Genomic DNA, 72,089 nt, shown 5'->3' with positions numbered 1-72,089 from the left:
CTCAAGGAGCGGCGAATGATACTCGCTTTGAGGAGCTCATCCAACGCTGCGTCAGTCACCTGCCGTTTGGCGGCACTTAAGGGGTTGGGGTTGAATTGTCAAGGCTTAGCTTCGCCTGTGTCGATGCCATGCTATACCAGATTGCTACAGCTGGGATGCACGGCGAATATCTCCTTGAATTCGTTCAGAAGTGACAGGACGTGGTTTTGCTCGGGAGAGACACCTCATAAGTTCTTGCGAAGAGCACGTGTAACTCCTCATTCCATTCCCACCTTGCTGACGGGACCTCCGTCCCGCTACCGGTGGCCTGAACGGTGCCCTGCGCGCCATCCCTCGACTGCTTCTCCTCGGAGTGTCCGTGTCGGGGTGGCGTCGGCGTGCTGCTCCGAGTAACATCAGCGGGGTTCACGATAGACTGCCTTGCCGATGTCCACAACGATGCCAGTTTTAGACATCAAGTTCCTGCTCAAGTTTTGGAGTTACCTAACGGGCACAGGGCTCTATTTTTTCGCCGATGTAATTTGTGACCCCCAAATATAAGTAGTGATTGTGTTTGTTCACCACGTTTTGAAAGCATTTAGGATTAGAAGAAAAGGTAAAAAAATGTAGCAGGGACCCTTTAAGGTAGATAATGTTGCGTGAGCAATGTAAGCAATAAACATACGGGTAAAGTATACTTGTCGATCCATGGAGACAGGAACTGAACAACAGAAAATTAGAGCACCTTTGGTTAGAGGTGTGTTCTCCTGAGGTACACTCATAGCTGAGGTGGTTTGCACTTCACGCTACTTGCTATTCAGCTGAAAAGAAAGAAAGGGCAAGCAGAGCTCACCACATGCCTCCGCCGAATAACCTGTTGCTTGCGGACTGGGCTTTTCCCATCAATACTTGTAGGGACTACAAATTGTGGTGTGATACACGCGCACACCGGCGAAACTGGTTGCAATGACTATGAAGGGTTACCAAATGCTGGTACCTGCGCAGGGCAAAAACGGTGACAAGCAGGCAACAACGCAGCTGAAGTGATATAAAGCGAAAGCTGAGGTGCTTAGCACGTGAAGCGCAGTGGTATGCTGAGCGAGAGGCAGTACTGACACGTGGTGTTGCAGTAGTTCAAAGCCGCAAGAAGGCGCAGATATTGTGTGGAGATTCATATTTGTGAGTGAGAAAAGCGAAGTGTACACGAATTCCTAACGGTGCACCAGGGGATGCTAACGTTTTCTGTAGAGTGGTCTGTTATCTTATGCTTGTTGAAAAGCACGTCTTGGAAGCAACCAATGTGACGATGGGCGCGAGCGCCGTGTGCCCCACCATTGCCGAAATTCCTGCCGGAGATTGTCCACACTTCATCAGCCTCCTTTTAGTGAATTTGCGCTTGCGTACAGCTGCATGTGTAGAAGGCAGATATGATCGCTTTGCAGCTCAATTTTAAAAATTGGTGTTGGAGGTCGTATGCGCGACATCGCTCACAACCTGTCCGCGAAAGGATCGGCTTTGAGCCTTGTTTGAATTTGCGGCGTTGGCAGTTTCTTCGCTATTTTAATCTAGGGATAGTCTTGAAGTTCATTGCTTTTTTTATCTGGAGAGAGTTATTTAGCACACTATTCTGACGGGAGAGTCTTTTGTCCGAAAGCGAACATATTTTAAGATCAGAAAATTGACCCTACCTGTCATTACATCATCCTGTCATTACTTTGATGTATGATTTCAGACGCGATTGCGGTAATAACCGTAGACAAAAGAGATATGTGATTTCCTGAGATCAAATTCCTTCCTTGTAGTGGCACCTACGCATTGTCGACACTGCTGGATAGCTTTCACTAGTAAAATATATGACCTAGGTTGATACTTGTTTAGTTAGCTGACAGGAGTATTCGGCTATGACGAACAGTTTGTAACAAGTCAGCTCTTTTATATAAATTTAACATGTTGTGAATTTAACACTGTAATATGGGTTCCACAGAAATGCCTACAATTTCTACTGACATGTTACCAAGTGTTTATTCTTTCTCGGCCGGGAACCAGCGAAACCATAAGGTCTACTCGAATTTCACTTCTGGCATCACAAGAAGTCTTCGGCCGGTCGGAAGCCCATCGTTCGAAAGCCCATTATGCAGTCATTGCGATGTTGTAGCATCGTCCTGCGGCTGTATTTCCAGCCAAGCGCGGGGATACGCAGCCGACGTTTTGTTCTGCTTGGCGCTAAGGTATATGTAATGATGATGATGATCACCATCATCATAGGCATCATCATCCTATCGACGTCCACTGAAGGGAAAGACCTCTTCAATGCCGATCTTGTGCCGATCTTGTGCTAACTGCAACCAATTTATCCCCACAGCCTTGTTGATCACTCTGCCCATTTAACTTCCTGCCACCCCCTGGTATGCTTGCCTTCTCTAGCGATCCGCTCTTTTACCCTTTATGACCAACGGCTATCCTGCCTACGCATTACATGCTCGGCCCATGCCCATTTCGTCTTCTTAATTTCAACTAATAAGTCCTTAGGACGCGTTTGTTCCTTCACCCACTCCTTTCTCTTCCTGTCTCTTAATGTTACACCTATCATCTTACTTTCCATTTCGCACTGCGTCCCACCCAAATTTAATTTAGCCCTCTCAGTCAGCCGCCACGTTTCTACACGTATGTGAGTACCTGTAAGACACAGCTGTAATAAACTTCCTCCTACAGGAACAATGATGGGCTGTCATTCATTATCTAAGAATGCCTGCCGAATACTCCATCCAACTCTTCTCCTCCTCATTTTGTCAGCCTCATGATTGGGATCCGCCGCCACAACTTGTCCAAATTAGACATATTCGCGTACCACTTCCACTTCCTCACCACCTATCTCAAACCCCTGTGCTCTCCCGAGGTGAGGGATCATTACTTTATTTTCTGCATAATAATTTTCAGGCTCACAGTTCTGCTGCGCTTGTCCAGTGCGGTAAGCATGCTTTGCAATTCGTCCCCCAAGTTACTTACTACGACAACTTTATCAACAAATCTTAGGTTACTCAGTTAAATCCATTAGCCTTACCACCCACATGTTCATAATTAAATTTCGGAATACGTCTTGTAAACATGCTGTGAATAACATCGTACAGATTATGCCTCTTCGTCTGACGGCCTTACTTACAGGTATTTTACTACTGTCTTTACGGAAGACGGTGCTGGTCGTGGAGCCATTGTAGATATCGTCTAGTGTAATAACCTAATGCTCGTCTAAACCCTCGTTCCGCAATGCCTGACTGACTGCTCAGGTTTCGACCCATTCATATGCTTCCTGAAAATCTATGCAGGCTATATGCTGGGTGCGCGAAGTATTTGATAACAGAACGTTGGCGTCAGCAAAACAGAATATCTACAGCAAAATCAGTCATATTTTCAACAAACTTTGAGAAGTACTTCTGGTATGCTTTATTTCCATAACCACTCAATGAATCCGCCATCGGCAGCAGTAAGTGATTCGATTCGGCTTCGCAAACGGCTGCAAGCACGGATCTGGTGCTCCTTAGAGATGTCGGCCATTGAGTTAGAAATGGCGGCCCTCAGCCAGAATTTCTAAATATGTGGTCCCTTCTTGGCCTTTCTCTCAACGACGCTCCAGACTTAGCAGTAAAGAGGATTTAAATATGGAGAGCTAGAAGGCCACAAGCTGGGAGTGACGGAATCGCAGACGTTGCAAGCCGTGCACTATTGGGTGGCGCAGACGGTGTGGGAAGGAGCCGAATCTTGCTGAAAATCATATGACCTTTCTTTCGAGACACTCTCTATCCATAGCTTTACAACGGTCGAAAGCACATCCACATAACTCGCAGCATTAACGCGGAATCCTGCAATAACGTGTGCCAGCATGCCGTCACCCTCATTGTGGACAACGGATAACACTACCGCCGGAGAAATTAACGGGTTCTGACGATGTCTGACCGCTGACAGTGCTTTTTCCTGTTCGCTACACATACCATGTCACCGCCACAACACACAACATGCGTCCGCAATTTGTAAACGAAAGACTTCGGTCATTTCGGAAAGGTAGCAATTTCCAAGTAGCTGTGGTGCGAAACCAGGACGACGAGGACTGCATGGCGTTTTATTTTCTGCTTCAACTTGTACACTTCCATCTCCGAACAAACTGCTCAGTATTAAGCATAAGGGGTGGGCGAATAAGAAGTCGTACGCCTAAATATATATGATGGGCCTGGTGGTGCCTATGACGATAAGCAATGTCCTCCTCAAATACCTCGCGCACCCGGTATAAGGTTTAAGTATACTCCGCGCACTTTCTCATAATCTATGAAGGAGATATGTAGGTTAAGTATGAAGGTTAAGTATACACCGCGCGTTTCTTTATCACCTGATTGATCGTGTGAATATGGGTCATTGTATGATAGCATTTACGAAACTATGCTTGTTCATTCGGTTGACTGTAATCTAAGGTGGCAGTAATTCAGTTATGATTACTTCACAGGTACAGGTATTCGATATAAAACGAGAACACGTGCGGGGACTGAGAGGAGCATTGGCTCACGGGTGGCTTTGTGGCATCCATCGCAACGAAACACAGTTAACGACTTTTCGTGTTGGGCAGTCTTTGGAATAATGCTGAAATAATTCATTAAGCACACTGAAGGGGGCCATAGTGAATCTGTTACCCCTACCCCAAAACGTTTTATAGGTATCTACCTAGGCTTGCGTAGACAAATTGAGAATGACACTTGAGAATGAAAGTAGCCAAAACACCACTAGAAAGTGCATTTCTTAGCGAGAACCTGTTTTTTGGCGGGGCAAACTCATGGCGGTCCTATTCAAAACAGCGCAACAAGAAAATGACTGCGAAATGACTGTAATGCTCCCACATTAACTAAATGAGGAGCCATTGTTGGGTGTCCGACAAATTAGCCCACCTTCACCGACTTAACCTCACGAACGCTGATGTATACGGCCTGGCATTCCTTAATCAGAAGGCTAAGCTTACTTTTCAAAAAAAGGAAAGAAAGAAACCTCCCCGGCGAAAGCAGAATCATTTTCGAAGCGCCCATTCATTGCTACAATGTTTCATGTCCCGCGACATCTTCTGGAAGCTTTTCTTAATTTTGAACTTGAAACACTCATAAGGGCGCATCCCGGGCCTTTTTTTTGTTTTAAAGCAAAGCTTTCTACCTCTACCAGCCAACGGTTCCTTCGGGGCGTGAGGGACAAGAAACTCCTAACGCGGCCGAAGAGGCTGACAAGGGCGGTTTTCACTCACGGAGCACAGTGTAGATGGCGGGGCGAACACGCACTATTACCCAGCTTTCCCTGCGTGCCAGTGGAAGTGACGGCGGGAACCATTCCGTGGGCTTTGTCGTTTGCTTTAGCGACGGTTGATTTTGGCCTGTTTTGGCGAAGCTTCGCGTCTATTTCGCGCTTCCTTCGTACGGCTTGATTAACTTGTTCCACAACACCTCTTGGGTAACCCAGACCCGACGCAATTAACTGGCCGTATGGCAAAGACGCGGTAAGTATTCGTTTCCAGGGCGGGAAAACAAAATGCAGAGACAACATACCCCTCTGGCCGCTAAAGAAAGGCTACCCTTTGCGTATCGCTTTCAAAGGATGAGACCCCGTTTAATAAATTGGTGAATACCAATTCGATTGTGTAAAGGCGACAGCCGCAGCTGATTCTGGTAAATAGCGATTAAAAGCGTGCGTTCTCCCAGCTTTCTCGCAATTCTCAAACTTGCTAAACTAACTAGGTTAAATCGGTATAAAGTGGAATCACTAAGCTTACATGCCGAATTGTTTCGGTGTATGTGCTTCTGTCGCGCGCTCCTGAAGCCCCGAGCTAGCGCATCAAGACGACTTGGTTCCGCTGTCTCAACCTTCGAAATACGCTCTTCTCCGTTTTCTTTCTGCCGACCCACCGCGGCGTTGCAGCGACGGCGACGGCGTCCGCCGCTCTAACCCCGGCGCGGCCGACGCTGCTGCGTTCGAGGTGCGGCAAGTGCGAATTCCAAGTAACGGCAGGCCGAATCTCTGGTTTCACTCTTTGTAGAGCCACGTGTGTGATTTTAAGTGACCTCGCATGGGCAATTGTTGTGTATGTCGTTTAAAGCTTTGCTTTTTAACCAACTTGACCCCGTGGATTGAAGCCAATGTTTTGTTTCAATCCGCACGCTTTTTGCTATCGCAGAAATAAAGCATCCACCTATAGTTTAAATTAAAATAGTGCAAATAGCACGTAAGTATTCATGTCTTGCCTCAAGTATGCTTCATGTGTTGGTTTTAGTCAACAATGTTGACGAGTATAAGTATTGCCATTAGATTTAGTAGAGTATGAGTGGGTTTTTATAGAAACGTCTTCTTAAGGATTATTTTTAACACTTTGAATATCTACCTCGCACTTGCTCTCTTCCTCGCTAGCTATGCCCTCTCCTCATCTCAGCCATTGCGTTACCACATTTAGTACGTGGATAGCCTCGACGAAGAAGTGTCGGTGTACAAAATGGTGGTATATACAGTAATGTCTCGTTACTCGAAGACGCAAAATCCGCTAAAAGTTTCGATATTACCGGAGTTCTGATTTATGCGAAATTACAACAATTTCTGACCAGGTCATTGAAATCAGAGCTAGTTCTGATAACAACCGCTCCACTCCACAGGGGAGTATTCCTATTAAAGAAAAATATACAGGAGGAAAAACAAATTATCATTATTCCCAACTGTTCCTCCTCCCCTGAATCCTCCCCTAGCCCCCTTCCTTGTGATCCACGCTCCCGTCTTTTAGCCCAGAAATCTCTTCTGTGGAGGGACACACATGCCCTAATTTCCCCATGTGTCTGTTCTCGCCCCCTAATCTTTCCCGTGCGGAGGATGCTTCTCTCAGGAGGCTTCCGGCTGGAATGGCCATCACAACTTCTGTCACTTGGAGTTGGGGTCACTCACAGGACGACCCACTAACTTGTCGCAAGCGACCGTCCCCGGTGGTTGAAGCTGAGTCGAAGCATCTTTTGTGGGCGTGCGGGGGAACACGCACAGCTCCGGATGATGCGCTGAGAAAGGTTGGTCCGTGCTGGGATAAATCGGATAACTACAACCACTGGGTGCAGGAAGATGGATAATGCAGGTGATTGGTGTACGTTCTTCACTCCAATGGAGGGTATGCATACCTATAGACTCGAAAACAAATCATTTTTGTAGATATCTTGGCGTTTGTCAGCCCCTTTCTCTCTTGCTTTCCTACTTTCTTCCCTTTCTCTGGTTTTCCTACTTTTTCTGTATTCCTATCATTAATAAACCCTCTTTCACATGCTGTGTGGCAAAAACACCAAGTAAAAGAAGTATTTGGGAAGAAGCAACTGCATTATGCTCGCGTGTTTCACGTTCCCCTTTGGTTCAAGAAAATTGTTCTTGAGCTGCTAACGGCATGGCATCACTCCAAGATTGCAATAGCTACATTCGGCGTGGCGTCCAAGCAAGGGCAGCATTTTTCCTATTTTTGCCGTTGTAGGCACTTCTTGAGGCTCGTCGCCATCCCCGTGATCAGGTGCGTCGTCCTCCGCTCGCTACGACGATTCTCCGTCGGACATCGTTTAGAGGGTGGGACGCCGTGACACACGCGTTATGACGCGTCTCACTCTTGGGAGTTTTCTTACGGGGGGCACGCTGGGGTTGGGAGCCTTGGTTCCTGGCATTCAGGAAGCTTAGGTGGGAAGTTTTTTTCCGCCTCCTCCCCGCACGGGGCACCTTGAGCAATCTTGGTGACGGTGAGTGGCGACACCGCGTACCCCGAGCCCACCATACTTACGCTGTCACCTACCGTGGCTAGAAGTTGAAAGGTGAAGGGTTAGAAGCCGTGAACGGTGCCCGTCGGAGCCTTGGTCAAGCTCCGGCCGATGGGCTCCCTGCCTGTCTACCAGGCAGGGAGCTCCGGGACCTTTTTGACTACCAGGGTAAGGTCAAAGAAGAAAGTACCCCCGTCTCCCTGCTTTCCAATGTATCTTATAGTATTTTCCAAACCCCCCCCCCCCCCCGACGTGATCGCCCCCGAAAAGGGGCCGCACCGAAGCATCTTTTCCTCCGTTGCAATCAATCTCGCTCCAAAAGCCCGATCATTTCTCGCGCTTTCTGATCATGGAGTCTCTTGACAACACAAAACCAATCACTTCCCAGTCCGTGTTTCTAATCTCCAAGTATCTTGAAAGACTTGTCGGAAAGTCGTACAAGGCTAAGAAACTGAAAACGGGAGAACTTTTGATTGAGGTAGACAACAAACAGCAGTCCGCAAACCATGTTGACATCAAGATCACACCTCATCGCAGCCTTAATAGCTGCCAAGGCGTGATCTCTGATCCAGATCTTATAAGTGAAACTGAAGCCAATCTGCTCGAGGGCCTCCATGATCAGGGCGTGACGGCAGTGAGGCGAATAACCATACGCCGAAACGATCAAATCATACCTACCAAACACATCATCTTGACGTTTGACCGCTCAACACTTCCTGAGTCGGTCAACGCAGGCTTCGTTAGATGTCCGGTCCGACCCTACGTGCCGAATCCACGCCGCTGCTATAAGTGTCAGCGGTTTGGCCACGGCACAAACTCTTGTCGTGGGAAACTGACGTGCGCAAAATGTGCAGCACAAGATCATCCAACCGATAATTGTGAATCTGAGCACTTCACATGTCCGAACTGCCAGGGACCGCACGCTGCTTATTCCAGAAGTTGTAAGAAGTTCAAACAGGAGAAACAGATCATTGCCTTGAAAGTAAACGAGAACATCACCTTCCCCGAAGCGCGAAAGAGGTTCGCCTCCTTCTCTCTGGGCAGGTACGCCGACGCAGCTCGCCGGGGGGCGGAGCGGCGTCTGGTTTCGGCGGGGACCCACTACCGCGAGTCGGACTTGGTCCCGCCCCCGCCCCCCCCCCCCCCCCCCCCCCCCTGGGTTGCCTCTGGCAGCCCAACCCGCCTCCGCACCGCTCACTGAGCCAGCAGCGGTTATGGTGGCAACCTCTTCCGTCGGGACCGGTGCCGCTCCCGTCCGTGCCTCCCCATCATCCAGTGCGTTGGAGGGTGCCATGGACACCACGAGCCCAGCACCGGCTCCCACCGCCACCGCACTGCCCGTGCCACTTCTGGTGCCTCCGACACCACCGGCGGTGGCGGGTCAAACGAAGGGCCCCCGAAGGGGGGCCAAGTCCGGGGGGCCCGGTTCGACGGGCACACCCAGGACATCGGACGACGAGATAGACGTCGTGCCGTTCTTGCCTGCAACGCAGCGCAAGGAGCGGCCTCCGACGTCCAAGCCTACAGATAGGCCGCCTAAAAAGCCCAATCCAAGAGTCAGAGCCCCGGAAGACGACACATAAACATACACACTCCAGTAGCTCTCACACTAAATAATGGGAAGAGAAAATATTGTTCAATGGAACTGCAGAGGCCTTCTGAATAATCTTGACGACGTGTATGAGATTCTGCATACCAATCAGCCAAGTGTATTGTATGTTCAGGAAACACATTTGAATTCTAAACACACAAATTTCTTGAATAGTTACCTGGTATACAGGAAAGACAGGGATGGCTGCACACACTCTTCTGGCGGTGTGGCCATAATCGTCCGGAAATCCTTAGCATGCCACCCGGTCACCTTGAACACTATCCTTGAGGCTGTAGCAATACGCCTAATAATATTTAATAGGTTGATAATGGTATGCTCCATATACATTCCTCCTGATGTTACACTTTTGAGCTCTGACTTCGAGGCGCTGGTTGACCAGCTGCCCGAACCATACATTCTAACAGGCGACCTTAATGCTCACAATTCTCTTTGGGGCTCTTCTCGTACGGATGCCCGGGGTCACCTGATAGAGAGGTTTCTTACATACTCTGGAGCATGCCTTTTCAACAATAAACAGCCTACATACCATAACATAGGTTACAACACATACTCACACCTTGACCTGGCTATAGGCTCTGCAATTCTCTTTCCATGTCTTGAGTGGGGTGTGTGCACGGACCCATATGGTAGCGACCATTTCCCCACTTCATTAACGTATATAGGTACATGCCCGAGCAGTCCATCTTCCCATAAAAGGTTAAATGAAGCAAGAGCTAACTGGAATACATTTACAAAGACATCCAAACTACACCACACATCCATAGAACACCTACACGTTGAAGAAGCTACCCAACTGCTCACGGCGCACATCCTCGACGCCGCCGAAAAGTCCATTCCCCAAGCCTCCGGTGCCCCGCGCAACCAGCGGAGGCCGTGGTGGAATGAGGACTGTAGGCGGGCGCGAAAGGCCCAGAACTAGGCATGTTGTGTCCTTCGTCGGTACCCCATGTCGGGTAACCTCACTTTGTTCAAACGGGCCAAGGCGTTAGGAAAACGTGTGCGCCGTGAGGCAAAACGAGAGAGTTGGCGTTCCTTCATAACATCAATAAACTCCTACACAGACACACGGAAAGTATGTACAAGAATACGCAAACTCAAAGGACAACAAACACACAGCCTGCCTCTGGTCAGCACAACAGGGGACACACTCGAAGACCAGGCTGACACCCTCGCACAACACTTCCAACACGTGTCCAGTTCCGCACACTACACAAACACTTTCATGAAACACAAACAAACGGCCAAAAAGAAGCGTATACTAGATAACAATAGGTCAACATCTTATAAATCAGAGTTTTCACTGCGTGAGCTGAGGGCTGCTTTGAGCACGTGTAAACCCTCAGCTCCAGGCCCATACAAAATCACATACACAATGATACAACACCTGCACGCAGACACTCTTATAACACTCTTACACCTATATAACAAGATAAGGCTTTCGGGGCACATTCCAAACTCTTAGGAAAGAGGGTATAGTTGTAGCTTTCCTGAAAGAGGGAAACGACCCGTCGTCCCCCTCAAGCTACCGTCCTATAGCCCTGACGAGCTGCCTGTGCAAGCTCTTCGAGAAGATGGTAAATCGCAGGCTCGTGTACTTCCTCGAGTACAACGGTCTTCTCGAGAGCTGCCAGGCAGGCTTTAGGGTGGGGCAATCGACGAACGATCAACTGGTAGCTCTTGACTCGTACATCAAGGATGCCTTCGCGCATAAGCAGTATTGTTTAACTGTCTTTTTCGACCTTGAAAAGGCATACGACACCGCTTGGCGTTATGGGATCCTTAGTGACCTCAAGTCATTCGGTGTTTCGGGTAACATGTTGAACACTCTTGTTAGTTACTTGCCAGACAGAACGTTTCGAGTAAGAGTTGGTTGTGCACTCTCAAACGTTTACGTGCAAGAAAATGGCGTGCCACAGGGTGGCGTGTTGAGCTGCACTCTCTTCATAGTAAAAATGAACTCTCTTGGTAAGGCACTGCCACCTACAATCTCTTATTCTATGTATGTAGATGACGTGCAGATATCCTATAAATCTTGCAATATGTCAATCTGCGAACGTCAAGTCCAGCTTGGTGGAAAGAAACTTGCCGGCTGGGCAGACAAGAATGGTTTTAAATTGAATCCTGCAAAAAGCTTCTGCGTTGTGTTCTCCAGGAAGCGTGGGGTCCATATGGACCCAGACATTACTCTTAATGGCATGTCGCTTCCTGTGAACCAGGAGCACAAGTTCTTAGGTGTTGTGTTTGACCAGAAACTCACATTCATTCCACACATCAAGGAACTTAAACATAAATGTCTGAAAACAATGAATATACTTAATGTTCTCTCCCGTCAATCTTATGGTTCCGACAAAGAACTCCTACTGCGGCTCTATACTGCTTTGGTTGGGTCTCGTTTAGACTATGGCAGTGTAGTATATGGGTCGGCGACTAAAACAGCGTTGCGAATGCTTGACCCAGTGCTACACTTGGGGCTTCGTCTCGCCTCGGGTGCTTTTCGCACTAGCCCTGTCGAGAGTCTGTATGTCGAGTGTGATAAGTGGAGCCTTGAGAACCAACGAACGTACATGGACTTGCTATATGCTTTTAAAATTTCATCACTGAATAATTATCCTTTTTATCCTGTCTTTAACGATACATCAACATCTCTGCTCTTTGCAAATCGCCCATCCGTTCCTCTGCCCTTTTCACATAGAGTGAGAGATTGAGCCTCGGATCTCAGTGCTTCGTTTTTAGATATGTACAGGTCATCCTTTTCTAACAGTTTACCGCTTTGGCAAGTTCGCCCTGTGTCGTGCGACCTTTCTTTTATGAGACTTGACAAAAATCGTGTACCACGAGCTGCAATACTGCAGCACTTTCTGTCGTTGCAGTTTAAATACACATGTGAAGAATTTTATAGTGACGCTTCTAAAACCTCCAGTATGGTGTCGTGCGCTGCGCATGGTCCTAATTTCAATGCAGCCAGAATAAGGAGCGTGCACACATCAATTTTTTCAGCAGAAGCCTATGGAATTTTACTGATTGTGCGACACATTCTTGAAACTCAAATTCCCAATTCCATCATCTATACAGATTCTTGGAGTGTTGTTCGCGCACTGTCATCGCACAAGCCCCCGAAAAACCACATAGTTAATCTTGTATTCAGCACCATCATGTCCGTGTATGCACAAAAGCATGAGCTGGTCCTCTGCTGGGTCCCAGGACACGCAGGGATCGCTGGGAACGAGTTGGCAGACGAGAGGGCCGGTGCTGCTGCACTCAGGAACACTGCGGACATTACAACGGTACCCTTCACAGACCTCAAGCCACACATAAGACAACACCGCGCAGAACATGGCAAACACACTGGGACGAACAGACAGACAACAAACTACATGTAATAAAGCCACACTTGGGACGGTACACAGCTGACTCACACAACAGACACACGGAAGTCGCCTTGGGTAGGCTACGGATAGGGCACACCCATGCGACGCACTCGTATCTGCTAACGGGATCTTCTAGACCCCAGTGCAGCAGGTGCGGAGAGGCCCTATCCATAGGGCACATACTAATCACATGCAAGGCACTTCACACAACACGACACAAACACTTCAGAGAACTCTACAGACAACATATTGCGCTACATCAATCTTTTTTTTGTAGGTGACGATGCCATTGTTTCTGTGAAACGTGTGTTTGAGTATTTGTTAGACGTCAAGTTTTTAAACCTCATTTCCTATCACGCTTCATGAAAACTGGCCCTATACACCAGCCATGCTCATTGCCGTTTTGTAATTTCACTTTTGTTTTTGCTGACTTTACTTAGCTTTTAAGGTTTCACCCCTCATATATGACTTGTTTGGCGCTCTTTGCCCCAGTTGGCCTTGCGCCATACACATCCAACCATCATCATCATCATCCGCGTGCTCGGGCACTCGTTGAAATCGGGGTGTGGATATCTATACTAGAAAAAAAGTTGCAGGGACATTTGCGTTTGTACCCTACGATGTAAAGCGCGCTAGCGATACTTCGACTCCAACGGAGCATGTTCGTACGGAGCTGCTCCTTTTAAATGAAACAACTTCAAACGCGCCCGCGCGTTGCGGCAAGGCAACAAGGGCGTCCTCGTGCTGCCGGCTGGGTGTCTCAAGTACAGCACGCTCTACCTTCCCAATGTCAGCCTTCAGGCTCTTCTCCTCACGCTCCATGGCCATTTCCTCCCGCGTAAATCGTAACCTCCCATGGAAATCGTAATCGTAATTTAAGAGGAAGGCGGATATACCATCCCTGTCTCTAAAAAAGTTCTTTGCCTGGGATCATATTAACAACAAATACAGAGGCCACACTCATGTGTACACTGAGTGCTCAGTGACGGCTACATCCTCGGCGATAGGGATCTCGATTCCTTTGTCGCTCACTACCATCTGCGCCCTATTGAGCCACACGTCCTCTACGACAGTCACTGAGCTGGCTGAACGGTGGGCTGCTTTTCACTATATTCTAAAGCAGCCGGACAATCAATGGGCAGTTTTTACAGACTCTAGGTCAGCACTCAAGAACTAAAGTTATTTCCAAAAGAACAGCTGGCTTGGGAAATCAATCTTTTGCACTTAGAAGCCATAAAAAGGAGACACAGCGAATGTCTGCAGTGGCTTCCTGCCCACTGCGGAGTTGCAGGCAACGACGCAGCTAAAGCCGCCTCATCTGCCCACTGTCTCTGTACTCAAGCTCTGCCTATCCCATTCACGAGGAAGGATACGGCAATACCTGCCTCATCAACCGCATGCAAAACACAGATGTCTATCTGGACTGATGCAAGGCAGCAATTCGCATCTCTTCACGCAATTGATCCCAAGTAAACCTTGAGAATGCCAGCTGGACTTAGCAAGCGCGGAAAAGCCATGCTGCGTAGGCTACGCTTGAATGTGGCCTACGCGGAACATTATCCTTACAAAACCCAGCAGGCATCCTCACTTCTTTGTTCCCCATGTGACTCACGAGAAGACATTCATCATGCTGTATACGTGTGCCCAATGTACACCGTGCGTAGACAGACTCATATCTTTGTGCCAGTAGCTTGATGCGGGGCTTGAGCTGGGGGCTGTTTTCGGTCCTTGGTCGGCTACCAGTTATGCTGCACGAGCAATTAAGGCTGTCGTGGAGTTTCTTTGGAGCACAGAACTGGACAGTTTTGTGAGTGAAACTTTTGGCCGCATGAATTTACGTATATTTGTTCTCCATTTTGTTTTTTTTTCTTTCTTTTTGCTTCTTTCATCTAGCGTAGCAAGCCAGCCCGACGGCTCGGCTAACATCACTAGTTTTCATTAAAGTTATTCTATCTCTCCGATCTATGATTTACTAGCACGAAAGTTTATCGAAAAGAGAAATAGTAGCAACCAGGGTTTTCTATCGCCATGACCCAGGAGGGACAAAGGCCCCCTAAACTTATGCGGTCTAAAAAGTGAGTGCGTGAAAGGTTCCAAATGCAAACGGTTGGTCAGTTTGAGCTAAGAGAAGTCAGTGTCAGTGTTTAAAAATGCTTATTCTGCGGTGTTTAGTCAGAGTTGAACAAACTTTTCCTTTAGGGGCGAGGCTCCTGAAGCCATGGGTCTGTCCATCCCTTGTGTCTCGTGGTACGTGACCGCCGCATGCTTTCGGAGATGTCGCAAAATGGGCCGCGTTGCACGCGCAAGAACGGGCTGCAACCAGCAGCGCAAACTCGGCACCGGGAGCGCGAGCTTGTCTGTGTTCGCCAACGGAGGCGCGAGCGCACGTGCACTGCGAGGGGGACATCACGCAAGAGATCACGCCACGAACGCAGGCAGTCGTTCTCGGAGATCGAACGAGACGCAAGGACCTTTGCTCGCTTCCTCTCGTCTTGTTTGGGCACAAGTTCGGCCTAAATAAAAGTTCTTTCTTTACCGTTGTGTCCCATCCTACGTGACAAATTGTGGTGAAGTGCGGGGTAGTCCTCGATGGCGCGGGGTCTTTCACCAGGTCTGGCCTGGGAGCATTGACTCCGAAAATAAAAGTTGATTTGTACAATGTACGCACACAGTCTTACGTCTTTCTTAATGATGTAATGGGCGAACTTTCACGGGAGAGTTACGGTTACCGATGATCTCCCCCTCTCGAGCTTCGCCCCACTTATCATCATTCATTCCGTGGATATGGCGTGATTTTTTTAAATTGAAAGATTGTTCAGGAAGAAGTAGGTGTGGTATAGAACAATAGACGAAAGAGTTGGCATGGAGCTCAAAGGTGGAACCTCAGACTACTGCACCCTTGCCCTCTCAAACAGCTTGCGCTGATCTCTAGGTAGCGAGCTGGTCAGATCTGTGTCCCATGTCTCGAAGAAATGGAATATGTGGTTTGAGTTGTTATCCTCTGGCCATTTGTCTTGTACAAGGCTGGGATGGGCGCAAGAGGGTGGATGTTTCTGCTATGATAGCTGTTCTATGTGTCAAAATGTCCCACCCAACACCTTAACACAAATGGATTTTCAGGTAACTGTGTCGTTTATTCGTCCCCAGTGTTTGTGATTCTCTGGTATTGAGGCTCGTTGTATCAAGGGGAAAGGCTGTGTTCCTAGACATAGTTTGCGGATTCGTTCTCAACATTTTTCGAAGACGGCAGTATTGTTCTTGTGCTCATAAAAACACGGTAAGTTCGTGTGCTTCTTGCATAGTTCGTCGTTCGCTTCCAGACCACTGGATTCGGCTGTCCAGGTAACGTTCTTTACTTTCTGCATTATGGATGAGAATATCTTACCGAAGCACTTCGTATTCTCCCTCCAGAAAACTGTGTAATGTCCCTTGTGGGTCTATAATGACGTTAGGCTTCTATTTGATACTACAACTATTTCGGATTTGGAAGAGGATGCCTCCAACTTTCATATTTTCTTTACTGTATGTTGGAGCGTCATGCAGTCACAAAGACTGCCAGAGTAGTCAACTACAACAATTGGGGCCTCTTGCTTTCGTACATCCCGGAGTCACTGTATACTGTCGTGTGATGACATTGAAACATTCCCCGAATTACCTTGAGCCTGCCATACCACTCCTCTTTGTGTAATATTGTACGCACATTTTTGGTAGAGGAGATTTTTTATCCGGGGTCGCTGGATCTGTGCCAAATCTTTCGTGGTGCGGAGGAGTTTAATTTCCTGAGGGGGGGGGTGTCTTTCTTTTCTTTTCTGTTGGGGGTGCCCATTTGGTGGCGCCTCTTTTGTTTTAAAGGGGGTATGATGACCCCTCCCGATTTTGTACTTACATCTGCTTTCTTGGTGCTAGGAGAGTGGTTTCTCCGCTTTCTTTAAATGCGTTTAGAAGATACAGGTTGAGGACCTATTCATCGTCATTATCACCAACAGCCTACTCAGGGCGAAATCAGCGTGAAGGCCTCCCCCATTGACTTTAACCCCCTGTTGTCCTACGGTCCCCGAGTCCATTCTTTGCTCCGAGCATTGTTATTTCATCTCTCCATTGAGTAAATGGCCGTGCCCCTCTTCTAGACCCGTCTATGGATGTTCATTCTGTTACCCTGGAAGTCCACCCTTTGTTAGTTCGTCTCACTGTCGAAATTGCGAGACTGAGCACTGCCTTACATGCTGTCCGAATCACGCTGCTTCTTTCACTTTCTTTGGTGCGGGTAAATAATTTGTGGTATGGCAGGCTCTGCAATATTCGCTCATGATCAGTGGTTGCTTGAGTCTTATGGTTTTTTTCTAGTTTTCTTGTTCTTCTTGTGGTTGGACAATGTGCTTGTGGGTGATAGCTGGTTAACGAGTTCCTGATTTCGACGATTGTGAGTTGGGAACTACCTTCTTTTCTTTAACCCCGCAGAGCATGCTTACGTGCCGGTTTTCTGGGGGATACGCGTACCTACTTTAGTGGGGTTTCAAATGTGGCCGTGTTGCGCCATCTGTCGTTTACAAAACGGGCCTTGCAGTAGATACATAACCATGGGAATATTCAAAAGTATTTTGAAAATCTATGTGATTAGACCCAATTTAGTAGTGTATTTTCTAGCTATTTTCGGCTTATAGTGTATGCCTTCCTTGATTTCTGAGAGACCGGCGCTATTCCTTTGTCCCCTGTTTCAGTTAGGTCACCTACTGTTGGTGCCGGCATAACTCCCGGTGGAAAACAAAGTGTGGTGGCTCTACGGGTAAGGCCTTGAGCGGCTGAGCCCAAAGACGCTGGTTCAATTCCCGCCTCGGCGGACGTTTTTCTGGTGGGAGGAGGAAACGAAAGGCCAGTGTGTCGAACTTTCGGCCCACGTAATCATTATTATACGAAATTCCTCGTAAGAATATTATACGAAATTCCTTATACGAAATTCCTCGTAAGAATATTATACGAAATTCCTCGTAGCCAACGAGTACCTTAGAGGCGTGAATTGGCGGTTATTTAAATTTTTATTTTTTGTTGGAAACACGCTTCGGTTCGATGACGAAAGTTGTGGGCGGGGCTGGAGCCCGTGTCTTCCGAGCATACTACCGCCGCCAGAGCATGGAACAAACTTTACCGCGCATTCGCTGCACCCGGTAAAAACGCGCGTCTTTTCTTTCGTATCCGGCGTTGGATCATTTTCCTCCTTTCTGAACTTCTGTTGCTGTAGCGCCACATTACAGGTTTAGCGGTGCCCTAGAATCTTGCTCCCTCAGTTGTTGCTTCCGGGTGGAAGCGGGAACGCATTTCCACGGATGCCAGATGAGCCGCCTGATAACGGATGGCTTGGTCTACGGCGGAATAGAAAAATGAGCCTAAGAACGCAATCGCGTTAAAACTATTTTGCGCACACCGATGAAATGTATAAAATGAAAAGAAAGACCAGACGAGAGAGGAATGGTTTTGACATTTCGGCCGAGGGACCGGCTTTCGTCAGAATGGCCGCAGCGGTGGTTGTCACTTAGCATATAAAGGTGTTCGCTATAGAGCAACGCGAGGACAGAAATGACACTCTCGTCGTTGTCGTCGTCTTCTTCACTACCACCATTACCACCACCACCACAATCACCATCATCTTCACCATAATCATCATCATAATCTTCTTCTTCTTCATAACCACCATCATCATAATAATCATCACCCTGTCTACGCCCACTGAAAGGGAGAGATCTCCCCTAGATCTCTCATTATCCCAGTCCTGTGCAAACTGCGATCAATCTATCCCCCGAAACTTCTTGATCTCCTCTGCCCACCTACCTTTCTTGCACCCCATGCAACACTTCCGTTGTCTAGGTATATACCCTGTTACCCTTAATGACCAATGGTTATCTTGCCTTCGTATTACGCGCCCTGCCCAGGCTCAGTTCTTCTTTTGTTTCAGTATTATGTCCTCAAGACGCGCTTGTTCCCTGACTCACTCCGCTCTCTTCTGGTCCCTTAACGTTACACCTGTCATCTTCAGTTGCATTGCTCGCTGAGGGGTCCTCACTTAGGTTGAACCCTTTTATTGAGCACCCCAGTTTCTGTTCCGTACGTAAGTACCGATAAAATGCAGCTGTCATACACTTTCCTCTTCGGGGACACTGGTAAGCTGCCTACTATTATCCCAGAATGCCGGCCGAATCTTCTCCAACCGATTCTTATCCTTTAATTATCTCTTTTTAAGCATTGCATCCGATGTCACTACTTAGCCTAAGAAGATACATTCGCTTACCACTTCCACTGCCTCGCCACCTATCTCAAACCTCTGTGCACTCCCGAGGAAATTGAGCATTACGTTAGTTTTCTGCATATTAATTGTCAGGTCCACGATTCTACTCTGCTTTTCCAGTGCGTTAATCATGCTTTGCGATTCGTTCCCCGAGTTCCTTAGCAAGGCAACGTGATCAGGAAATCTAATGTTACATGAGGTGTTGTTTATTAACCCTTACGCTCACCTGTTCCCATTTGAGTGTTCTGAATACCTCTTGCAAACATGCTGTGCTGTGGGTAACATTAGAGATGTTGTCTCTCCTTGTCTGACGCCTTTCCGCATGGGTATTTTACGCCTCTCCTTAAAGAGGACTACGGTAGCTGCGGACCCATTGTAGATATCCGCTAGTTTTTTTACGCAATACTCGTCTACACACTGATTCCGCAATGCCTGCATGACTGCGGAGATTTCGGCCGAGTCAAATGCTTTCTCATAATCTATGAAGGCTATATAAAGAAAATGAACGGAAACAGTGTAGCCTTCACAATCAACCATGTTTTTCAGCAACGCTGGCTTCCGAATCTTAAAAAACTCCAGAATGTAGGATGGCTGCATTTTGGGATCGCTGGAAAATACCACGCCTGGAAATGCAAGGTCCCTAGCAATCTCGACTATCTTCCGCACTTGCCACTTGTCTACTGGGTTTAGTACGTCAAGCCTTTCCTGAAGGGAAAGCGCCTCCGGTTTTCGTGACGCCCGGAAAGCACGACAAATATAGCCGTTGCAAGTTGAACGGTGTTCTGAAAGCTTGAAGCGCACGATGAGGACGAAAGCGCGTGCTATTCTTGCGGTGGTGCTTAATGACAAAAAAACGCACTTCCGGCATTCCGAAGTGAAACTTCCATTGTAAGCGCAGTCATGAAGCTTACGTGCTCCGACCTTCGCCGCTGGATGCATGGTCCCCAATACCGGCACCTGCTCGACTCTATTGTGGAGTTGGGATTGGGACTACTTGACTACTACATTTAGTTTATGGGAAGGGCGCACTTGGGCAATCAAAAAAGAGCAGTGATGATGGGGACAGCATAGAGTATTATACGGTCATTTAGTTGGAACGGATCATACCCGAGTGCCGCTTTATGCAGTCAGTTCCAAAGCAAAGCCTGGCAAAGGCTCCTCAAATGTCAAAGTGGCGGTCCGCGCATCTTGCAGGGCTCGTTTTTAGCGTCAGATTGCAGCGAATGATCCGGGAACGTACTTTAAGCCACGACGTAACAGTGATAATTTTAATACTTGGGACTCTACGTGAGCTGCGACAGGACTAGACAAAAGCAACGTAGCATTCGGGATAACGCCTCCCCAAGGAACGTAAGAGCGGGGTTCTACTAGTGTTCCTCGACTGTAAAGGAGAAAATAAATTACGTGCGTTATTCTCAAATGCGTCCTGCACTGAAATTCGTAGTTCCGAAATTCAATTGCACAGTATATATAGGCAATGTTACGTGAATTTCAAACCTGTTCGGAAATGATCAGAATTCGTTAATGTGGTTTTCGTAGTAAGAAGATTTGACTATATTTTAAATGGAAGCGCCTGACCATAGGAAATGCAGTTCTTTACATGATTTATTTATTCATACGCAGCCTCCACTTGGGGCTATGGTGGGAGTGAGCATTCAACACCACAGAAAATAGCAAATAAACAGATCAACAGAGCTATAAAATAAAATAACAATCAACACAAATCACAACGGGCAAGTAAAAATTATTACAGTGGAAGGGAACGACTGTCAGCAGGCAATCAATTCCAGAGTTCGGCAGTGAAAGAGAAGAAAACTAAATTTGAATGCTTTGTTTTGACAATTGTCAGGCTTGATATTAAGGTGGGGATTTTCTTAAATAATGGATGGCGAGGCAAATGAGACGTATGTATTTGTCAGACATGTGACAGACTCAGTGAATAAAACAGTCAAGCGATTTCGTAGAATCAGTGAGTCAGCGCGTGCATGGCGTGGCAAGTTCAGTAGACGACAGGGCTAAGGAAGGCGAAAGGTAGCGGTAATAGCGATTACAAATAAATCTGGTAGCTATTTTTGAACGGCCTCGATCGATTTCACTCTGCTCGTGTGGGTTCCATAAGGGGCATGCGCAGTCAAGCAGAGGACGAATCAGTGTTTTATAAATTAGTAATTTAGTGGTTTTTTTGGAATTGGGACAGCATTCGTTCTAAATAACCCATTAACTTTATCTGCACAAAGATTTTGTGCAGATAAAGTTAATATGCTGAGACCAAGATAGATTGCTGGAAAGAATTACACCAAGTATCATTATTTTGTTACTTTTTTTAAGATGGTTCCGTTAAGCGAGTACGTGAAGCAGGAAGGGGACTTACAATTTGTGAAAGACATAAGCGCGGACTTTTTAAAAATGATACTCATTTGCCAGGTTGCGCACCATTCACAAAATTTAGTAAATGACTAAATTGACTCTCATTGACTCTCCTGAAGCTCAACATTTGCTACATTTTGTGAATTTTGTGAAATTTGGTGTGTGACCACAAGGCTGAACATGAATGGGAACATTGTGCTTGCTGAAATGGGCCAATGGACTGACATTTCTCCAGCAGCTTAAGGGACAATTGAACGCCTATGTTCAACTGTTCGCCCCTTGGTGTCGTAATAAACAGCACCATTTTCGATTGTTCTTCTTCTAAATACAAATCACACGGCTTGGTTTGAAGTTTTTTACATTTCTGTAAAAAGATATGGTGTCTCCATTTACGACGTTGGATGCCTACAACGGTGTTTTGAGTGCCGTCTTTACAGATTAAACCCGCTTTGTTGTGCCGAGAAATGCGGCCTCTAGTGATGACGTGCATTTTTTGATTCGCAAAAGAAAATCGCGTTACGTAAACAAAAAAGTGGCCAGAAGATATGCTGCAAAATATCACGCCGTATGTCAGACAACGCCTTCCGAAATAATATGGCCTTTTTTGACACTTGTGCGTTTTTAAAGGAGCTACAGCGATAAAAAAATCACTTTTCAGGCATTCCAAACTTCACATTCTGACACACAGTCGTGTGATTTGTTTAGATAAAACTTGCTAAAAATATTGCGAGTTCATTGCTTCGAAGAGAATCTGCTGAACAACAACGAATTCGCACAGAGTATGTACTTCACGCGAACGCATTTCTACAGCGCCGAAGAAATCCTCACACTTAGCAGTCAGACCTTCATAATTAAAAGCGAGTTTGAAGCCGCAAAATCGATGTGCATTTTTACTTAGATGTTGTTGAAGGGATGATCGTACGGAAAGAACCCCAGGCTATTTTCGGAGAATCGAGACGTGCTGACACTAGTTGGCCTGTTTCAGTTGAACACAATGCCGGAATGAATAAATAACACTAGCGACAACAGGGTTTGATTTATAATGAAGGAAATTCCCCAAGTTCGGAAACTTCAATTTCTACCCACTGGATTTGCCCGGAATAAATTTGTTACGTCGCAAGGTATGAATCGTAAAACGGCTTTGTGAAGCTTTTTTATCAGTCTCGTTAAGAAACATTAACCCTTTCAGTCCGTAATTTTTTTTTCCTATGAAAACAATTTTTCTGCATGTTTTCGTTCATTTTGGAGCCTTTAAGCTTACAAATGAAAAGTTGAGCTTGTCATGCAAGTTACAAGACATTTACAAGCATGGCATCTAATTGGGTCATCAGTCGATTGGCATTTATGTTTGCAGTGGGAAATTCTTTTTTGCTTCGTTTTCTCAAACTTGGAAAGCAGTGATATCCCGCATAAAAAAATAGGGGTTGTAGTGCAAGTAGTTTTGGATTTGCCGCCATGTCATCAAACAAAGACTCTGGTCTTTGGGGCCACCCTGACGTCAGTTTGGCCTTCACTAAAGTTCCTTCTTCTTTCTAGCGTTCGGTTTTACCATAAAAGGTCCAGTGGTAATAATTATCAATTTAGGAATTCCTGAAGAACTATTTCCCACAAAACTAGCGATTTTGGTTTGCTTCTAAAATTGCTAAAATCATTTCGGTTTCCGTCCTAAAGATTGGACGCCAGAGCCGAAAGGGTTAGTTGCTACATTCAACGCAAAAGAAATATATAATGGAATCCTTTTGCTCAGCACAAGAAGCATTTTTTTGAAAGTGAGTGTTAAAGTTTATTTCACGAAAGCAGTGCAAACATATTGGTATACAGACGAGGGTCCCAGAGTCAGAAGACATTTTAACATTTAAACTATATTAGCCTGGTTCTTTTAATACATTGGACGGCAAGAATTCGGGATACCGGTTAGGTATTTTTCATAGTCGTAACTTTATTAATAAAGCAGATCACAGTGAACGTAAGAGCAGCCCAACAATACGCTGACCATGTTTTTTATCTACACTCACCAGCAGCCAATAAAATTGGTTTAGGGCAAGTGGATACTCGGTGTGTCTACCAACAACCGCTACAATCGGAAATAGCTCTAGCAGTCTCAAGTGCTTCCCCCCGGCAGCGGCAGTTCTCTCGACGGACTTGCCTTGGAAACTCCTTTAGGTGGTTCTCTTTCTGAACCTGCACAGTCAAGGTTCCAGAGAAGAAATTACAATTTCAAAAAAAGATGCCATAAAACCTCCGCCACCGTTGCATTTGAAATGCGAAGACTGAGAAACAGCTGACACAGTGGTCTTTCGAATCAAAGTCCCCAATTGATCCTATAACATCCGAATTGCCAAAGATCAAAGCCACCTCCCGCGCAAAGAAATATAGGGAAATGTTTAGCACGCCGAACACGACCATAGCGCATTTAGATAGACGCCAGTTTCAAAACAAAAAGGACCTCCGTTCGATTCCCTCCAACGGAAGCGTTTTTTCTTGAAGCGCGCCTTTCGCACTCCTGCTCGAAGGATTCTTGACTGATCGTCGCTTACTTTAACAATTTTTGATCTAGCCATTTTCTCCTCTCCTCGCCACGCCACGCACGAATTGAACTCTAGCTTTATCATACCGAAGCTAAAACAGCCTAATTCATTTTATAGTTAACTATGCATCCGTATTGTTGTAGGCTAGGTAAAACAGTTGTTAATAATGCGCTGTTTCGATAAATCAAAATGTTATTAGGCACTTAGCATTGGTTAAAATTTTGAGCGCATTAATTTAATTAGAGTGCCAACAAATATTTTCGTTAAAATAAATGTCGCACTGCCGTAGTCATGGGAGGTTGTGGCCATTACTACACCTTGGTGGCAAATCCTGCCTTGGTGGGGGAGTGGGTGACCGGTAATGATCGCGGGATCAGGCCGCAACCCAAACCTGTTTGTGCAATTCCATAACAAGCCCTTTACAAAATGTATTCAGAGCATTGGATTGGGGACATGTGGGCGTAAGTGTTAATAGAGCATTCTTCAGTAACCTCAAATTTGCGGGTGACGTTCCCTCACTAAGTAAATCAGGGGTCTAATTGCAAAACATGATTGCCGCACTGTACAAGCAGAGTAGACTACTTGGCCTGACAATTAATATGCAGAAAACCAAGGTCATGCTCGATAGCCTCAGGAGAGCAAAGCGGTTTGAGATACATGGCGAGGCAGTGGGAGTGGTAAGCGAATATTTCGACTTAGATCAAGGAGTGACCCCATATCCCAACCATGAGGCAGAGATACTTAGAAGGATAAGGATAGGGTAGAGTGCATCCGGCAGGCATACTGAGATAATGAATGGGTGCCTACCATTGTCCCTGATGAAAAACGTGTATGACAGCTGCATATTACCGGTACTCACTTACGGGGCAGAAACATGGAGGCTCACTAAGAGGGTTCGACTTAAACGGAGAACGAATCAGCGATCTGTAGAACGGAATATGGTAGGTGCAACGTTAAAAGACAAAAAGAGAGCGGAGTGGGTCAGGAAACACACGCCTGTTGAGGACATATTAGTAGGAATTACGAGAAATGGGCGGGCGCAGGGCACGTAATGCAAGACAAGGTACCCATTGGTCATAGAGGGTAACAGAGTGGATCCCTACAAAAGGCAAGCGTGGCAGGGGGCGGCAGAAAGTTACCTTCTAACAGGAGATCCAGACGTATGCGGGGATAACTTGGTCGCAGTTAGCACAGGACCGAGATAATTGGAGATCTATGGGAAGGCATTTGCCTTGCATTGGGTGTAGAAAGACTGAACAGGATAATGGTTATGATTTATTATCGTATTCCTGACAATCAGTTAAGCAGATTTTTCCACCATAAAGCGAAACCCTTGAGCTTCTCACTCCACTGCCGCTACCTCCTCACCCGAATATGTCGGCAGCTGTAAAGCGTGATCACGCCAATCACGGACGCTCCGTTTATCTGGAGAACGGAAAGAAGGTCGGCGATTTCACAAGTGTGCTCCGGATCATGCCATACTCCCAGCTAATCGCACGAACTCCCTCTTTCCACCCAAAAAGGTCATCTCGAACCCCACACGTTTCCCGGACGCTACTTCAATTCCGGTGGCGCCATGGGTACACCGCGATGGTTCCGATTCTAGACATCACCAAAACATCGGCATTAAACCAGATACTTCTGCTCTTGCGTCCAAGACTGCCCGGAGTTTTCTGCGGTTTATGTGGGCAGTTGTGCCGCAAAATTACGCCCCGCTTCACTCCATAGACCCACACGGGACTTTTAGGATGCCTGACTGAGTGTGCAACCGTGACGAAGCGCTTGTTCACGGCGTGCAGTTAAATGTCGCTTGTACAACTTACTTTCGCTTCAAAATAAAACAGGCCGCTTCCCCCTTCTGCACTCTTCGTGACGTGCGCGAGGACTTGAACCACATATTATGTGAATGTGCGTAGTGTAGAGCAGCTATGGCGTCATTTTAGTGTCCTTGGGCTATCCACTTTCTAGAGAAATAACTCAAAGTGACATCTTAGGGCATTTGTCTAACTCTAACCGAGCATATCGAATAACAAAAGCTCTATTGGCGTTCATGTGAAGCACAGGACTTGGTCAGACGCTCTGAACAGAACACAATTAATGAGGGCATCTTCGTCCTTATAACATCACTGCTTCATGGATTTATTTTTTTCATACATCTGGTATAGCAAGCTAGGTGCCTCGGGCAGGATAACCACACCAATATTATTAGAGGCTATTCTCTCCCTCTCTCTCCCTCTCCCCCCCCCCCCTTTCTCTTTCTCTCTCTCTCTCTCTCTCTCTCTCTCGCTAACTCTCTTGACATCAAAGAAAGTTGGTTAACGCTGCCATTGGCTTAAAACGTTTGCAAACATCCCAAAAAACAATCTGCGCGCAAATTAACCGGGACAGGAACACATAGAAACAGCACAAGCGCGGTGCTGCTTTTGTGCTGTCTTTATATGTTCCTGTCCCGGCTAATTTTGAGGTGCATCATTACCAACTCTCCCAAGTTTCGGCCCTCTTGTAAACAAACACTCGTTGACGAAACAACCATATTTCTTGAACGTGTCCCAAACCAAATAACTTTGGTGCACCCCTGTTCCCGTTAGTGGAGGTGTTCTGCAAATTTTATTCGTTTCCTTTACACGATGTTTGTTTCCCAGTTAAGGATGACGAAAGTGAACGTGAGTTCGCGGTTAAATTATTGCACGTGAAACGGAAACTTTAACTTGTAATAAATAAAGCTTTTACAAGGTTCCTTTCCTCTGCTACCATGGTAGCGTTATGTATTAAAACTCAGCTTCGGTGAAGATACCAGAAATATTGTTTTGCTGATACTGAAACAAAACTCGGTAATTGTCGTGAGATTTTAGATTGTTACGGAGTAGACATGTGACTGGAGCACCATATCTGCATAGAAAAAAACCGAATGGTTGACTCGGTTCTGCAACAAAATACTAAATACATATTTCGCCCTACTTTCGGTCTGTCGTATCAAAAATCGAAGCAGATGACAACTTCCCAAAATAATTTATTTTCGACTTGTTGAAATCGAATAACTGGGACCAAACAGGAATGTCGGTATAAATACACGTTGTAATCAAAACAAAACATTCGTTTTCCCTGTAACGGGGAGAAATGCACATAAAGGTGCGTTGTGGTTACATTTTTAAGAACTTTAGTATAGTTAGGTACCAATATCTTCCAGCACAAGGTTTCATCCTATTAGCAAATTCATGCACTTAACATTCAACCTTAAAAATACGTGGCATTTACTAATTATTCCGAATGTTAGAGCAGTAACTGCACTGAATCGAATGGTCTCTGATTCCGCCTTCATTTATATACGCAAACCTCTACCAATCACTTTAACGATATTATATAGAATGTATCTCGTCATTCAGCATGATATTGAATATTACCGGGTATGATGCAGTGCCTTGTGTTTCCTTCTGCTTCGTTACCAGTGTATGGCCATTCCCGGCTAACTTACGCCGTGTTTCAAGGAATGCGTGCGTTTTCTTCCTTATACGCCTCCAGCTTCGCGATGACTGCTCCGCCTGCCGTCGCTTCTCCGCAGCGTCTGCGGGATGGGAACTGGGTGGTTGATACGGGCTCATTTGGTTTTTGGCTTCTCTCTCGCTTTTTTTGCCTTTCCGTGCCCAAACCAACTTGTTATGGTGATGTCTGTAAGCAAATAGTACGTTTAGGGCACTTAATAAAGAGCTGCAGCTTTCTAGAGTGCTCGAACGCGAACAAAAGCTTTCCGGGGACGCGATTCTGCGCGCTTCCTGGCCGCTGTTACGGGCGTAAGCGACGGCACAAGCACATCATCATTGAGACCTCCGAACACGTCAGGCGCAAATGAATCCTACTTCCGCCCCGTTTAAACGTGCTACTGGCCCAGTGAGAGGTTGGTTTCATCTTACAGCGCGTACAGCAAATGCCGCTTCGTTTCGAATATATAGGTCGTAGAAAAATGTGTCTTGGGGATGTGATTATCCTAATAACTGACAACCACTTGTGCCTTTTAAGGAAATATAAGCCACGCGAAAACGTTAAGATAGTGGAAGGATCTGCGAAGTTAAATGTATGCTCACTCACCTCTTATAGCAAGAATCAAGGAAGGTTCATGAAACTATGGTATAATAAGTGGTCTGCGAGTCGAAAAGAAGCAGAATAGCGCGTACGGGAATAAAAAGAAATAGGCAATGCAGCTTGTAAAATGCTAAAGACGTTCGGCTGAACTTATTCCGGGTAGGACTTACCATGCACAACTAGATGGGAGATGGTCTGGTGTTTCTCAGGACGGGGGGAGGAGGACAGGGACATTTAACTACCGTTGCGTCCGAATGCGGAACAAAATCAAGGACTGATGGTTTTAGTAACCACACAAAGCTGCGCATTCAATTTCCTTTTGTTATTCGGCTTCAACGAACAGCTGATCATTCGGCGGACGCATTTCTACAAATAGAGGGCAAGGAGTTCACAAGCGACAAAAGGTGCCGTTGAAAGAGTTTGTTATCTGATGAGGCCATCTGATTTTATAACTGCTAACAGCGCCAAAACTGGATGAAAACAGAAAAGGGGGAGACGCGAACAAGCCCTTGGGGACCTCGAGGCCCTCATTGAGGCCCTCAAGGTTCCCAACATATACACCATCACAAGCCCGCCCATCAGCAAAGAAATTGTTCATGCAATGGCCGCTAAGTTTCAAGTTTCTGCTGATGCCCGACTTGCGGCCACGTTTCAGGAGCATCAAATTAGCGTGTTGTTCGGCTCGGGCGCCTATTGGAAGGCGGCAACAGGACAAGAATCTCGGATTTCTCCCTTTCTCACAGCCGGGGAGACAGTTCTGGGCTGGACTGTGTAAGGTGTCCAATTCGAAAGCCCAAGCCCTTCGACCGCTCACTCGAGCGCGCTCTTTTTATCTTTCGGAGATTCACCCCCGCAAGACGCCGCTGAGGACGTTGATCGATCGCCGAGGTGGCGCCTGGAAGGCATCGGAAATTGTGGCACTACGGAAACCCTCACGTTCAATGACCAGGCCGTAAAACCGTTCAAACTTGAGGATTACAAAGTAAATGACCGGGATCAACTGCCCTTGGTGAGGAGCCCGGACTTGACGTTTCCAGCCTTTCGTGATTTCGAGACAATTCTAAACCTACGTTCAATGCATTCGGGATGCAGTTAAAACGCTCAGACAACAGCTTCGTCCTGTCCTGAGCGCGGAAAACGTGGCCACCTTCGTGTCTCAAAAGCCTGGGACTAGTTGCGGAACCATACCCGCTCACCCCAGCGCATTTCTGGCTAGGCAAAGGCAACACGTGCCTGCACAAGAAGCTCGGCCCTCTAGAACCCTCGTGGGCCGCAGCGAACAGCGCCGCGCAACACGAGCACGGTACAGTCAGGCCGTCTAGGGGCATGCTCTTTGGCACCAAGGGAAACGTTAGTACCTTCTTGTGCTTCGAGTCTCTCACGAAGCGACAGAGCAGCCGCCAGACAAGCCCTGAGTAGGAGACGTCGTGTTTTAAAGGGAAATTCGCTGCCTGTCTTCCAACAGCTTGTCCGTTTTCTTCACCTGTTTCCCGGACGCGTCAGTATTCTGTAATTATGTGCCCTCCACCATTGGATTTCTCTCTGCCAGCCATCGGGACTTAAGACTCGACAACCGGTTCCGCGGATGTTATTTGAACGAGCCCCTGCTCACTTGGGGGCCGCGGGAGTGGGTTGTAAGTAAAGAAAAGGAAGCGCGCCACCAGCGCAGCCAGCGTGAGCTCGCTCCACGAGCGAGGCTCACGCGGCAGTCGGTTCGTTGCCATCTTTCATAGCCGCACGTTATGGCTTTTCGTTCCCTTTCGCTACAGCACCTCTACGTTGGATATCGTTTACGTGACAGTGGGGGGGTTCAGACATCCCTTCCACTGGGAAGCTTCAGGGAGACTATCCTGCGACGGTATTTCAGTCGATGAAAATTCAAAATACGTTGGGAAAATTCTCCCCGAGGGTGTCCGATAAGTGGAATACGAATCACGACAACTGATGCGGCAGGGTATTGTCTATGTAGTTCGGCTCAACCAATGTAGAGTTAGACTTCACACTGTTTGGCGAACGGCTTCGCTTTCGCCTCCGGTGAGTGCGCTGTTAGAGGGGGTTATGCCAGACGCGTGTGCTTTGGAATTAGATTTGTTTGTTTCATTACCAGCGCGTAGACGCACCAGTTCATCTTATCCTTTGTTTCAATGGGAGAGCCAGTTTGCTTTTTCCGCGCCCGGAAATCTCGTTAGAGAGGCTAGAGGTATGAAATTGTTCCCGCTAACCTAGGGTGTTTTACATTAGTTTGATCGGGAATGTTGACACAATTTTTCGGTGGTTTGGGGAAGAGTTTTCTCAGATAAATGAATATAGAATAAACGCCACATTATTCTATTCAAGAAAACTTGACCGTGCGCGTCACTTTGTGGACTGCTTCGGCAACGTTTGTCTTTTATTGTAAGATATTGACAGGCACTCGTTCGACCCAGTATAGGCTATGAATCATTGAATAATCTTTATTTGTTGTTCACCGGGCAACAATATCACATGCAGTGCTTAATTCGGTGTCCAATATTGTGTCATAGAAAGCACGTCAAAACAAAAAAAAATATTCAAGTTCAAACTTACGATAAATTAAAACGTCTTCTGGTGTACTTTAAAGTAGACTGGAATTCGGTGGTGTGTGCACTTTACAGGAATTTATAAATGCTTGCTATTAAAATATCAGTGGTTTGTTACCCCCACATCTCGCGGATGTCCGGAATGAATATTATTTGAAATCGATTTCAATATTTATATTCAGTCAGAAGATTTGCAGCTTGACTTTGGTGCCACTAAGTTCCAGGAATTCATTAGTGAGCGTTCTCTAATATCTCTTATCAGGACAGCTTTTGTACACTAATCATCTTCCTCTCTGTGAATGCTCAGACAAGCTGGTGCTTACTTTGATGCTGTAATAACCACGTGGCTACATTTATTTTCTTCGGCTAGTTACAAGCAATGAGCCCCTCTGATCTGAAGTTGTCAAGCTTTCTCCGCCACTCATTATATCTCTCATTCTGAAAGTTTCGATGCTGCAATGCCAGTGGCCTCAGCTCAAACGTTGTTATACGAGCCTTTTTTTTACAGAAAAATACGCTTCAATTTCGCGCAACAAGGGAAGCCTTGCGAACTAGCTCACTTTAATCACCCACTTTATGACCTTCGGACCTTTTCTCTGAGCGCTTTGAAGGCCTCTGTTACACCTTCGGTATTATTTTCAGCCATAATAAAAGGAAGTTCAACAAAGCGCATCAGTCATGATTCAGAATTTGATGGCATGAGACGAGAAGAACAAAATTCGCGAGAGAGCACCTGTAGCACAAGGCAGTTAGAAACTTGTCAAAGTAAATACGGCAGAAGGCTTTTACTAGCCTGGAAAATAACCTTTCAGCAGTTATATTCCACGTGAATGCCACTTTTAGAAAATAGAAAACTATATAGAGACCATTGGTTGCGAGCTGACCGAGCTGAATGAGTTACTACGAGATGACGATACACAATTATTCCTAATGAAAAACCCGGTTCGTGCATTGAAGTAATAAAGCGACTGGTTGCTTTGGGTGATTTTTTAGTCAAACAAAGCTAGTATATACTAAATTCCCATTCTTCACTTAAATCCTCTCAGTTTTTTACATCAGACACGAATGTACGCTCGGTGCCTAAAGTGGACGGCTATCATATTACGCTAACCGTGATTAAGGGATCCATTGTGCCGGCTTGTGCACTGGAACATCGCAATCTAACTATTCACAAAGCTCTTATACGACATTCTATACACAATAATAATCTTTCTTCAGCTTTATAAGAACACACTCCTGCTAGTTCTGAAAAAAAATCGACTAACACAAAATAACCAAAACTCATCTGTTCTGAGGTTGCAGAGGCAGATTTATTTAAAATTTAAAATTCATCGACTCAGTAAGGAACGTACCTAACTTCTGAAACACGCTTTATATGTCAAACTGTAGGAGAAAACAAGCCTTTTGGACCTGGTGTCCGTCATTTAGGAGATGAACCAGAAGATTTACGGCAATTTGAGAACAAAACAAAAGCAGCTTGTTTTCTAGGAAATAGATCTTTAAGGATGCATCTTTCGATAGATATCGCAATTGTTCGTTTTTTGGCATAGCTGAACGCTACAAACAGGAAGGCATTGTAGGAAACGCCAACCTGAGGTCAGGGTGACCCCAGTAACGGAAGTTCTAATGTGATGACATGGCTGTAAATCGGAAAATACTTGCAATACCATCCTTATTATTTTTTGGGGGGCTTACTGTTTTCTAACATTCACGAAAAGAGGCAAAAAATTCTTTCTGCTGTAGATGTAAATTTTAATTCATGATGATATAAAGACATCCGCACTTGTAAATCGCTAATTACATGCATTAAAAGCTCAAAATTTCGTTTTTAAGCGGTTAGCGTCCAAATAATAATGCAAACACACACAAAAAACGTTTTACGTTGGAAAGAAAAAATCAGCGGTCAAAGGGGTACAACCGCCAGTAAATGGCTGACCCCCGATTCAAAGGTCAATGCTACATAAACCTGACATGAATGTCAAAGTGTTTTTTGAAACAACAGTATGCGCACATTGCCCTATTTTGACGTTAGTAAGGCAGACTATATAAGTGCTAGAATTCGCATTCTATGGTGTTAGATACTAATTCTGGCTGATACCCATCTTTGCTGCAGCAATGAGCTTTTCCAGCACGTTCCGCCTGACGCTTGTTGTAATGGTTGCAGTCTACTTTGTGTAAGTACTGTTGTTATACCTTCGCATGAGCTAGGAAGTAAGTAGACAGTGCGGAAATCGGCAGAAGCTGAAGTAGTTTTTTCGTTTTTTTTCTCTTCCTGTGCTTGCAATATATGCACTACTTATGAAGTTTCCCGCATGAGCAAGACGCACGTATTCTACGAGCCACTAAGCGCTAGGGGAGCCGTAAGGGTAGCTGCAAACATGGAGATTTCGCCTGATGCCTGAATTGGGAAATTCTGATGCTGGAGAAGTCGGCATTGGGCGTTACTTCCCACTATAACGAATACATTACCACTTAACAAATTTCCTTTATCGCATTACTTCGTCTCGGTTTTTGCCATCGTTTCAGTCCTAAGCACGAAAATGCGCGCACACGCTAGTGTAAATTCGCACGTTGTGAGAATATTTCGTTCTAACACGACCGCGCTTATATACTTGCGTACTCAGTGTTTTGTAATTATTCTAGGGTTCTTCTGAACTCAGACATTGCCACTTTTGTGTGCGCACAACTTCACGCGTGTGCACTATGTATTCCAGTTGCATTCTGTGAACCATGGCCCTATTCCATGAAACACAAAAATGCCGCACTGAAAGTAAGTTGGCAGCCGCCCTCTGCAGCTAAAATTCCAAACACCAATGGCCACCACAATTGTTATGAAGCAGATTTTGTGAAAGATATATGCCACTCTCGGGACGAAGACGTTGCACCACATACCAGCCAGTAAAGATGTGGGATCTAAGAGCTCAAACTACCGTGTACAGCATAATACACCACCATTTGGGAGTCTTCATTGTTTTTCTGAATGTTTGTTGTTTAATTTGATTTATTCTTTTTGCTTCAAAGGTTTCGGCACTACCGAAGGAGAAATAATGTTTTTGTCGTTACTTTCATTTACTCAATAATCCCTGTAAGCCGACATACTAACTGTTAAGGTCAAGGTGTTTCGTTGTTCTCTATCTCGGTGAAATCATGCTGATAGACCTATTTACATGTCCCTGACATGCTCATACAGGGCACAAAGCGTTCACAAGTGCCTCTTTAGTTTTCTTTAGTGAAGGATTAACGGTGAGGCAAGGTGGGATTGTTGGAGTCACAGTTTTAGAAGGCAGGCTCAACTTATTGGCGCTTTGTTTGTTGACTGGTTTTTTTGGCACCCTTGTTTTCTCTTTCTCGTTGCGCTTTCTGCCAATTTTCCCCTATTAGGAAATCAACTTTTTTAGAACTTTTGTTGGCTCATTCGTCCGGTGTCCACATCTTTCCTTATCCATCTATAGCAATCTACGCGAAGTATAAAGATATTTCAGCAAAGCAAATCGACAAACAAATAAAAAAATAATTTAAAAGTCGCTAAAGCTAACGTTCATTTTTTTGTGGTACAGTGGTGATATTGCTTAGGGTGAACACGGGAGCGTGTCGCCACTGGTACTATCAGAGCAGCGTACCGTGGGCTGCGCGAAGCATTACGCATGCGCTGTGCGTGTAGAGCCAGACTTGAGCTTTCAGGCGCGCATCACGTCACCGAAGCGTCTGCTCGTGTTCTGCTATGTTGCCTGTCGTCAGCTAATGGTGTTCGCTTTGAAACTCGAATCCTCGATCCTTGTATGAACATGCCTAATAAACATCACAAAGTTGCTTTTCCAGAGTAACTTGAATCGAGGTTGTAGTGCCCGAGCTCACTGTAAGATCTCAATTTATTTCTGATAAACATTCTGCTTATGCGTTCCTTCGGTATCCGTGGCAATCTCTTACAGACAATAAAGTGGTGTTAAAATGAACGTCATTTTTTTATCGAGTCTGCTTGACAAAAGCTGGCGGGTTGCGATGTGACGAACCGATTGTATTGAATCAAGCTAAGGAACCGATAGCCGCTCCCACAGAAACATTTCCATGCGGATTCCAGTGTCCAGTTAATTATACAGTGGTCGATTGCTCTACCGCTACAAGCGAGATAAAGTTAGCAGGCGACGTTCAGACGCTCCGATGACGCGATGCGCGAGCTGAGCGCATAGCATCGCTCGCCACAAACAGTTCATGCGTGCTGCTTCGCGCATCCCACGGTAGGCTGTTCTCATAGTACCGGCGGCCACGCGCTCCCGTGTTCACCATAAGCGCGCTCAACACAGTACCTGTACTTTCACCGAGAATCTGCACACTGCAAGGAGTCCTTGCATTTTTTTTACCTCGGCGAAAACAAAGGACCGCAATTTTATGCAAAATTGTTTAAACAGCGGAGCTGTTATTACTGGCGGTAACTTTGCTGTTGCAGAAAACTCCCCGAGAGGAACTTTAACCGAGAGAGCGTTAGCGCGTGCTTCGCCGGGACCGCTCCGCAGTTAAAAAAAGCCAGGAAAATGCCGAGCTCACGTGAGCGCGGGCCTGGTGTCGCTGTGAGCATGCGCACAATATAGCGGAACAGCCCTTCGCGCGGGAGCTTGTGGCATTATGAACTTGGAACGACAATGCCGAGGGATAGCGAACGCCTCTCAGTTCGCGGTGGACTACCCGCAACTCCTCCTGTCGTCGTGCGCATGCGCTGAGTATCGGGATCTTCGGCTCGTCGTCGTCTCCTCATAGCATTTCGAGCGTACACACGAATACGACATCTTCAACGCATACGGCGATGACGACAACGATATATAGCACTATAAAAAATAAATACTGAAACTTAACTAAGCGTCCGTCGATGCTCACCTACAGGTTCACCATTCAGGTCTTGCGCGGGAGTGCAAGCTTCCTGAATTTTATTCTGTTAAAAACCCTATGTCGCTCCCTCCTCATCTCCTCATGCATTGCTTATCAGTTGGCACCATTTTTATTAGTCCATCCCCAGCTAGAAAGTAACTGAGTTCTTGAAAAGTATCCGCTGTGCCACCCCAATCGTCTGCGCCTCCGTTCGCACTATCCTCTATTTTTCTGAGTATACTGGGCTTTGTATAGATTTTCCTCCAGCTCATGGGGACACCGCTCCCATCACCAAGACATATTCGCACTTCATATTTTGAAATAAACTTGTTTTTCCGTGGTAATACCTATGCCGCGTGAAGTCCAACACAAAGTGAAATGATTCACAGGCTTTTTTGTTTAGCGAGGAAACCTGCCTTTTTGCGTTCACTGTTAGAGTTTATGAGATTTTCCAGTTCATTTACGCTTGCAATTGAATGAATAAATGTATTTTTAAAATGCATATAATTGCAAAGGTTACATTATCGCGAAACAATTGCTTGCAAAACTTTTTTCTTCCCCCACGCAATGTTTTAAATATCTATGGTTTTTTTTAAAAAAAGAACACTGTAAATATACCTTGTGTATTGTTTTCTGTCTTCTATTTGTGTAATGACTTGTTCTTATTCAACAATGTTGACACGTGTGAACATATTGTCGCGAACACAAGGACGATGCAGTTGTCTTGAATGAGATACACGTTTATTGGAGCGAACTTGTGCTCCCCTAACAACTCAAAATAATACAGAGGCGGCGAAGCAGCGGTCAACAAAGTGACTTGCACAGGCGAGTGTCGTCGAATCGAATGCTCCGGCGTCCGCACTGCAGGCTTTTAATCTTTCGGCGCGCGTGGTTCTCGAAACGTCGATTCACATCGAGAACATAGTAGATCCAAGAAGATTATTCTGGGCTGTTCACGTTAGACCGGAATGCTCTCCCTATCACGACAGATAACACATGCGGCACAGAAAGAAAGAATGGAACACGCGCTTCCCTTGTCGCAGAGATAACACAGACCGGCGCAGCCGGGCGGTAAAAGCAAAACACAAATAAACAAACCCAATGTATGGTTCGCGGCATTACCCCCCCTCTAAGAGTGCATCGACCCGATGCTAACATAAGCGACAGTCCGAAAATAAAAATAAAATTCGTTATCGACCGTAGAAAGGTTTTAAGCGAACCACGTGGACGACTTCGGGCCGCGTGCGTCGTCGTGATGTTCCGGAATCACCATCGGGGATCACCTCGTAGGTAAGTTGGCCGACACGTCGTAGAATCTGGTAGGGTCCGAAATACCGTCGCAGGAGCTTCTCACTGAGTCCGCGTCGTCGGATGGGAGTCCAAACCCACACACGATCCCCTGGTTGGTACTCGGCGTCTCGGCGTCGGAGGTTGTAGCGGCCCGCATCCACCAGCTGCTGGTCCGTTATACGAACTCGAGCGAGCTGGCGGGCCTCTTCCGCACGTTGAAGATATCCGTGGACGTCGGCGTTGAGGTCGTCGTCTTCTACATGCGGAAGCATGGCGTCGAGCATCGTAGTCGGCCCTCTGCCGTAGACAAGCTCGAACGGCGTCAGCTGCGTCGTCTCCTGGATAGCCGTGTTGTACGCAAACGTGACATACGGGAGCACTTCGTCCCAAGTCTTATGTTCAACGTCAACGTACATTGACAGCATATCTGCGATTGTCTTGTTCAGACGTTCTGTTAGTCCGTTCGTTTGGGGGTGGTACGCCGTCGTTCTTCGGTGATCCGTGTTGCTGTAGCGTAATACTCCTTGCATCAGCTCCGCAGTAAATGCCGTTCCGCGGTCGGTGATTAGGACTTCCGGGGCTCCATGTCGCAGCACAACTTGCTTTATAAAGAACTTTGCCACTTCTTGTGCAGTCCCCCTCGGAAGAGCGGCGGTCTCTGCGTAGCGCGTCATGTAGTCTGTCACTACGACAATCCACTTGTTCTGTGATCGTGACGTAGGCAACGGGCCTAAAAGGTCCATTCCACTCTGTTGAAATGGTCTCGAAGGGACGGCGATCGGTTGCAGAAGTCCGGCGGGTCTTGTCGGCGGCGTTTTTCGTCGCTGGCAGTCACGGCAGCTCCGGACGTAGTGGGCGACGTCAGAGGTAAGGCCGGGCCACTAGTACCTCGCCTTAATTTTTCCAATAGTGCGGGCTGTGCCGAGATGTCCGGAAGACGGGTCGTCGTGGCACGCTTCCAAAATTTCGTAACGAAGGTCCGCGGGGATGACGAGAAGGTAATTCGCTCTGGTTCCGGGGCTGAAATTCTTCTTCACGAGGACGGAGTTTCTGAGGCTGAATGCTGGTAAGCTGCGTTTGAAGGTCCTAGGAACGGCAACGTTGCATCCCTCGGGGTACTCGATTATGACGCATAAGTCGGGGTCGGCACGCTGCTGGGCGGCTAGGTCGCTCTCCGTCACGATCCCAAAGAACGCGCTGTCTTCATCAGCGTCTTGTGGTGGTGGGTCGACGGGGGCGCGGGACAGGCAGTCGGCGTCGGAGTGTTTCCTGCCGGATTTATAAACGACTGTAACGTCGAACTCCTGCAGGCGCAAGCTCCACCGCCCAAGACGGCCAGAGGGGTCCTTCAAATTGGCGAGCCAACACAGCGCATGGTGGTCTGTTACAACCTTGAATGGCCTTCCATACACATATGGGCGAAATTTTGAAATCGCCCATATAATAGCCAGGCACTCTTTCTCAGAGGCAGAATAGTTTTTCTCCTCCTTCGACAGACCACGGCTGGCATAGGCGATTACCCTTTCGCAGCCGCTTTGCTTTTGGACAAGGACGGCACCCAAGCCTATATCACTGGCGTCCGTGTGCATTTCCGTTTCGGCATTTTCGTCGAAATGAGCGAGCACGGGCGGGCTTTGCAGGCGTTTTTGCAGCTCGCAGAATGCTTTTTCTTGGTCGTTTTCCCAGCTGAAAGGGGTTCTATCTTTCGTCAAGCGCGTGAGTGGCTCTGCAATGCGTGCGAAGTTTGCGACGAAGCGCCGGTAGTATGCGCACAGCCCGAGAAATCTTCGCACGCCCTTCTTGTCTTTCGGCTTTGGGAAGTTCGCAATGGCTGAAGTTTTTGCCGGGTCAGGTAGGACTCCCGCGGCGTTGACGACGTGGCCCAAGAACTTGAGTTCCCCGTATGCGAAACGGCACTTTTCAGGCTTCAGCGTCAACCCCGACGTACGAATGGCCTCGAGTACAGACTCCAACCTTGCAAGGTGTTCGTCGAAAGTCCGGGCAAATACCACTACGTCGTCGAGGTATACGAGGCAGGTGTGCCACTTAAGGCCAGCTAGCACAGTGTCCATTACTCTTTGTAACGTCGCTGGTGCTGTGCACAGCCCAAACGGCATCATCTTGAACTCGTATAGGCCGTCTGGGGTTATAAATGCAGTCTTCTCTCGGTCTCTCTCGTCCACTTCAATTTGCCAGTAGCCGGTCTTCAGGTCCATCGATGAGAAGTACTTCGCGTGGCAGAGGTGGTCGAGGGCGTCGTCGATTCGGGGGAGGGGGTACACGTCCTTTTTCGTGATTTTGTTCAGTCGCCGGTAGTCAACACAAAACCTTAATGTGCCGTCTTTTTTCTTTACGAGTACGACGGGCGCAGCCCAGGGGCTTTTCGATGGCTGTATAATGTCGTCGCTGAGCATGTCGTCGACTTGAGTCCGGATGGCTTCCCGTTCGTGTGAAGAGACGCGGTACGGTGACTGTCGGGTAGGTCGGGCTCCATTTTCGGTTATTATTCGGTGCTTCGCTAAAGGGGTCTGACGTAGTTTTGCGCTCGACGAAAAACATTCGCTATAGCGACGCAGCAAAGCGAATAATTTGTTCCGTTGTTCTTGCGGTAGCGCCGGATTCACGTCGAAGGGCTGCGGGAGCGTGAAGGTTTCTGCGGGTGTGCGTTCAAAGTCGGCGACCGCGATCACGTCACTTGCTTCTTGCGCTTCTTCGAGGAATGCAATTGCCGCGCCCTTGTTTAAATGCTGGTACTCCTCGGTGAAATTAGTAACCAGAATGTGGGATTGGTGTTCCTTGAAGCGCGCAATGCCTCTTGCGACGGACACACCACGGTCGAGAAGCACCCTTTGATCAGTGTCTACGATAGCGTCGACGTCAGGAGCAGCATCTTCACAGTAGACTGCGACCATCAAGCTTGCGCGGGGTGGCAGGGTGACATGATCATCGGCAATCCTTACTGCAGCCCGTCGTTCGGGGTTCGGTTCCGGCGACGTGGAGTGATTGGGGGAAAAAGTTATTGACTTGGTCTGCAGATCGATTATTGCACCGTTGTCCATCAAAAAGTCCATTCCAAGAATTACGTCGCGGGAGCAGTTAGGCAGAATGACGAATGCCGCAGGGTACGTTGTGCCGTCTATGGTGACGCGCGATGTGCACGTTCCACTTGGCGTCACGAGGTGGCCTCCTGCTGTGCGTATGTGCGGACCGTCCCATCTGGTCATAACTTTCTTTAGTTTAGACGCAAATGGTCCGCTCATTACCGAATAGTCAGCTCCCGTGTCTACGAGGGCGACTACGTCAAAGCCGTCGATAGACACCTTGACGTCAGATGCAGTCTTCCTCGAGTTCCGGGTTCGTCGGGGCGTCGTATCTCTGCTTGTACGTGTTGCCGGTCGGGCAGTGTGCATCGTCGTTGTCGTCGTCTTCTCAACGGACGCCTCGGTCAGGTCGGGTACGCGTCGCGCCGTGTAGCTGTCGTCGTGTTCAGGAGTCTCGTTAGGGCTAGGTCGGGTCATCGGGATGAGGGCATTTCGTGAATGATGGTCTTCAGCGAGTCGCTGCGTCGTTGGATGGTTTTCATTTTTCCGCCGTTGTGCAACTTTACCTCCCGAAGTTGCTGCTTTTAGTTTCCCCCGCGTGGGCTGGGGGGCCTTCCACGTGAGAAGTCAGCAGTGCTGCGGCGGTTCGGTGACTGAGACGGGTAGGGCGACGGTGAACGGTTGAAGCGGGCTGGTCCTCGGTTGGTGTTGGAGAGGTATTCTTCGATCTCAGCAGGGCGCTGGCCGTATCGGGGGCGTGGGGCATCGACGGAGAACCCTCGCAAACCGAGCCTCTTGTAGGGACAGCGACGGTAGATGTGGTCGGCCTCTCCGCAGTGGTAGCACAGCGGGCGATTATCGGGCGTTCGCCACACGTCGGTCTTCCTTGGCGTCTGGTATTAGTCTACAGGGCGTCGGGCGGGCGGCGTTGGACGGCGGTATGGCTCGGCCTCTTGACGACGGGTTGGAGCAGGGCGGGGTTGACGAACAGCCGAGGAGTAGGTCATGGCTTGTGGTTCGCGGGGTGCTTCCGACGGCGTAGAAGTTCCCAGTGCGTTTTGGACTTCTTCTCGGATTACGTCGGTCAGGGAAGCCACTTGAGGTTGCGGCGTCGTTGGAAAAAGCTTCCGAAGCTCCTCCCTGACCACTGCTCGGATGGTCTCTCGCAATGTATCGGAGCTTCCATTTGCGGCACCGATGGTCTCCGAGAACAGCGCGTTGACAGGGCGGTCGTACTGCCTCGTTCGAATTTCTAGCGTCTTCTCCATCGCGGCCGCCTCAGACGCGAATTCCGCCACTGTCTTCGGAGGGTTACGGACTAGAGAAGCAAAAAGCTCTTGCTTCACTCCTCGCATTAGAAACCTGAGCTTCTTTTCCTCGGTCATTTCAGGGTCCGCACGACGAAAAAGTCGCTTCATCTCCTCAACGAAAATCACGACTCCTTCGTTTGGGTGCTGCGTTCGAGTTTCAAGCAAAATCGCAGCTCGCTCTTTTCTCACCACGGTAGTGAAGGTCTTAAGGAATTCCCTCTTGAATTGAGTCCAGTCGGTCAAAGAGCTCTCATGGTTCTCGAACCAAGTTCGAGAAGCACCTTCTAAGTAAAAGAAGACATGCCGGAAAGTTTCTTCGTCGTCCCACCTGTTGAAGATGCGGACGCGCTCCAGCTTCTCCAACCATTCTTCGGGGTCTTCAGCGGGGGCTCCCCGGAACGATGGCGGTTCTCGGGGCTGCTGCAGGATGATTGGCGACGTCGTTTCTTGCACCATGGTGTTGGTTGCAGCGTTCCTTCTCTTGGGCCCTTCTGGCAGAAGACCGAACTCGGGTAGCAATTCTTGCAGTCGGGGGCTTTCTCTGGTTGGACTGGCTTGGCGGCTTCGAGATGTCGTAGAGGGCATAAAGGCTTAGTACCCCGCACCTCCACCAGATGTCGCGAACACAAGGACGATGCAGTTGTCTTGAATGAGATACACGTTTATTGGAGCGAACTTGTGCTCCCCTAACAACTCAAAATAATACAGAGGCGGCGAAGCAGCGGTCAACAAAGTGACTTGCACAGGCGAGTGTCGTCGAATCGAATGCTCCGGCGTCCGCACTGCAGGCTTTTTATCTTTCGGCGCGCGTGGTTCTCGAAACGTCGATTCACATCGAGAACATAGTAGATCCAAGAAGATTATTCTGGGCTGTTCATGTTAGACCGGAATGCTCTCCCTATCACGACAGATAACACATGCGGCACAGAAAGAAAGAATGGAACACGCGCTTCCCTTGGCGCAGAGATAACACAGACCGGCGCAGCCGGGCGGTAAAAGCAAAACACAAATAAACAAACCCAATGTATGGTTCGCGGCAATATAAACCGGACTTGGCGTTGAGATTTGGCTGTGAGTATATAAGATTATTTCGCAGACTTCGCTTCACTTTGTCCGGAAGGCTGAATCGAGCCACAGACCGACAGACAGACAGACGGACCAAAATAGGTGGGTTTAAGTAGCCCAAAAAAGACTATCGTCTTTAAAAAGGAACAGAACTCCACATAGCGTGGGTAAAAAACATTTCCTCACGGAAATCGTGTGTTCCAAAAGCAAAGTTCAGTAACAAAACCGAGAACGCTCTCGTTCTTCAGTCACAGAGCCGTCTTTTTTCATACAGGGGCCGAAATGTGTTATAACAAGTGAGTCTATTGCGCTCGTACCAACAACATCTCACTTATCTCCCTTCTCTGTACTACAGCAAATTGTTCCAGTGCTAACCATAACGCTCTAAGATTAAAACTTTTTCCAAAGGCACAAGGTTAACTGCCAACTTTATCTAACGCATTTTATGGTGTTTTTTCCAGTGTTAACAGCGCTGCTGATGACCCAAAAGGCTTGGAAGATATTGAACAGTTTTTGTGTAACCAAACTGTGAGTAATTGTAATATGGCTTCCAGAATTAAGACCTCAAAGAATAGACACTGGGTGATTATAGTCAGTGTGCTACCAGAGTACCAATCAAGGACAGTTAACATTTTAGGATAATGCAACCCACTGATGCTCGTAGTGTGTTCAGTGCTTCCCTGAGCATGCTGTCACGTGGTTACGCACGGCGCCGTTTCTTCAAGTAACAAAAGTTTGTTGCAGCGAGCATGAGCGCAGCTAGAAACACAAAGAATACGCAAGGTGGGACAACGCAGTCACAAACATAAGTGCACATACAAATTTTAGCGAATCGAATGACGCAGCGTTTTCTCTGCGAGCATTTATATTTTCGTGCTCGACTTTGTAGAACCGTCGAATTACTTCGAGAGCAACGAAAAGTATTGTAGACATGGCGCAACACTCCCTGTTAAATAAGCTAGACTCTGTGGCAGAGAAAAGACAGGAAAAAATATGTTCATAGTTTCAAACATAGATAAGACAGACACGTGTGGCCAGACGTTGGCAACAAAACACCAAAGTAAACGAAACACAAGTTTCCGCCGTCACTGCCCCCCTCTTGTGGTGAATCATCCCAGAGCTACAATAAAAGGGCAGTCCGAACATTAGAAAGTCTACTTCCTGCGTACTAAGGCTTGAGGCGAACACGCGGAGGACGTCGGGGTGCGTGCGTCGTCGTGATTAGCCGGAGTGACCCTCGAAGACTACCTAGTAGGAAGTTACCAACACGTCCCTGAATTCTGTATGGTACTAAATACCTTCGCAGGAGGTTGTCACTAAGTCCGCGCTGGCGAATTGGCGTCCCAATTCCCAAAATGTACTCTGGGTGATCTTCGGCGACTCGGCCCCGAACATTCTACTGTTCGGAATTCACCAGCTGCCTGTCCGTTCTACGAGATCTAGCAAGTTGGCCGGCCTCTTCCCCACCCTGCTGGTGTCGTTGGAAGTCGTCGAAGATGTCACCGTCTCCTACATGCGGACGCATGGTGTTACTATCGGAATTGGCTGGCTTCGTATTGATCTACTTAGTTGCCTAGATGATAATGTTGTGCGCAAACGTAACATAAGGAAGGACTTCATCCTAAGTGTCATGTTGCCCGTACACGAACATAGCATATGCGCCATTGCCTTGTTCATGCGTTCCATTTGTTGCTTCGTTTCGGTATTCTACTCCACCACTCTTTCGAGATCAGTATTTGCTGTGGCGTAACGTTCCTTGCCTTAGCTCCGCAGTAAAGGCAGCTTTGCAGTCCATGATTAGTAATCCCAGGGCGGCATGTCATAGCACAATTTCCTGGTTAAAGTACTTCGCGACTTCTTCTGCCGTCTGCTTCGGAAGAGCGGTGGTCTCCGCGTAGCGCGTCATCTATTCTCTCACAACGTTCACATCGCCTACGGAGGCAACTTGGGGTTGCAGCTTCTTTGGGAAAGATTTCCTCAGCTGCTGCACGCCCACTTCTCCAATGATCTCGCCGAATGTTATCGGAGCTAATAGCCCTGGTGTTGATAGTCCATGAAACCAGCGCATTGATTGGGCGGTCGCACTTGTTCAGTCGAACTTCATGCGTCTTCGCCAATCCGGCCGCCTCAGACGCGAATTCGGACACCGTCTGCGGGGAGTGACGGTCAAGACCATAAAATAGGTCTTGCTTTACCCCTGCCATCAGTAAGCTATTTTTTTCTTCCGTCATTTCCAGGAACGTACGGCGAAAGGATCTTTTCATCTCCTCAACAAAGTTCACGACCCGTTCAGGGGGTGGGGGGTAGGGGGGTGCTTGCGCGTTTCCTGGAAAAGCATCGTTTGTGCCCTTCAGACTTCGGTGGTAGATATTTATGTAATTTGCTTCTGTTACGGGTGCGGTCGGTCAGGGAGCTTTCGTAGTTCTCGGAACATTCGAGCTCCATCTACTGAATGCAAGAACACATACCGAAACGTTTCTTTCTATTCCCATCTGTTCAAGATCCGAATGCGCTCCAGCTTGTCCAACCACTCTTCCGGGTCTTCAGCTGGGATTCTCAGAATAATTGTGCTTCTTGGGTTGTCGAAGTACCCTGTGGAATGAACTAGTACAGATGGTCATTTTCGCTGACAGCGATTTAGTCAAATTGTCTTGAAGAAGACCGTATTCGGGGAAGAGACCTTGCCGTCGATGACTGGAGTATGATGGACTTGCTTGGCGGCTTGTCATGGTTCGACGGTTTATGTACCCAACACCTCACCAGATGAGATGTAGCCAAGGGCCACGCCCGTTTCTTTAAGCACCAAACGTTTATTGGAGTGAACGTGTGCTCAATGTGAACTGAAAGAATACACAAGCGGTGATATAGGGGTCCCCAAAATGACGTGAGCAGACGATTGTCGGCGAATCGAATGCAACGGCGTTTGTTTTGCGAGCATATCTGTTTTCGCTCCCAACTAGCTGGAACCGTGAAACTGCATCGAAAACAAATAAAAACATTCTAGACAGGGCAAAACACTCCCCCTATCAAACCACAAAACTTGCCCGTCACACAAAAAAAACAGGCAAAGACGCCCTTCGCTTCTAAAATAACGACATTGTAACAGCCCGTAATGTTGGCTGCTGAAGGAGGCGAGATAGCAGACGTGGAGCTGGTTTGCAGTTTCAAGACAAGACTGTTCATTTTGAAAAGATGCGTACGCCGAGAGCTCTTCCTGACGAGGGAAAGAAGGGGAAATCCCGCGTCCTTCAAAAGAGACAGGAAAAAGAGCCCCCGATAGAGCAGACAACTGCGTTAGGACTAATGCCAGGAGTCGGCCCGAAAACAAGTTAAGCGCTCCCCTGAAAGGCGATTGTTGAAGAGGGGGAGGAAATGACCCCCGTTGTAAGCCGGCGGCGGAGTCGGCAATACGCGTCTTCCACGAATGCGCACTGTCTTCAAGCCGGTGGCAGACCGCAGGGAGAATAATTGTCCCCGTTGGCCGGAGCCGCCAGCGCGCGGGTGCCTGGCGGCTTCCGATACAGAGTCTTCCCTCCTAGATTGCGGAGCTTTTAAAGAAAGGCAGCACTTACCGGCTGAAATATGAAACGTCAGAGTCCACTGGTTATAACTGAAAACGTACGTGAGAGGCTGCATAAACAGAAACCTCAATATGAGCAGACTTGGCGCCGTCGATGGCGACGACTTTTTCTTTTCCCCGCACGTATATTGTGATGGTCTTTTTATTACATCCCAAAACATTGATATGGCTGTCGTACGAAGGAGTGAGGGGCGGCTTCGTTGCGTCGTGTCGCACGAACAGATGTGTAGCTGAGTCCATGTCGCGAAAAGTGAAACCCTTTCTGTTGCGGGCGATGCGAGGTGCTGTTGGCCTGAGTGGCGCAAGCCGTGTACTCAGCTTCTCAATTTGGTCGGAGGCTTCTGGGGCGGAAAGTGTCTGGTCGGCGAAGAATTCTCCCGGGAGGTGCACTGTTGAGCCGCGCACCATTTCCGAGCAGAAGCCAAGAAGAACGAGCGGGAGCTTTTCCACCCAGTGCTGGCGACCGAGTTTCGCTGCAAGTGCAGCTTTGAGTTGCCTATGCAAGCGCTCCATCATTCCGTTGCTGGCGGGGTGATAGGGGGTTGTATGCTGCAGCCTCGTTCCGAGGAGGGTCAAAAGCGCAGAACAGGGGTTTCTCTTAAACTGCCGTCCCCGGTCAGTTCTTAGAAGTGGTGATATGTCTTGGACTCCCACTCCCGGAAAAAAACAGAGGATTATTACGCGACCTATATTTTCGCTGATTTATCACTGTATCAAAGAAACATAAAAAACACACGTCATTCGGCCATAATAAATATTTCGGAAGCACCCGAATAGCACTGGCAATGACGACTGCAACGATAAAAAAAATATATATATATATATATATAATGTTACGCCAATATTACACGCTAGGGCTTGCAACCATGTCAGCCTCATCACAGGAGTTGGAGAAAGAAGAGAACGAGGTTGCACTCCGGCTTGGCCCCATCATTCACGGACCGCTCTACCATCTACGCTCGTCCTACACCATCCAACCTCACTGTAAATAAATCCACCTCGTAACAGTTTGGTGAAGGTGCTGGGTATCGATAAATATATATATATATATATATATATACAGAAACATAGGTCGGCAGTCTACAACGCCAAAGGAGGCATAGGGGTGTGTTTAGGCTCTATTTTTTACTGCGGTTAATGAAGTTAAGATTTTTTTTAAATATAAGGCACAGAAAAAAAAGAAAGAAAAACACGCGCCCAGAGTGGGGACCGAACCCACGCCTTTCCATTAGATCTCGAATGCCTTACCAATTCGGCTATCTGGGCGACTGTGTACTCCTTCACTTTCTGGGCTATTTATTTTTACTAGAAGTGTATCTGACGCTTGAGGGTGGTAGCCAGCGCCACTCTGAATACACGGGGAGAAGGGGACCTTCTTTTCAACCCCCGGGGCGTGACTCAAACGTCTACAGCCTGTCATGAGTGGGTAACTGGCGGGAAGCCCTCTTATGCTACCTAGGCATCAAGGCTGCCTAGGTATAGTAAGGTATCAAGACCCTCGCTAGGCTTTCGCAGAATAATATAGTAAGGAAATGAGGGGCTCGTTGAGGAAATACAGAAACATAGGTCGGCAGTCTACAACGCCAAAGGAGGCTTAGGGGTGTGCTTAGGCTCTATTTTTTACTACGGTTAATGAAGTTAGGATTTTTTTAAATATAAGGAAGAAAGAAAGAAAGAAAAACACGCGCCCAGAGTGGGGACCGAACCCACGCCTTTCGATTAGATCTCGAATACCAATAGCATAAGAGCGCTTCCCGCCAGTTACCCACTCATGACAGGCTGTAGACGTTTGAGTCACGCCCCGGGGGTTGAAAAGAAGCTCCCCTTCTCCCCGTGTATTCAGAGTGGCGCTGGCTACCACCCTCAAGCGTCAGATACACTTCTACTAAATATAAATAGCCCAGAAAGTGAAGGAGTACACAGTCGCCCAGATAGCCGAATTGGTAAGGCATTCGAGATCTAATCGAAAGGCGTGGGTTCGGTCCCCACTCTGGGCGCGTGTTTTTCTTTCTTTCTTTCTTCCTTATATTTAAAAAAAAATCTTAACTTCATTACCCGTAGTAAAAAATAGAGCCTAAGCACACCCCTATGCCTCCTTTGGCTTTGTAGACTGCCGACCTATGTTTCTGTATTTCCTCAACGAGCCCCTCATTTCCTTACTATATTATTCTGCGAAAGCCTAGCGAGGGTCTCGGTTATGGCAGCCTTGATGCCTAGGTAGCATAAGAGGGCTTCCCGCCAGTTACCCACTCATGACAGGCTCTAGACGTTTGAGTCACGCCCCGGGGGTTGAAAAGAAGCTCCCCTTCTCCCCGTGTATTCAGAGTGGCGCTGGCTACCACCCTCAAGCGTCAGATACACTTCTAGTAAATATAAATAGCCCAGAAAGTGAAGGAGTACACAGTCGCCCAGATAGCCGAATTGGTAAGGCATTCGAGATCTAATCGAAAGGCGTGGGTTCGGTCCCCACTCTGGGCGCGTGTTTTTCTTTCTTTCTTTCTTCCTTATATTTAAAAAAAATGTTAACTTCATTAACCGTAGTAAAAAATAGAGCCTAAGCACACCCCTATGCCTCCTTTGGCGTTGTAGACTGCCGACCTATGTTTCTGTATTTCCTCAACGAGCCCCTCATTTCCTTACTATATTATTCTGCGAAAGCCTAGCGAGGGTCTCGATTATGGCAGCCTTGATGCCTAGGTAGCATAAGAGGGCTTCCCGCCAGTTACCCACTCATGACAGGCTGTAGACGTTTGCGTCACGCCCCGGGGGTTGAAAAGAAGGTCCCCTTCTCCCCGTGTATTCAGAGTGGCGCTGGCTACCACCCTCAAGCGTCAGATACACTTCTAGTAAATATAAATAGCCCAGAAAGTGAAGGAGTACACAGTCGCCCAGATAGCCGAATTGGTAAGGCATTCGAGATCTAATCGAAAGGCGTGGGTTCGGTCCCCACTCTGGGCGCGTGTTTTTCTTTCTTTCTTTCTTCCTTATATTTAAAAAAAATCTTAACTTCATTACCCGTAGTAAAAAATAGAGCCTAAGCACACCCCTATGCCTCCTTTGGCGTTGTAGACTGCCGACCTATGTTTCTGTATTTCCTCAACGAGCCCCTCATTTCCTTACTATATTATTCTGCGAAAGCCTAGCGAGGGTCTCGGTTATGGCAGCCTTGATGCCTAGGTAGCATAAGAGGGCTTCCCGCCAGTTACCCACTCATGACAGGCTGTAGACGTTTGCGTCACGCCCCGGGGGTTGAAAAGAAGGTCCCCTTCTCCCCGTGTATTCAGAGTGGCGCTGGCTACCACCCTCAAGCGTCAGATACACTTCTAGTAAATATAAATAGCCCAGAAAGTGAAGGAGTACACAGTCGCCCAGATAGCCGAATTGGTAAGGCATTCGAGATCTAATCGAAAGGCGTGGGTTCGGTCCCCACTCTGGGCGCGTGTTGTTCTTTCTTTTTTTCTTCCTTATATTTACAAAAAATCTTAACTTCATTAACCGTAGTAAAAAATAGAGCCTAAGCACACCCCTATGCCTCCTTTGGCGTTGTTTGTAGACTGCCGACCTATGTTTCTGTATTTCCTCAACGAGCCCCTCATTTCCTCATTTCCTCATTTCCTTACTATATATATATATATATATATATATATATATATATATATATATATATATATATATATATATATATGTGGCAAGTATGTATGTAGCGCAAATGTACGAGCAATTGTGACCAGCATAAGTCATAACGGGCAATTCCCCGTATGTGGGTATGCGTCGGATGACGACGAAGAAGAGGACGCTGTCGTTGAAGCTCAGCCTCGCGATAAGCTGGTCGTCTCGGCTCGCCCCTGCTGCGCTGACGCCTCGTTCACGAATAAACGGGCCCAACCTTCTACAGGAACGTCGAGTATCTCCTTTACAATTTTTGGTATAGGTTGCGGTCCAGCTTGGGTCCCCATTTGTCTACCCTGGAGCTGCGCAGTCGGACACTTCCCTCGACGATGTCTCACGGTAACCACCACGAGTCCACACCTCCTGTGGCACCGATCATCTGCCCTCGAACGGTCCGTCAACGGGATCCCCCCTTCTTCAACGGCGCTGATGACCAGGACGCTGAGGACTGGCTCGCCACCTTTGAACGTGTGAGCACCCATAACAACTGGGACGATAAGCATAAGCAAAACAGCGTCAGTCTTTCTTTTACCGGTGTTGCAGAGACGTGGTATAAGAACCACGGGTCTGATCTTCGCACATGGTCAGACTTCAAGACCGAATTCACCAAAGTGTTCGGGCGCCCAGCACTTCGAAAAGTGGGCGCTGAACAGCGTTTGCGCGAACGCGCTCAGCGCACGAATGAAAGCTTTACCTCTTATATCGAGGACATCCTTGACTTATGTAACAGGGCAAACGACGCTATGACCGAACAGGGAAAGATCAAGCATATCCTTAAAGGCATCGAAGACGACGCCTTCCAGATGCTGATCGCGAAACACCCTCGCACTGTCGCTGAAATCATCAATGCTTGCGAAGACTTCGATGAACTCCGCAGAGAGAGGGCTCTCACTCGCAAACTCGCGGAGCAAGACCACTCGCTTTGCAGCTTAGCCTCTGACGATAAGGGTGTCCTCTTCGCCCAGATTCAGCAGTTTGTTCGCGAAGAAGTGGCTCGTCAGCTTTCTCTCGTTGGCGACATAGTGAAGATGCCTCAGCCCAATTTAGCCCCAACCCTCAAGAGCATGATACAACAAGTCGCTGACGCACTTCCATGCACCCGGCAGCCCAATCTCGCGGTAGCCCCAGTGGCTTACGCCGACATCACTCCGCAAACGCCGATGACCGCTCCTTTGGCTTTCGCCGATGCAGTACAACATATGTCTCTAACCTATGCCGAGACCGCGGCGCGACCTTTTACTGGAACCGTACCGGGACCCTACCTTGCGACTGCTGCAAGCACTGGGAGTCATGCCACTGCCGGAGTTCAACGCATTCGCCCCATGCCTGTCGTGCCGCGTCCGGATTCCCCATTCGCAAACCCTTGGCGCACGTCCGATAATCGCCCTATCTGTTATTCGTGTGGGATTGCGGGACATGTGGCACGCTACTGTCGCCGTGGCATGACGGGTACGCGCAACTCATCGTGGTCCTTTCCTTATGCGCCCTCACCACCCATGACGCACGCCCCAGCCCAGTTTTCGACGACACCCATCTCGTCCGATGACCGTGACGTCGCCAGCCGTCGCTCGCAGTCTCCACGACGCCGCTCACTCTCTCCGATGCGCCGTCGCCCTACGACTACTCAGACGGAAAACTAGACGCCGCAGTTCAGGAGGCAAAAACTGCGTCACCGTCGAAATGCCAAAGTCCTCCTTCTTCGCCACCTAATTTAATGAATTTGTTTGTTGATGGTGCTTTTACCCTGGCGCTCATTGATACTGGAGCTGCGGTTTCTGTTATTGACGATAAATTTTGCCGATCGTTGCGTAAGGTGACGACGCCTATACATGGTGTTACTCTGCGCACCGCTAATGCGCAACCTGTGGAACCGCTGGCCGCATGCACTGCTCGGATTACAATTCAAGGGGTCGTCTACATCATCGAACTCATCGTCCTGCCGTCCTGCTCTCACAATCTCATTATCGGATGGGACTTCTTGTCACGACATCACGCCATCATTGACTGCGCGAGCGCTGAAGTAGAGCTGTTTCCGGTACTTGAAGACGATTGTGAGAAAGCCGCGGCAAAGTTGCTTGTTGCTGACGACACCGACATCCCACCGGATTCAACTGTGCTTGTGCCATTGTCATGCAGCAGTGTTTCGGACGCCACAGTCATATTCGCTCCTTCTGGTCTCTTGTCGCTTCGCAAATCCTTTCCACTGCCGTTCGCTGTCCTCGACCTCAAATCCGGTTCCTGTTCTGTGCCTTTCTCAAACCCAAATCCGTACCCCATCAAACTCTTTCGCAGTGAATGCTTTGGCCTTGTAGAGAAAGTTGAGCCTTCCGTTCTTATCGACGTCGCTGAAGACGTTTCTCCCGTTCATATCACCGCGCTTAGCTCCGGTTGCTTACGTGATATCCAACGTGATGCGACTATGTTTCTCAACGCCATTGACGACGCCCTTACTTCGACCCAACGCGACCAACTATTGACCGTTCTACGACGCTTCAGTTCATCATTCGACTGTCATGGCACTCCTTTGGGCCGCACGTCAACTGTTTCGCATCAGATCGACACTGGCACCCACGCACCATTGCGACAGCGGCCGTATCGTGTGTCCTCCACCGAGCGTCGTGTTATTGAGGAACACGTGGAGGACATGCTAAAACGTGACGTCATTCGACCATCGATGAGTTCTTGGGCTTCTCCTGTGGTCCTTGTCAAGAAAAAAGATGGACCCATACGGTTCTGCATGGATTATAGACGTCTCAACAAAATAACTCGTAAGGACGTTTACCCGCTGCCCCGAATTGATGACGCCCTGGACAGCTTGCAAGGGGCCGAGTACTTCTCATCATTGGATTTGAGGTCCGGCTACTGGCAAGTCCCCATGGCCAACGCCGATCGCTCTAAAACGGCATTTGTAACGCCAGATGGGCTCTACGAGTTCAATGTCATGCCATTCGGACTGTGTAATGCGCCTGCGGCATTCGAACGAATGATGGACAACGTATTGCGCGGTCTCAAATGGAAAACATGCCTTTGCTGCTTAGATGACATCGTCGTGCTTTCACCAGATTTTACGACCCATCTAACGCGCCTGGAACAAGTACTGAAATGCCTGACTTCCGCCGGTTTGCAGCTGAACCTTAAAAAGTGCCGCTTCGCTTCTCGGAAACTCACCATTTTGGGCCATGTAGTTTCGAAAGATGGCGTCCTCCCAGATCCAGCGAAACTCCGTGCCGTGGCAGACTTCCCAAAGCCGACTACGATGAAGGCCCTGAGAAGCTTTATCGGCCTCTGTTCTCATTTCCGGCGCTTTGTACGGAACTTTGCCTCCATCATTGCGCCCCTCACGCAACTTCTCGGTGGAAGTGGGGAAATTTCTGATTGGTCCGCTGACTGTGAAGACGCTTTTCTGAGGCTACGCCGTGTCCTTACGTCGCCACCCATACTCCGACATTTCGATCCGCGCGCACCAACTGAACTCCACACCGATGCCAGTGGTGTGGGATTGGGTGCAGTCCTCGCCCAACGACAGGACGGCTATGAGGAATACGTAGTCAGTTATGCGAGTCGTACATTGACGAAGGCGGAAGCGAACTAGCCTGTGACAGAGAAGGAATGTTTGGCTATCGTTTGGGCCATCAGCAAGTTTCGCCCCTACCTGTACGGACGCCCTTTCGGCGTCGAGACGGATCATCATGCTCTTTGTTGGTTGTCTTCACTAAAGGATCCCTCCGGTCGCCTCGCTCGCTGGGCCCTCCGCCTACAAGAGTATGATATCCGTGTTGTGTACAGGTGAGGACGCAAACATAACGACGCTGACGCCCTTTCTCGCTCGCCGCTTCCATCGGACGTCGCGAGCTTGTCGACGGCAGATAACACCCTGGCGCCTCTCGCCATAGCGGACATGGCTGGTGAGCAGCGTAAGGACCCGTGGATCACCTCGATTCTCGAATATCTCTCATGCCCTCCGGCAAACGCTGCTCCAAAATCACTGCGCCGGCAAGCTGCTCACTGCACCGTTCGTGACGAACTCCTGTACCGCCGCAACTACCACGACGACGGTCGAAGATGGCTGCTAGTGATTCCTCGCCACCTACGCAAGGAAATTTGCTCTTCCTTTCACGATGACGCGCAGTGTGCTCACTCTGGAGTCCTGAAAACATACGAGCGCCTTAGACTTCGCTACTACTGGCGTGGGATGTATACCTTTGTGAAAAAGTTTGTTAAATCCTGCCCAGACTGTCAACGGCGCAAGACTCCTCCGCAGCACACCAGCGCTCCACTTCAGACGTTGCCCTGTCCAGCGAGACCCTTCGACCGAGTGGGCATTGATCTCTACGGCCCACTTCCCAGCACAGCTGCCGGTAACCGCTCGATCATCGTCGCCGTTGATCATCTAACGCGTTACGCCGAAACAGCTGCGCTACCGGCGGCCACGGCTGGAGAAGTAGCGTCATTTCTCCTTCAGCGGTTCATTCTCCGCCACGGCGCTCCTCGCGAGCTACTCAGTGATCGAGGTCGCGTGTTTTTTTCCGACGTCGTGGAGACCCTTCTAGCTGAATGCAACGTTGTACACCGCAAAACCACATCATACCACCCACAGACCAATGGACTGACAGAGCGGTTTAATCGCACACTGGGGGATATGATCGCAATGTACAATTCCTCGGACCATTCCATATGGGACCTCGTTCTTCCTTTCGCGACGTATGCTTACAACACCGCTAAGCAGACAACCACAGGATTTTCGCTGTTCTTTTTGCTCTACGGTCGTGAGCCTTCATGCATGCTGGACAGTATACTTCCGTACCGACCTGACGCCTCCGAATTCATGCCAGTTTCAGACGTCGCTCGACACGCCGAGGAATGTGGCCAGCTTGCTCGTCGCTTTACAACGGAAGACCAGCAGCGCCAGAAGGCACGTCACGACGTTTCGGTCTCAGCTCCAACTTTTCCGAACGGATCCCTCGTCTTGCTCTACATACCGTGCCCGACGCCCGGACTGTAACCGAAATTTGTGTCGCAATACCACGGCCCCTAACGGGTTGTGGAGCGAACATCGCCGGTGAATTATGTTGTTGAGCCTGTAACGCGCACTTCAGATCGCCGCCGTCGGGGGCGTGAGACAGTTCATGTCGCGCGGCTCAAGCCGTACTATGACCCGCTCATGTCGTGTACCCCTTAGGTCGCCAGGATGGCTTCCCCTTTTCGCCGGGGGTATTGTAGCAAGTATGTATGTAGCGCAAATGTACGAGCAATTGTGACCAGCATAAGTCATAACGGGCAATTCCCCGTATGTGGGTATACGTCGGATGACGACGAAGAAGAGGACGCTCTCGTTGAAGCTCAGCCTCGCGATAAGCAGGTCGTCTCGGCTCGCCCCTGCTGCGCCGACGCCTCGTTCACGAATAAACGGGCCCATCCTTCTACAGGAACGTCGAGTATCTCCTTTACAATATATATATATATATATATAAATATATATATATATATATATATATATATATATATATATATATATATATATATATATATATATATATATATATATATTTATATACATATATATATATATATATATATATATATATATTTATATATATATATATATATATATATATAACACAGAAATAAGGGTTGGCAGTCGAGAAAACCTCGGAAAGCAAAGGGGAGGATGTGGTAGATCATTGAAACAGATTAAGAATTTGGAAAGAAAGAAAGAAAGTGAAGAAAAAATGCCCGCCAGGTGGGTTCGGATCCCACCTGGCGGGCATTTTTTCTTCACTTTCTTTCTTTCTTTCCAAATTCTTAATCTGTTTCAATGATCTACCACATCCTCCCCTTTGCTTTCCGAGGTTTTCTCGACTGCCAACCCTTATTTCTGTGTTATTTTCAACGAGCCCCTCATTTCCTATTCTGATTCGCTATATATATATATATATATATATATATATATATATATATATATATATATATATATATAAACTATATGGAGGATGACAACGCGATCTATTTACAGTACGAGATTATCTATTTACAATATTTACAAGGCAGCTGTTGCAGAGCGTTCGCTCAGGCTGCACGCCCCACACACAGCTCTTCGTCGTTCTTCATCGGGCCCACAGCGACGCATTCCCTACTGCGCCCTACTTCGTCTCCTCGTGACATAGCTCCCGCGTGGAAGGCGACCGTCTCGGTGGAGATCACAATAAATGTTCGGATGCGGTGATGATGCGAATGAGAGGAGAAGATTGGGGAAATGTTCTGACCGCCACGGATTACGTTGGTTTTATGAGCTGTGGCCCCTGAACAGCGTTTCCCGCCGATGAAGCGAAGCAGCGGCCAAAGTCCTTGGAGCCGGAGTACTGGGCAGGGGATCGGCGTCGTCGTATCGTTGAGTCGCGGCTGGTCACATCGGAAGGTTACGGCGGGTCATTGGCTGGGGAAACGGGACTGGGGATCGTCATGTCCACGGCTCACCGGGGCTGGGGCGGGCCGGCGGGATCCAAGAGGCTTGTAGCAGTAGCTTCGGGAGACGATACCGGGCGAGGCTGAGACAGCGGTGGGGATCGAGACCCAGCAGCTCCACCAAATTGTTACGTGGCGGCAGAAGGAGTGAGGCGAACCATGGAGGATGACAACGCGATCTATTTAGAGTACGAGATTACCTATTTACTATATTTACAAGGCAGCTGTTGCAGAGCGTTCGCTCAGGCTGCACGCCCCACACACAGGCCTTCGTCGTTCTTCATCGGGCCCACAGCGACGCATACCATACTGCGCTCTTCTTGGTCTCCTCGTGACAATATTTTGCTATTACGGTTGGGTATTTTCGTGAAATCTAAGTTCACTAAGGAGTCTAAAAACCGTGAATGCGAGAGCTACCCCTGTTTCTATTTACAATGACCAGCTCCAAAACAATTGCTATAGCGCAAGTGCATAAGCGGTAAGTCCATTCGATATCCACTGTACAAGGAAATCGCGCAATTAGCTTCTAGTGCTTCCCCCAAGCGGCGCCAGCTCTCTTCAGAAACTGCCCTTCTGATTGTGTGAAGTAAATACCCTAACATTAGGGCTGTTTAAGCTTCAGCTTGGCCTTGTGGCGTTCGGCTAAAAAGGTCAAAGAATAAATTACTACTGCACATGAGCTGGTTCTTCATGAGGAGCGCCCGACGTCGGCCAGAGCAGCGAATGGCCTTTCAACACGTCAAAAGCTCCAAAAAACATCAAGAAAAATGCGGAGCGCACGGAAGCGTGCCCCTGTCATATTATTCGGTCGGGCCGTCAACTAACGCGTGGGAAGATATAACCGAGCTTAACAACTTGAACAAAAATACGGTCAAGACCGCTTATAATGAACCCGATAGTGTCGCATAAAGTGGTCGTGATATCAGTAGTCCGTTGGATATGGACTCACGCTTTAAAACGACCGCAAAGTATGAATATGTCAAACAACCCCCTCGGTAATAATTTAAGCCCTTAAGCTTCATAAAGGAATGCCCGCTGCTTGCTTACGAAAAAACTAAACTATCTTTGCGTCGAGCCTACCGCTACCGGCACAATGCCCACAAAGAAATTCTTTTGGGCGTCTTCGAAATCTCTACTCGCCGTAGAGGCTTTGTTAGCTGTCAGCCGCTTCATGAAGTCTGAGAGTAACGGAAGCTGCGTCGCTTTGGTCGTTATAGAGCTAAGTTCGAAAGTTTGAGTGTTAGCACGATTCGTTATCAGCAACTCTGAAATCGAAGTGTCGGCGAAAATCGATCTGTAGATGTGAGCTAAGTAACCACCGGCACTTTTTGCAGCGCGCCGTGCCGTGTTTGCGTCGACTTGGGCGGCTTCATGCTCCCGTCAGGCTTCATGCTCCCTCTTTTTATGTTTTTTTTGTTCCTCACTGTCATTCTGCCTCAGAAAAAAATGCCTGAGAAGTGAGTGACCTGGCTCGCGGCGTCCAAAATCTGCCGGTGTTGATCGTCGATCTGGGATATCTTCGTCGTGAGTAACCTAAGCGGTGAATGCATCAGAACGTCGCCCCTTTCATACTTTAACGACTGCTTCGATTTTTCAACTTTGTATGTGTCCCATTTTTACCCTGACTGTGTCGGAATTGTACGTTGTGAAAGTAGGACGCTTTGAAAAACATTCTTTACATCTGGACGCAGTTTCAATGGGTAGCATAGGAAAGTCGCAAGTACACCTAAATATGGTCGTTAGAGCTATTAGATTGTCATTTCTGGGATCCTTCCAAGTGGCTTCGACTGTACCTTCTCGTCATACCCGCGGACACACCTGAAAATATTACTGTCCCCGTGTAATACCTGACGTCACCCACTACGGCATCAGCTTCTATCTCTGCGGCGACATAAAAATGATCTGATGAGACCCACCATACTTGTGCAGCGCATCGTTGTACCATCCAGTATTTTCAACCAAACGGTAATTAACGTTCTAGGCCCGTTTTTACGGCACAACCCGATAACAAAAGAATCTTATGGCTACCGAGTACATGACGCAGTACGCAGAGACAAACAATCTTCTCGAGTGGACTGCACAAGAAGACGTTAAATTTTTCAACAACGAAATCGTGCTGCGGTATGGAGCCCTTGAAGCCGTAATCAAATACCGCGGAACTGCCTTTAATCTAAAGTTCATGGAAGGATTATTACGCTACAATAACACGGGTCACCGAGAAAACACGGCGCACTTACAACTCCGAAACGCACAGACTAACCGAGGGCCTCAACACGACAATCGTAGAAGAGCTGTCGATGTACTGTATCAATAAACAGAAACTCTAGGAATACTTCTTATATCACGTTAGCGTACAATACACGGTTGCAGAAAACTACGCAGAGAACCCCATTCGAGGTTGTTTAGAGAACACAGCCGGCTATGATGCGCAACAGAAGTGCTACCGCTCGTTGAAGACGGCGACCTCAACCTTGACGTCAAGGCTACTTCCAACGTGCGGATGAAGTTCGCCAGCCTGCCCCAGTGCGAAGGATGGACCAGGCGCCCAGGAATGACATACTTTTTTCTTTCCGACGCCAATACGCCGACTATCGTCCACGTGACCTTGCATGGGTTTGAATCCAAGATCCCCTTGGAGGCGTCATGGCGAAGCTCCTGCGGCGGTATTTCGTGCGATACAAAATCCGAGGACGGGGGGGAAACTTGTCTACGAGAGGGTCCGCGAAGTGGACTACAGAATACAATGACAAATGCGGCTCGAGGTCATTCATGTGGTTGGGAGTAACGGATCTCCTGTTGAGTATAGACTCCATATTTTCTGCCAAATGCATCGCTTTCGCAACTGTCCAGTGCACTGCTAGAGGTAGGTAGTACCGTATACTATGCTTCGGAAGTGGTTTTGCTTAATTACCAGCCCTCAGCCACACCCGTTTATCTTATTTTTATTTTTCAGAGAGGCACCCATTTTCTTCATCCGCGTCTGGAAGTCTATTTTAAATAACCAAGAAGTAGATAATTGTTTCCGTTAAGCTAGAGTGTTATAGCGTGGTTGGGAATGTTCTTAAAGTTATGCCATGGTTGTGGAAGAGTGTTATCAGATAAACGGATGACGAATAACATTACAACATTCATTCCGCCGACCCTTAACCGCGCACGCTACATTAGTAACTGCTTCGGCGGCATTTGTTTAATCACCTAAGTGATTAGAGGGCACACGTTCGCAATAACATGGGGCAGAAATATTTCACTGACTGACATTTCTTGTTCACTTTACGAAGATATAAGCATTGGCGAGGTGTCAGTTATTCTGTCAAAGTGGGCGGTAAAACAAAAAAACTGGAACGTATAACTGACAATTGTATTCAAACGTATTCTGTGGGGCATGTGAGATGGGCTGGTTTTCTCTGGCGTGTGCAGCTTACCCGAGTGCATAAAGACTTGCTGTTCACATTTCAGTTGTTTCTTATCGTTCTATTTCCCCGACGGCCGGACGAAATTTTGGTGCCATCGATTTCAATGGTGGTTTTCCGTGTGCCTGAAAATTTGCAGCTTGCTTTTGGCCCCATTTATTTGCAAAACCTTTTGAGTGTCTGTTACCTAATATATCTCGTTTGGGCAGATTTTGTACAGCAGTTATCTTCGTTTCTGTCAATGCTTAGATATGCTCGTGCTTACTTTGATTCTAAGATAAACCATTTGGCAACATTTGCTTTCATTGGAAACAAAGAAGCAATAAACACTTCTCAGCTGAACTTGTAAAAAACATTTTAGGGCCGAAGCTCCTCTTGCTCGGGCCCTGTCCCGTCCCTCGTTGCTGCTGTATACGGCACGGCACACTAATAATGATTGTGCTAGAATCCCCCTAGGGATTGGCCAACCAAAGATTGGCCGAAGAGGACAAAACGTTCAACGCGTTCATTGCTACCCAACAAGGAGAAGAAGAAGAAGAAGAGGTGGTCGTTTGTCGCCTGCGAGCTCAAGACACGTACCGGGGGTACACGACATAAGACGCGCTGCAGAAGGCGACGGCCAAGGTGGCGAAAAGGTCACACACAGAATTCACCAACGTTCCCGTGTTGATTCTAATTGTCCAAAACAACCCCTACATAACCGCCACCAACATCGACGTCGTCGACGGGCTTGTCAACGGAACGGTGGAAAGCTTGACGTGTCGATTCTTTTGATGATGTGCGGGCGAATGTTTCACGGTTTTACCTATAAGCATTTTGCTTGGCCCCTCTCATCATCATTCACTTCGTCGAGATTGCGGAATTTAATTCACACATTACTCGCATGTATGAAATTTTGACGCTGGAACCGGCCTCAACTGAAATGTTGTTGTAGTTTTTCTAATTGCAAACACATATACTTGAATTCGCCACATATGTGTTAAGCTTGCAAGCTGTGTCACTCTAACCACCCCCTCCTTAATATTTGGACTTTTTCGCGGATTTCTTCCAAGATCTCTCCTACGCCTCTGGAATATTTTCAGTCCTACTAAATAGAACCAGCAAAGGGCATTAAGCATGACTGAAAACCACATAGAACCTGACGAAAGAAAGAGAATATCCCGGAACAGCTATAGCAGAAAGTGATTCTAAGCATTCGATAATCAATACGGAAGAACACAATACAAGCCAGGAAAATGAACGTGGAGAGGATACAGCCCTTGTGAACGCAAGTTATGCAGTGTAGAAAAACTACTTCGAGTGCTTTGTCCGCGAGCTGACGAGCTCAAGGGGCCACTGCGAGGCGAAAAAAACATGTAGGAAATCAAAAACATTCATGCAAAAAAGGTAATAAAACAGCTGCCGTCTTTGCGCGACTGTTAAGACTAAGAAATCCAGTATTCATTAACTTGCTTTCATCCTTTAAATTCTTTCAGTTTGCTTCAGATACCAATGTAGGTTGCCGCTCCGTAAGGGGCGGGCTACTATAGCGCGTTGAAACGGGGTATAGATTATGCGAAACTGCGCTGAAGTCTCATCAATGGACTTTTAACGCCTCTGTTATTTGACATAATATACACAATATTAATGTTTCTTCGGCTTCTAAACATCATAAATTTTCTAGCTCTGAAAGGAAAACTAGCTAAGCAGAATATAATAAACCCGTTTGTTTTGATGTGAGAAAAACCGGTTGCATAATAAAAACTGCCGGAATGCATATTAAAAATAAAGAATAAAAAATTCTTCTACCTAATAAAGCACGAAACACAATAAAAAAACGCATTCCTTGTCAAACTGTACATTGAATCCTAAAAATGGCACTAAATTGCTGACCGCCGATTTAAACGTCAATATTTTATAAATCTGACAGGAAGGTCAAAGCATTTTGTATACAAACACACGGACACCATCACCGATTTGAACGCTAGTAAGGCAGACTATATAAGCTCTAGAATTCGCACCTTGTGATAGTAGACACTTAATATGGCAGTTACTAATATTTGCTGCAGCAATGAGCTTTTGCAGTGCGTTGCGCCTAATGTTTGTTGCAATGTCTGCAGTATACTGTGTGTACGTACCGTTGTTATACTTTCACCTCAGCTGGGAAGTTCGCCGGCTGCAAATAGCAAGAGCGGAAGTTTAATATATCTTTTAATGATTCGTTGCGCTCTAGCTCTTGCTCTCAACCTAATGCCCCAGCTTTTGCCCTGCGATTTTTTATCTTGTCCTGCTCTGTTTTTCTCGATAAGTCAAATTACAACGATAACAACAGGATCATTTTAGAGAGGGGGCAACACTCTCCCCCCAAAATAGGATATCTTTTGAGGAATACAAAAAAGAGGGGTAAGGCCGCTTTTAGCTTAAAACATACATACTACAGACCCGCGCGACCAGCCTGCTATTATCAATGCACGACGCAAAGTGCGCGCCATGTGCTCCTCCTCCCTCTTTAACAGTGCATCATCCCGATGCTGAAATAAAAGCGAGTCCTAACACTTGAAAGCCCGCCATTTAGCGAGTAAGGATTGACGTAAACCACATGTTCGACTTCGCGCCGCGTCCGTCGTTGCAAAGTACCTTAGACACCGTCGGGGACTACGTCGTAGATAAGTTTTTGAACGAATCGCGCAATTCAGTAGGATCTGAAATACCATCACAGAAGTTTCTCACCGAGGCCGCATTGGCAAGTTCCACACCCACAAAAGATCACCTGGGTGATATTCGCTGTCGGAGGTTTTAGCGTCCGGCATCCACCAGCTACTAGTACGTCATACAAACTCTAGCAAGCTTGTCGGGCGCCTCCGGACGGTGTAAACATGCTTGGGCATCGGTGTTGAGATCGTCGTCTTCTACATGCTGCAGCATGGCATCCAGCATTGTTGTGGGCTGTCTTGCGTAGACGAGACCGAACGGTGTCATCTGAGTAGTTTTCTGGACACTTGTATTGTGCAAAAAGAAACATGAGGGAGGACTTCGTTGTAAGTCTCGCGTTCAACGTCGACGTACATAGCATATCCGCGATCGGAATGTTCAGGCGTTGCATAGGCCCATTCGTTTGGTAGTGTTACGCCGTCAGTCTTTTCTGATCCGTGTTCCTCTGGCGTTGGACTCCTGACATGAGCTCCGCAGTAAAGGCCATTTTGTGGTCCGTGATTAAGACTTCATGGTTTCCATGTCGCAGCACACCTCAGTAGACGGAGAAAGTTGCGACTGTATGTTCACTACCCTTTGGAAGAGCGGCGGTCTCCGTGTAGCGCTTCGTGTAGATGGCGCTACGACCTTCCTGCACTTCTTCACAGGTCGCGTCGTTTAGGAAGGCGGCACTTAGTTGCACCATCTTTGCCAAACACACTTCAGCCGCTCATCCTTTAGCCACTGCACGATGGTCTCGCGCGGTGTGTGCGAGATAATACACCCGCACTGACCACCTCCGATACCAGTGCATTGAGTACGTGGTCGTACTTCTTAGTTGGAATTTCAAGCGTCTTCTCCATCGCGGCCACCACAGAGGCCAATTTAACCACCGTCTTCGGTAGGTTACGATTAAGGCAAGCGAAGACTTCGTGCTTCGCCGCTGGCATCAGAAACTTTAGTTTCTTTAATTTCGTCTTTTCCGAGCACGCACGACCAAAAAATGGCTTCAGCTACTAACAAAGGCCTCCGCCCTATTGGTGGAATGCTGCGCTCCCGTTTCCTGCAAAAGCTCGTTGGTTCATTTCGCATTCCGGTGGTGAAGGTTTAAAAGAGCTTCCTGTGGCATTGAGTCAAGCCGGTCAAGGAGCTGTCGTAGTTCTCCGAATATTCCACCTTCATAATTTAAATGGAAGTACACAAGGCGAAAGGTTCCTAGCGAATCTGTTGTAAAAGCATGTGTTCTGCGGGCATTTATCTTTTCGTGCTCTGTTATCTCAAACCATGAAACTACAGCGAGAACAAAGAAGAGCATTCTAGACAGGCCGCAACGGTTTCCCTTTAAAATGAGACAGCTTATGCAGCACATGAAAGAAGAAATGAAGGAAGCTAAGACTAACGCGTAGGACTTGAAGGTAGCGAAACAGAGCACAACCTTCATCACCATCACGAAGGTTTAAGGCCACAATTGCAGCTGATTTGCTTCTTCCTCGGCGCCGCAACGGCCATCACTCCGTAATTGTTAGTATTAGTGCGAGCTTCTACCTTTTTTGGGAGTGATAATCATTGAACAAAACCTTGGGGGAGCGTACGCTATGACCTGTCTTTCACGACCACCAGAGTTTTTTTTCGGCCTATTGTTTCCTACTTTTTGTTCCTAAAGTGGGTATGCTTGGCTTGACAAAATTGTGCAGGGGACGCTCGGAGGTCGTCGCGCGGCAGGCACATATGTGCCCTAGGCATTTTCGTGGTTTTGTTACATGCCGGCCGGTGGCGGCGAGGTTCCCGCTCACGTGCGCACGCTCGCAATTTATTGGTGTTTTTACTTGGAGACACCAGAAATTCCAATTTGCTACACAGCTTCGCTGAAAAAAAAGGCGAACACGCCCTTTCCTTCAAACGTGGACAAGTCAGCCACGCGCAGCCATTCGATGGAAACGAAGTGTAAAAATTTCGGACATAGTTCTTCCCAATACATTTTTGTGTCACGCAAAATAATTTCGAACGATCTGTATAAGTAGAAGTATTGAGTAATTGTTTAGCGTAGTGCAAAATACTAACTGCCAGTAATACACGTAGATAAAGCTTATAAGGGTGGGTTCTTTAAAAGTATGCGCCAGAATTAAAGTATTCAGACTCGAGCGGTTGGAGCTTGACTATGAGTTATGACAATGGCATCTCCTGGCTTTATCACTTGTATGGCTGCAAAATCGTCACTGGGTGGAAAACAACTCATTTGTACCAGCTACCTCTAGACCACTCCCTAGTAGTTGAACGGCTGTAAGTTGCACCACCACCATAATCTGATGGCAATCAAGATAGAGAGAGAGAGGGACCTTTATTTGAGTCCATACAAGTGGAAGGAAGGGAGCGAGAGACAGAAAGGTTTTTCATGTTAGATAGTGGCCTTGACATGATTGGACCTAGAGGCATATTCCTCCAGTTGGACGAATTCTTGCTGCGAGTCGGGCTAAAAACTGGGCAAAGCAGCCTCCCATCGAAGATTAGTCTGGATGTAGAAAGATACATTACGTGTGTGAAGTTTCTGTGAGCATCTCCATATGGTATGTTGTAGGTTAGCATCACCTACACACCACTGGTGACTGGTATGCCTACAAGCTTCCTTGTAGGCTTCCGGCATAATGCACAGAGTTTTTTATATTGCTATCCTTGTCAAGATCCGAAAACAGTAATGAATATAATGAGGCTAACAAGAAAAGCATCAACAAAGTGCACCAAATCTACCTCCTTGTGGCCGTGGTATTTGCTATGACTGCAATAGGTTGGCTAATTTGGTCCGCATTGGATCTCAAAGCCAACAAGTAGCTGTGTTGGCCTAATTTGCCTAAACAAGAAGGCAAAATGCGCGAATGCACTGTATGTGTGAGAGCAGGTTGCCTCGTATATAGCCTTCAATTCTCAGGGTGTGTTTCTTTGTTCTCCCCAGTCTGGGGAGTTGGTAAAAAAGGATATAGTTTGGACGGCATCAGCAGCTTGCTGCAACCTGTCTTGAAGGTGCCGTTCAGATGAAAGAGAGCAAGGTTAGAGTCATGTTACTGTAGTTGTTGAAGTATGTGGTGTTCTCTGGAGAAGTAAGTCATCAAGATTACAATAAATGCAAGGTCATTGACGGCATAGAAATAGTCTATTCTTCATGAACACTTACCTTGGCGTTGGTTTTCCCCACTGGAAAGAAGAAAAAGCAGACACCTAGGAGAACGTGTCCGCGAGGTTCTTCAAGGCACCGAAGTCGCATATTGCTTCGATTCCTTTGACGCTCGTTGCCAATTCGGGGCATTAATTTCCTCTAATAGAAGCAAGTGGTTTTATGTGGTATGGCGTGAGAATTTGCGTTTCGTGACTGCTTCGCGCTTGGAAGCCCTACTTTACTCTGAAATGCACGCTGGCGTTTACGACAGAGCGGAACTACCTGATTTCACCACAATCTTTGCAGAGAAATATAACAAATCAAGTCAAAAATACCTAAATCGCTAATCAAAACAAGGACACAGAAAGACGACGGAACTGACGCTATTTTTACTATTAACTACCAACTCTCCAAACAATACACTTTGTTAAAATCAAGTATTCCGACATATTTTCTTCACTTGCACTCACGCTAAAGAGTAGACTATTGTGCACTCTATGTGAAATCTTCTCCTCTGGTGCTAATATTTTATGCTTAAATCCATTCAAGGCCATGTGGTCACCGCACTGGAATATCTTCTTATTGCGATATCTGTCAAAATGCGTAAAAGTGTTTGACTTGCTAGAGGTACTTGATGGGTTATTTCTGATAACATCTGTGAGGAGATTCTTCCTACAATATAAAGCTGAGCCTAACTACACGTTTGCTCTTCCTGTTCACTTTGCGACAATATTCGTTATACAAGTTAATTTCCTAAGTAAAACCTGGGAGTGGGTAAGAAGATTATTTTATTGTAAAAGCAATTTCCTTGCAAATAGTTGATGGTTCTTAAAGCAGAATATGAAGACTTCATATGTTACTCCGCGTTACCCACTGCCCCGTTAAAATATTGAAACCTATAGATGGGAAAAAATGTTTTCGATATCTATCAGTCATCATTTATGCTAAAAATATTGCAGAACTATACCTGCAGTTATTCAACAATAAGTGAGTAAAAACTCGTTTCTTTTCAGTGTACTCCCAGCAATGGGTGTCCACCAAACTGCTACTGCCTTGCATCCCCAGGCGAAAATGTTAGCATATGCGTCACATCGGAATACTTCGACCCCGGGCGAGAAGAGTAGAGTAAGAGTCTATTAATGGACCTAATAAAAATACTACTTTAAAATTACCCCTTCGCACTTGTATTTTTGTGTTCAAAACAATGGTTTTTGATTTGCATGAGTGTTTTTGTTTAGCGACACATAAACACTGCCTGGTTGTGACATTGCGCTCAAGGCAAGTTCGAAGAAGTATTTAAACCCTGTGCTGAATATTTCTGTGTATATACCTTGTTGCGACGCATCAAACATTTTATGACCATTCCCGGGGAAGGAAACCTGTGCCAGAGCAGTTCCAGTGAATAAATTTTCATCATCACCACGATCCTATATAGGTGCACTGAAGGAAGGTAGCGTCTCTCAACGACCTCCAACCGTTCTTGTCCTGTGCTGCTCCAGTCCACTCTTACCGCCGATTTTAATGATTTCGTTTCTCTATCAAGTGTTTGACCTTCCCCTCTTTCGAGTCTCGTCTTTCGGTATCTACTCTGTACACTAGTGGTGTACAGGTTGTCATTTTGCCTCATTACATACCCTGCTGAAGTCCATTTCGTTTTGATTATTTGAAATATGATATAGTCGCGAACCATGTATGCGTTTGTTTGTTTATTTATTGTTTGTTTTTACTGCTCGGCTACGCCCGGCTCTGTTATCTGTGTCAAGCGAAGCGTGTCTTCCATTCTTTATTTTTAGGCCACACGGGCTATCTCATTCAGATAAGCAGACTGTTTCGTATTAACGTCACTAGCCCAGAATAATCTTCTCTGATCCGCTAGCCAGGCAAACCACTTAGCATCGAGAACCTCCGACCAATCTCGCTCACGTCTTGCGTGGGCAAGGCGCTAGAGCACGTTCTAGTGAACACATGGCAAAGGTACCTGGAAGAAGCGGAGGTGTACCCAACACCGTGATAAGGTTTCAGAACAACCTCGGGACGCAGGACGCCATGATACAGCTGAAGACCGAGATCCTAGACGACGATGCTAACACGAGAGACAAACGGGCGATCTTGGGCCTGGACTTGCAGAGCGCCTTCGACAAAGTTAGGCACTCGGCAATCCTGGCCCAGGTGTCATGACTGAACATAGGGTTGTAGCTCGAAAAGAGGATCAGTTGACACGAGAGATCATCGAGGCCCACCAGATAGTTTCCTTAAAAGACAACTGCGTTAGCACAGCTTCTTTAGCATTGACAACGAAAGAACTGCAATATTTACGAAATCATCAGATTTTACTGTGCAAAAGTGCATTTGTACGCGACCATTTGAAATGTTATCCTTCACTTTTTTGTTTTTTTGTACTTGCTTGTGCTCCTCCCCCCTTTCCTCCTTTCTTTCACTAGCTGTGTATCTTCCCGTATAAAATCGGACATCATAGTGAAAATAAAATGAGTTGATAGTAGCGCCGTGTCCCGTTCACTTCGTTCGTTCTTGTTCATTTTGCGCTTACTTACACGATGAATGACTACTCGCCCAAGAAACCACTCTGATGGGAAAGAGAATGTCCGAATATATCAGGGACTTCCTGAGGGAGCGGACCACCGAGGTCAACGCCGGTGACATGAAGGTCCCGGAGAAGAAGCTCGGCAGTAAAGGGACACACAAAGGCTCGGTCATCTCGCCACTGCTCTTCAACCTAGTGATGATCGGGGTGGCCGAACGACCCTCGCGAGTGGCAGAGGTACGACACACCATCTACGCCAACGATATAATGCTGTAAGTCCCGGGAGGAAGCGACGGACCCATAGAGATCACGCTCTAAGAAGCAGTGAATACTATCTAGGAGCAACTGGATGGGTTTGGACTCGTATGCTCCCCGAGCAAGTCCGAACTGCTGGTGATCCCTCCGAAGAGAACGACCAGGAAAAAGAGAGGGGGCGAAGACACGCCGAAAGAACAGGAGAAGATCAAGGTCAGAACGAGCGGCGGCCACATGATCCCTGAGGTCTAGAGGATCCGAGTGCTAGGCATGTTGATAGAGAGCAAGCGCGTGAACGGTGAGATGGTGAACCGCCTCGCGTTTAAAGTCACCGCGGCCACACGGCTCATCAGAAGGGTTTCAAAGAGAAAGGCAAGTATGAAGGAGGAGAGCCTCACCCAACTAGTGCAGTCTTTCACCATAAGCCACATCACGTACGTCGCAGCGTTCCACAACTGGAGGCAGTGCAATCGGATCCAGATCAACGCGCTGATACGCAAGGCGTACAAGGCGGCACTCGTACTCCTCGACTGCATGAGCACCGAGAAGATTCTGGCCCTGGGGGTTAACAACACCCTGGAGGAGATTGCGGAGGCGCAGAGGACCGCACAGATCTCGAGGCTCTCGGCAACGAGAATGGGCAGGCAGATACTGCACGATCTGCGTCTGACACCGATGGAGGAGAGAGCCGAAAACGAACAGGTACCTGTGCCAGAAGCCACAGGCATACAGTTACGGGTATGCGCGGTACCGAAGAACATGAACCCCGAGTTCAACAAGGAGCGAAGGATGGCGAGGGCCAATGCGCTCGTGGACCACCACACCAGAGACGAAGGGGCCATGTCCGTGGAAGCTGCAGAGTACCAGGAGAGCGAGAGGGCCTACGCTGCGGCGGTCGTCAGGGCGTCGACGGGCGAAACGATAACGGCGGCGAGCATGAGAACTCAGAAGGCGCACGGGGCAGAGGAGGTGGCCATCGCCCTGGCCATCGCCGACCCTGCGTGCACGATGGTGCTGTGCGACTCAAGAACGGCGATGCGTAACTACGCCCGAGGGACAGTGTGCAGAGGGGCCGCACGAGCACTACGCACGGTTAACCTCGACGGTGAGAGGAAGTGCGTGGCCATCAAATGGTTCCCGGCACACGTGGGCATTGATGTGTCGGAAGGGGCAACACCAACCATAACGGGACGGCAAACGCGGCGGCGCGCGGATTAACCAACCGCGCCGTTGCGGCAGAAGCCGACCCGTCGTGGTGGTGGAGGGAGACCAAGGACAGCATGACCACCCACACCGAGATTGTGAAGTGGTACAGACTGAGCAGACGAAAGGTACCCCCACCCCACCCGGGCTTAAAACGAGAGGAAGCGGTGATATACCAGCAACTGCAGACGGGGTCCCTCCTTACCCCGGTGCTGATGAGGGACGTGTGTCTGAGCGTGTACGAGATTGACTTGTGCCGAGTGTGGCAGGAGAGAGCCACCGCGGCTCACATCCTCTGGGACCGGGCCAAAAACCCCCGCAAACCGTCGACAGAGACAATGATCCCGCCGCATCTTGAAGCCGCAGCGGGAAGCTACGACCAGGACAAACAGACGAAGGCCGTGTAGCAGATTTCGCAGGCCCTCGAAAGGCAACGACCAAGCGAAACCGACGAAAGGTTACCGTCCCAACAAATGGGCAGGCGAAGACGGCCGAAGGGAGTAGCGAGGCCGGAGTCAAAGTATAGGGACAAGAAGTGGAGAAGACGTCACGGCCGCGTCACGGAAAGACCCCCGTGCAAGGGGATCTAACCGATCTGCAGGCACTTTAATAAAGTTCTTCTCTCTTTCTCTCTCATCTACAATGTTCTGGATGTAAATCGACGGTTCCAGAAACACTCACGCCGAAAGATAAAAGCCTGCATAACAGATGCCACAGGATTCCGATCGTCGAAGCTTGCCCGCACATGTCACTTTGTTGACTGCTGCTTCGACGCCTGTGTATTCTGTGAGTTGTTAGGGGTGCACACGTTCGCTCCAATAAACGTGTTTTCCTTAAAGACAACTGCGTCATCTCTGGCTCTGGATTGCCGCCAGAATTCGGCCTCCTGCCAGAAAGACCCAAGACAACGACTGCTGCAACCACCACCATGGTGCAAGAACCAACGTCGCCAATCCTGCTTCAGGAGCCCCGGGAACCGCCAACATTCCGAGGAGCCCCCGCGGAAGACCCGGAGGAATGGTTGGAGAAGCTGAAGCGCGTATGGATCTTCAACGGGTGGGACGATGAAGAAACTTTCCGGCATGTTTTGTTTTATTTGCAGGATGCAGCTCGAACTTGATTCGAGAACCACGAGAGCGCCTTGACCGATTGGACGCAATTCAAAAGCAAGTTCCTTGAGACCTTCACGACCCTGGTAAGAAAAGAATGTGCTGCGCTTTTACTGGAAACTCGAACGCAACATCCAAACGAAGAAGTCGTAATCTTCGTTGAGGAAATGAAGCGAGTATTTCGTTTAGCGGACCCAGATATGACGGAAGAAAAGAAACTGAGGTTTCTGATACGAGGAGTAAAGCAAAAAGTTTTTTTTGCTTTGTCCGCAATCCCTCCTAATCGGTCGCCGAATTCGCGTCCGAGGCGGCCGCCATGAAGAAGACGTTGGAAATTCGCACAAGGCAGTACGACCGTTCCATCAATGCGCTATATGCGGACTCGATCGGTGCCGGGGCTCTTAGCTATGACACACTAGGTCAGACAATCCGCGCTGTCGTCAGGGGAGAACTGCGGAAACTCTTCCCAACAACGCTGCAACCCCAAGTCACCTCCAGGAGCGACGTGATTCGAGAAGAAATTCAACTCGCTGTGGGGACTTCTACGCCTTCTGAAGCACCACTTGAACCTCAAGCTATGACCTATTCCGCGGCAGTTCGACGACCCCGCGCTCCTCCAACCCGTCATCAAGAAGTCCCGCCATACCGCCGTCCACTGTCGCACACCCGACCACATGCAGGCCAAAACCAGTCGCCGAGGAAGACGGACCTATGGCGACCCGCCGATAATCGTCCGCTGTGCTACCACTGCAGAGAGGCCGATCAGATCTATCGTCGCTGCCCGTACAAGATACTCGGACTGCGTGGTTTGTCCGTCGACGCCCCACGCCCCCGACCCAGCCAGCGCCCTACTGAGATCGACGAATACCTGTCCAACACCAAGTACCAGCCCGCTTGAACCTATCGCCGTCGCCCTACCAATACTAGTCGTTCAACCGCCGTAACAATGCTGATTTAGCAAGTGGAAGGTCCCCCAGTCCACGCGGGGGGAACTAAAAGCAGCAACTTCTTGAGGTAAAGTTGCACGGTCGCGGAAAGACGAAAACCCTCCACCGACGCAACGACTCGCGAATGACAATGATTCCCGACATGCACTCGGCTCGACGACCCGATTTTACCCAGACGTGACTAGTCAGTCGACCACGACGACAAACACACGCCGCGACGCGTACCCGACTTGACCAAACCGCCCGCTGAGAATACGACGACCACGACGCACAGTGCCCGACCGTGAACACACAGAAGCTGAGATACGACGCCACGATGCACTTTGATCCTAAAGAAAGCAGCGTCCGACGTTCAACTGTCCATCGACGGCTTTGAAGTAGTCGCCCTCATAGACACGGGAGCCGACTACTCAATGATGAGGGGACCCTTTGTGTCTAAGCTCAAGAAAGTTATGATCCGGTGGGATGGTCGGCACATTCTCACAGCAGGAGGCCACCTCGTGACACCAAGTGGAACGTGCACATCGCGCGTCACCACAGATGGCACAATGTACCCTTCGGCGTTCGTCTTCTTCCTTAACTGCTACCGTGACGTAATTCTCGGAATTTACTTTTTGACGGACAACGGTACAATAATTGATCAACAGGCCAAGTCTATAACATTTTCCTCCGATCTCTGCACGACGGCAGAACCCAACCCCCAAAACCGTGCTGCTATCAGGATCGCCGACGATCATGTCACCCTGCCACGCCACACAAGCTTGATGATCAGCGTCTACTGTGAAGATGTGGTTCCTGACGTCGACGCTATTGTAGACAGTGACCAAAGGTTCCTCCTCGACCGGGGTGTCTCTGTCGCAAGAGGCATTGCGAGCTTTAAGCAACGCAAATCCCAAGTTTTGGTGACTCATTTCAGTGGGGAATACCAGCATTTAAACAGGGGCGCTGCAATAGCGTACCTCGAAGAAACGCAAG

The sequence above is a fragment of the Haemaphysalis longicornis genome, unplaced genomic scaffold (genome assembly GCF_048455015.1).
Source record: "Haemaphysalis longicornis isolate Haplotype H1 unplaced genomic scaffold, Haemaphysalis longicornis Haplotype H1 scaffold_14, whole genome shotgun sequence".
Lineage (NCBI taxonomy): Eukaryota > Metazoa > Arthropoda > Arachnida > Ixodida > Ixodidae > Haemaphysalis > Haemaphysalis longicornis.
This window is presented reverse-complemented; position numbering follows the sequence as displayed.